At 37.9% G+C, this 72,089-nt stretch overlaps 2 protein-coding genes across 2 annotated transcripts; one reads left to right on the top strand and one right to left on the bottom strand.

Annotated features, from left to right (window-relative positions):
* Positions 1–22,633: 22,633 nt before the first annotated feature.
* Positions 22,634–23,890, bottom strand: LOC124712393. Its single transcript, XM_047242689.1, has one exon. It carries the CDS (start codon positions 23,888–23,890, stop codon positions 22,634–22,636), a length of 1,257 nt encoding a protein of 418 aa, XP_047098645.1.
* Positions 23,891–27,474: 3,584 nt separating this feature from the next.
* LOC124711708 (39S ribosomal protein L46, mitochondrial) lies at positions 27,475–63,647 on the top strand. The gene is made up of 6 exons (XM_047241911.1): positions 27,475–27,613; positions 27,741–27,930; positions 28,982–29,118; positions 56,196–56,338; positions 59,373–59,501; positions 63,395–63,647. The coding sequence occupies exons 1-6, from the start codon at positions 27,544–27,546 to the stop codon at positions 63,542–63,544; spliced, it is 819 nt and encodes a 272-aa protein (XP_047097867.1). The 5' UTR covers positions 27,475–27,543; the 3' UTR covers positions 63,545–63,647.
* The last annotated feature ends 8,442 nt before the right edge of the window (positions 63,648–72,089 follow it).

The raw sequence follows: 72,089 nt of genomic DNA, 5'->3' as shown, positions 1-72,089 counted from the left end.
ATCACCCGATTTAATTCGACTACATTCCATTATCCTCGTTTTGCTTTTGTTGATGTTCATCTTATATCCTCCTTTCAAGACACTGTCCATTCCATTCAACTGCTCTTCCAAGTCCTTTGCTGTCTTTGACAGAATTACAATGTCATCGGCGAACCTCAAAGTTTTTATTTCTTCTCCATGGATTTTAATACCTACTCCGAATTTTTCTTTTGTTTCCTTTACTGCTTGCTCAATATACAGATTGAATGACATCAGGCAGATGCTACAACCCTGTCTTACTCCCTTCCCAACCACTGCTTCCCTTGCATGTCCCTCGACTCTTATAACTGCCATCTTGTTTCTGTACAAATTGTAAATAGCCTTTTGCTCCCTGTATTTTACCCCTGCCACCTTTAGAATTAGAAAGAGAGTATTCCAGTCAACATTGTCAAACGCTTTCTCTAAGTTTACAAATGCTAGAAACGTAGGTTTGCCTTTCCTTAATCTTTCTTCTAAGATAAGTCGTAAGGTCAGTATTGCCTCACGTGTTCCAGTGTTTCTACGGAATCCAAACTGATCTTCCCCGAGGTCGGCTTCTACTAGTTTTTCCATTCGTCTGTAAAGAAATTGCGTTAGTATTTTGCAGCTGTGGCTTATTAAACTGATAGTTCGGTAATTTTCACATCTGTCAACACCTGCTTTATTCTTCTTGAAGTCTGAGGGTATTTCGCCTGTCTCATACATCTTGCTCACCAGATGGTAGAGTTTTGTCAGGACTGGCTCTCCCAAGGCCGTCAGTAGTTCCAATGGAATGTTGTCTACTCCCGGGGCCTTGTTTCGACTCAGGTCTTTCAGTGCTCTGTCAAACTCTTCACGCAGTATCGTATCTCCCATTTCATCTTCATCCTCTTCCATTTCCATAATATTGTCCTCAAGTACATCGCCCTTGTATAGACCCTCTATATACTCCTTCCACCTTTCTGCTTTCCCTTCTTTGCTTAGAACTGGGTTTCCATCTGAGCTCTTGATATTCATACAAGTGGTTCTCTTATCTCCAAAGGTCTCTTTAATTTTCCTGTAGGCAGTATCTATCTTACCCCTAGTGAGATAAGCCTCTACATCCTTACATTTGTCCTCTAGCCATCCCTGCTTAGCCATTTTGCACTTCCTGTCGATATCATTTTTGAGATGTTTGTATTCCTTTTTGCCTGCTTCATTTACTGCATTTTTATATTTTCTCCTTTCATCTATTAAATTCAGTATTTCTTCTGTCATCCAAGGATTTCTACTAGCCCTCGTCCTTTTACCTACTTGATCCTCTGCTGCCTTCACTACTTCATCCCTCAAAGCTACCCATTCTTCTTCTACTGTATTTCTTTCCCCCATTCCTGTCAATTGTTCCCTTATGCTCTCCCTGAAACTCTGTACAACCTCTGGTTCTTTCAGTTTATCCAGGTCCCATCTCCTTAAATTCCCACCTTTTTGCAGTTTCTTCAGTTTTAATCTACAGGTCATAACCAATAGATTGTGGTCAGAGTCCACATCTGCCCCTGGAAATGTCTTACAATTTAAAACCTGGTTCCTAAATCTCTGTCTTACCATTATATAATCTATCTGATACCTTTTAGTATCTCCAGGGTTCTTCCATGTATACAACCTTCTTTCATGATTCTTAAACCAAGTGTTAGCTATGATTATGTTGTGCTCTGTGCAAAATTCTACCAGGCGGCTTCCTCTTTCATTTCTTAGCCCCAATCCATATTCACCTACTACGTTTCCTTCTCTCCCTTTTCCTACACTCGAATTCCAGTCAGCCATGACTATTAAATTTTCGTCTCCCTTCACTATCTGAATAATTTCTTTTATTTCATCATACATTTCTTCAATTTCTTCGTCATCTGCAGAGCTAGTTGGCATATAAACTTGTACTACTGTAGTAGGTGTGGGCTTCGTATCTATCTTGGCCACAATAATGCGTTCACTATGCTGTTTGTGGTAGCTTACCCCCATTCCTATTTTCCAATTCATTATTAAACATACTCCTGCATTACCCCTATTTGATTTGGTGTTTATAACCCTGTAGTCACCTGACCAGAAGTCTTGTTCCTCCTGCCACCGAACTTCACTAATTCCCACTATATCTAACTTTAACCTCTCCATTTCCCTTTTTAAATTTTCTAACCTACCTGCCCGATTAAGGGATCTGACATTCCACGCTCCGATCCGTAGAACGCCAGTTTTCTTTCTCCTGATAACGACATCCTCTTGAGTAGTCTCTGCCCGGAGATCCGAATGGGCGACTATTTTACCTCCGGAATATTTTACCCAAGAGGACGCCATCATCATTTAATCATACAGTAAAGCTGCATGCCCTCGGGAAAAATTATGGCTGTAGTTTCCCCTTGCTTTCAGCCGTTCGCAGTACCAGCACAGCAAGGCCGTTTTGGTTATTGTTACAAGGCCAGATCAGTCAATCATCCAGACTGTTGCCCTTGCAACTACTGAAAAGGCTGCTGCCCGTCTTCAGGAACCATATGTTTGTCTGGCCTCTCAACAGATACCCCTCCGTTGTGGTTGCACCTACGGTACGGCTATCTGTATCGCTGAGGCACGCAAGCCTCCCCACCAACGGCAAGGTCCATGGTTCATTACACGATAAGCAACAGAAATCTAAAGACCATAAATTCAACTAAATACTTAGAGATCACAATTACAAATAACTTAAATTGGAACAATCACATAGACAATGTTGAGAAGAGAGCAAACCAAGAACTGCAGCAGTTTATTGGCAGAACACTTAGGAAGTGCAACAGGTGTACGAGACTGGTTACACATGCTTGCCTGTCCACTTCTGGAGTACTGATGTGTGGTGTGGGATCTACATCAGCTGGGACTGGTGGAAGACATCAAAAAAATTCAAGAAGGGCAGCTGAGTTTGTATTATTGCAAAATAGAGGAGAGAGTGCTATTGACATATGTCAACTGGGTTGGTTATCATTAAAAGAAGGGCATTGTTTACTGTGTCAGGATCTTCTCATGAAATTTCTTTCTTTTGAATTACTTCAGTATCCCTCTTTCCATTTAAAATTAAAGTTTCTGATCCATAAGACATTTAGGTTTGATTACAGTGGTTAAAAGCCTAAGTTCACTGAATTTAAAAAGCTATTTTTTATTATAAATATGTTTTTCATGCCTCAAATGAGCATGTATAGCAAATTTATGCCCTGAATGCATAAATGTTCATACCATATGGTCGATGGGTAATACTTTTTTGAAAATAAATTGCATTGAAGATAAACCAATAAAACTGAATAACTAATAACAGAAGGCCATTTCCCAGCAGCTCAGTTCATTTCGCAAGTGGAGGAAAGTAAATAACTGTGGTTAATGTAAACTCGCCTGACTGTATTCAGTTTCTGGCAGTGACAATGTAATCTGGTCATAAGAGCACTTAAAGGGCTGAAAATTATGGTTACAAAAGAATGTCTTGAAGGCTAGATTCAAGCTAAACATATTAGATTAAGAAAGGCTAAATATCAGGTGTATGCAATACTTGGGTCTAGTGCAGCAGGGGATACAACCCGTCGGCTTTGGACAAGGACGTCACAAGCCGCCAGAGAGCAGTTTACCATTTTCGCTTTTGCTGTTATGTTTCAGTTTAGTTTTTTTACTGATTGCTTAATAAAGTGGATCTGTTTATTCTATCTCGTGAGATTTTTTTTTTAAAAAGTCAAAAAACACTTATCAGCCACTGAAGGGAGCTACAACACTAAGAAGAATCGCTTCTCGATTGGCCACTTGTGACGTCATTGTCCAAAGCCGACGGGTTGTATCCCCTGCTGCACTAGTCCCCAATACTTTGTATCAAAGATGTAGCCATTAAGGGGCAGGGGAAGGTAGTTGCCCCTCTCTTCTTGCCTACAAAAAAATCACCACAAATCAAACTTGCACCATTCCTAACCAAGCAGACAGATGCCACAACATGTTGTGAATATTCATTGCGGTGTGGGGGAGTAGCCATGTATGTGAAAAACGTTATCCCATTTGAGTCAATTGATGTTTCAAAGTACTGCACTGAAAAGGTGTTTGAATGTTGTGCAGGTGTGGTTAAATTTAGTGGAGCTAAACTTCTTACTGTTGTTATTTATAGATCCCCAGACTCCGATTACACAACATTTTTGCTAAAGCTAGAGGAGATTCTTGGTTCACTTTATAGGAAATACAAAAAGTTAGTTATATGTGGTGACTTCAATATTAATTGTATAAGTGATTGTGCAAGGAAAAGGATGCTGGTAGACCTCCTTAATTCATATAATCTTATGCAAACCGTATTCTTTCCAACGAGAGTGCAAGGGAACAGTAGAACAACCATAGACAATATTTTTGTTCATTCGTCATTATTAGAAGGGCATTCTGTTGCCAAAAAGGTGAATGGCCTTTCAGATCATGATGCACAAATTTTAAGTCTAAAAGATTTTTGTGCTGCAACACATGTTAAATATAGTTACCAACTTTTTAGGAAAGCTGATCCAGTTGCTGTACAGACTTTTGTAAACCTTATCAAGGAACAAGAGTGGCAAGATGTTTATAGTGCTGATACAGTAGACGATAAATATAATGCTTTCCTCAAGACTTTTCTCGTGCTCTTTCAAAGTTGCTTTCCGTTAGAACGTTCAAAACAGGGTACTAGCACAAACAGGCAGCCTGGGTGGCTGACTAAAGGGATAAGAATATCTTGTAGAACGAAGTGGCAATTATATCAAAACGTTAGAAACAGTCAAAATCTAAATGCAGCACCCCATTACAAACAGTATTGTAAGCTGCTTAAAAAAGTTATTAGGAAGGCAAAAAGTATGTGGTATGCAGATAGAATAGCTAAGTCTCAGGATAAAATTAAAACCATATGGTCAGTCGTAAAGGAAGTGGCTGGTCTGCAGAGACAGGTCGAGAATATAGAATCAGTGCATAGTGGGGATGTACGTGTTACTGATAAGTCGCATATATGTACAGTACTTAATAATCACTTTCTGAATATAGCAGGTGAACTAAATAGAAACCTAGTCCCAACAGGGAATCATATAGCGCTCTTACAAGGGAACCTCCCCATCACACCCCCCTCAGATTTAATTATACGTTGGCACAGTAGAGAGGCCTTGAAAAACTGAACACAGATCAATCGAGAAAACAGGAAGAAGTTGTGTGGAACTATGAAAAAAATTAGTAAAATATACAAACTGAGTAGTCCTTGCGAAGATAAGCAACATCAAGGAGGCTGAAAGTCAAGCAGCGCCGTGGTCTCAGTTCCGTTTCAGCCGCGCTCGCGAGTGGCCGCTGTTAACTGTTGCGCTGCACTTCAGTGTTTACATCGCTGTACTTGTGCTTTGCCGAGTGCCGTCCGTCCGTTAATCTCCGACCTCCGTGTTCGTTCCTGTTCCTTGTGATCTGATCGCTCTTTCTGGTCTTGCTGCTGCTACTTGGAATTTCGGTTGTTTAACCGAAATTGCTTCGCTGGATTAACCATGGCTACAAACCTCAGGAAGAATACTCTGGTATTTGCTTTTGACAAAGAATCCCGTCCTGTTCAGCCGACATCCCTGGCAATAGATGACTGGATTACACAGGTAATTGGTCTAAATTCTGAAACCGTTCATACCTGGCAACTGGATCAGGAAAAATACTGTGTTTTTGTCAAGTTAATCAGTGCTTCGTGGTTAGCGAGAGCAGCTACGAAACGAGAGGTGTTAGGTTCAAGTCTTCCCTCGAGTGAAAAATTTAATTTTTTATTTTCAGTTTATGTGACAAACTCTTACGTTTTCATCACTTTTTTGGGATTGATTATCACATCCACAAGAAAACCTAAATCGTGCAAGGTAGAAGAATCTTTTTACCCATTCGCCAAGTGTACAATTAGGTGGGTCGACAACATATTCCTGTCATGTGATGCACATGCCGTCACCAGTGTCGTATAGAATATATCAGACGTGTTTTCCCGTGGAGGAATCGGTTGACCTATGACCTTGCGATCAAATGTTTTTGGTTCCCATTGGAGAGGCACGTCCTTTTGTCTACTAATCGCACGATTTTGCGGTGCGGCCTCAAAACACAGACACTAAACTTATTGCAGTGAACAGAGACATCAATGAACGAACGGACAGATCGTAACTTTGCGAAAATAAAATTTTCAGTTGAGGGAAGACTTGAACCCAAGACTTCTCGTTCCGCAGCTACTCACGCTAACCACGGGACCACGGCGCTCCTTAGCTTAAGGGCTCCTTGATATTGTTTACGTTTCACATGGACTAACATGGACTACTCAGTTTGTATTTTTACTAATTTTTTTCACGGTTCCACACAACTTCTTCCTGTTTCCTCGATTGATCTGTGTACAGTTTTCCAAGGCCTATCCACTGTGCCAACTTATAACTAAATCTGAGGGGGGTGCGATGGGGAGGTTCCCTTGTTAGAAAAAAGTGTTCCGAGACTGTTACCTGAAATGCTCCTCCATGATACTGACAAGAGGGAGATTGAGTTAACAATTAAATCACTAAAGACCAAGAACTCTCATGGATATGACGGGGTATCTAGCAGAATACTGAAGTATTGTTCCACGTATGTTAGCTCAGTACTTAGCCATATCTGTAACTTTTCCTTTAGGAGTGGTCGGTTTCCTGACCGATTAAAGTACTCCTTAGTGAAGCCACTTTCCTATCGAAGTCCAGGCTTAGATCATTACATTAATCACTGTGTTGTCGTATTACCCTGTAAATTTCTGTTCTTTGCCACGCTGAATGTCATTTGGTAGGTACAATTTAAAAAGAAAGCAGATGTGGAAATTGCAATAGGCCTGACAATCTTAAATTCAGTTCTGTTCCTTCGTAATTTAACGTATTTTTCACTTTGTTGACATGACAGCTGGCTTGTTTATATCATCCCTGCATACATCTATGGGACACCAAAGGAAATAAGGTAAGTTTCTTGCAAATGTGAACATTTAAAATTTGCATTTGACTTGAAAATGCAACGAATACAAATCGGTGCCTCTAAACTATCAATCATTGTTTTTGGAGTTCTGGCTTTATCAATTATCGCCACAAACACAATGAAAGTGAATAGAAATGGATTACAAAAGCACGCTTTTCATAGCACATACGTCTCTTCTCGGTCATTCTAAGTGTATAAACAAAAATGAATTACAGTACTGAGACAAGAAGCGTAATATTTTTACGTATTACTGTATCGAATACGCATTTAAGACCAGAAAAACGTTTGAAGTTGCGTTCCTTATGCTGTGTTGTTCACTAAAACCGAGTAACATTTACTATATAAAACAAATATCACGTGCACACGACATAAATAACGAACAAGAAGCAATTGTAAACACTCGTCTGCTAATGTTTTGGGGAATCCAAGATGGCGGCAGGCCCCGCCCACTGCCTTCAAAACAACGTACAGCGCAAGTCTGTAGCGCCATCTCCCCTTATTCTACACCTGCGTCTAGGGGACGCCAGGGAATCGGGTCTGCTGATTGGTTGAGGCTCATGACGTCATCAGGGTGACAGAACGTGTGACGTGTGTAGCAGTGCCACCTGGTGACGAGAACTGTAATGAGCTCTATTGACATTAGCGACGTCGCCCACCTGTAGTTTAAAATGCCATTACATGTAGATCTGCACACAGCTGTCATTTTGGAACGCCAAATAAGTCCAGATTATTCAATGGAGCTTAATTTATTGGAGTTAAATGTAAAACCCTGGTTCGAATGCAAATAAACGCGAATGCGGTGACAGACTAACCCGGTTACAGCTCTAGCAAATGCGGAAAAGCGGACCTAACATATGTAAAAGTTACATACATATTCCTTGCATTTTCTACAGTTTATGTACGTTATTGTTCATAATATGTATCAAAATATTCTTTGAATGCTTATTCATTAACTATATTTTCTGATTTTTGCCTTTTTCTTTTAGGTTTTATTGCGAGAAGTGCGATAAATACGGTACCTTCAAATATAAAGCAAACGTAAATATTAGGCAATGCCATGTCCGTTTGTCAACACAATTATTCCGCATTCAGGCTTTACAAGTTCCACAACTAACGAAATTATCACCCTTCAACTAATCTAGGCCTCATTATGCTTCAATTTTGGTAGTTGTTGTGTAAACAAAGAACTATATATCAGTGTTATGCACGAACTGCATCTTCCTATACCTTATCTAGTTTTTGAGAATCCGGGTTATGTTCATATGGCATTGTGATAAACAAAGCTGAATGAGGAATTATTAATAGGTCTAGACAATACAAACATCTCCAAATCATGAGACTGTTATAGATGTGTGTCACTGGTAATCACAGTTTATCAGTTATAGTGAAATGTGTAATAAAACATTTGAAATAAATCACAAAGCGTTAGAGTGATACCGTATGTTTTAATGTATTAGACATTCACTCATAGTTCTTTTCCGTATTCTGTATTACATAGGGCCTAATTTGCTAGCTACAATACGGTATGTGGTGATTGTTACCTTGTAAGACATTTCTCTAAATTTTCTCAATAGTGTTCTATGTAAAGAACATGTTTGTCCAGGGTATTCTCACTTGAGTTCATGAAGCATCTCCATAATACTTGCATGTTGATTGAGCCTACCAGTAAGAAATCTAGAAGCCCACTTCTGGGTTTCTTCCTTAAACTGACCTGGTGGGGATCCCAAAAATTCAAGTGGTACTCCAAAATGAATTCCATCAGTGTTCAATACAGGTGGATTTCTCTCAACTTGTGGTCTGAGTGACACTCCCCTCCTTCGCAATCTTCCCAGAGGAAGGAACTACAAGTACAGAAAGCTAGAAATAGTTTTTTTACTCAACTGTTGTTTCCTCTAATAGTTCATACAAACCATTTTATAATTTTTAGAGAGCACTATAAGATGTTCATATAACTGTAAAGTTAAATATCTGTTTAATATGAACATTACTGTTATCCAGTACATGCATCCTTGAGTCCAAACATGATTAATTATAGGAGAGGAGGCTAATGAGATACTCTTTTACTTTATATTTATTTTGGATAATTTACTTTAAATCATTCTCGATCACAATTTGAAATTATTTGTGGTGACTGGCTTCGATCACTTATGTGGTCATCTTCAGACCGATTGGCAGTGGCTGTCTGTGGAGCAGAACTCCATATGAAGGAGGAGATTAGTGTTTAACGTCCCGTCGACAACGAGGTCATTAGAGATGGAGCGCAAGCTTGGGTTAGGGAAGGACGGGGAAGGAATTCGGCCATGCCCTTTCAAAGGAACCATCCCAGCATTTGCCTGAAAGGATTTAGGGAAATCACAGAAAACCTAAATCAGGATGGCCGGAGACGGGATTGAATCGTCGTCCTCCCGAATGCGAGTCCAGTGTGCTAACCACTGCGCCACCTCACTCGGTAGAACTCCATATGGCAGTAAATCACTGTTTGAAAAGTAATTACATTTATTTAATATCTGGAGTTTCCAGTTTTCTGTCTGATGCCTGCCAGCAACCTGTTAGACTACAGGGTGTAGAATAAAGGAACAGTCGTGGAGATCAGCACCATCCATCACGGATAAAATTCTGATTTTGCCCCAGAATGTAAATTTCTATTTTGAATCCCAGGCAGAGAAACAGTCTATGCAAGTATTATGGCATTTAATTTCACAAGTAATCCTAAATTCACACTTCTTATTAACAGCAAATAAAATTAGGGGGTTAATATATTGACACGAGAGTGTGAACTCAAAAACAATGAGGAGGCTTCTGTAAGATGTCAAACTATCACTTTTACACAATAATCTTACTCACATAGATAAAAAGCTCTCTCATAAGATTCCACATCAAATCTGAATAGAATCCCATGCTTTTGATTACTGCCTCCATCATCATTGTCAGGTGCCAGGTCTGACTGTCATAAAATTAATGAGGTGCACACTTACGCCCAGCGGACACAATGCAATTGGCTAAATTACATCATGGAGAAAGCATATGCTAAAGCAAAACTCTCTGCATCCATAGGTCACCTTTTTTGCAAGCTGTCCAGCATAGCTTGCAGTGCCATCACTTGTAGTAGGTGGTGAACTACGTGAAGTTTTTCTCTGTAATTTTTCTTTCCGAAGTGCATGCTTCCATCCATTGCTTAATTATACTAATTAATTTTAAATTGTGTGAAAATATTGTGTTACATTCCTATATACTGCCTCATGTAGTCTGTTCTTTTATTAGAAAATAGCAAATAAATAAACATAAATACTTAGCCAGCATGTGTATTATTGCAATCATACAGTCTAATTTCAGCTGCTTCCGTAATTACAGAGACCCAACAGTTAGAAATATGGGCCAGATTCTCATCTGCTTCAAGGCTATCTTGTAGTTACTCACTAAACAGTTCTCGGAAACTGCTGACTTTCATTTTTTCATGCTTGAGATGATGATGATCATCAACACAGCAATTAGCAGTAGTTTGTATAGGCTGTCCCATATAACTGATACCATACTCACAAGGAATATAGTAAATCCCTTGTACACTGAGCCTGAGAGTATGTGTGTTAGGCCACAACCTTTCTTTAATTTTCCTTGGTGGCAAAAAGACTCCTCTGATTCCTTGCCTGTTTACACTCTAACTTACCTGTTGCACCACAGAATGGAAGCCATGCTGCGTCTTCCTCATCATGACTTGGCTGATGATTTCTTCAACAGATTTGACCTAATTTCAGATACAGAATGTTTGTTTGGAGGGAGGGGGGGGGGGGGGGTTGGATTGTGCAAGAGCAATGGGAAGGTGAGGAGGTATGGTCAAGGATATAAGTAAGATAAATAGTGACTAAATGGTCGTGGCAAGGGGGTGGGAGGTGGTTTGGAGTCATAATAAATACAAAATCAGAAGAGATTATGTCATAGCATTATGACAAGACCACAGACTACATGTCGTAAGGCATGAACCAAATTTATACAGCAGTGTTCTATCTGAATTAATAGCAAACTGACTTCCAACCGGGAATTTGCATAGATAGCCAATACATATATTACATACCTAATACTGCAAAGAATGCAAACATTATAAACAATATCATGCTTTGCTGAATATGCAAACACACACAACAATTCAATAATAATCATAAGGATAAAAAACATTGTTTCTACTATATATCACAACAAGTGTAGAAGGAAAAATGCCTTCAGCTGATTCCAAAATCATGTTGTTGTTGTTGTCTTCAATCCTGAGACTGGTTTGATGCAGCTCTCCATCCTACTCTATTCTGTGCAAGCTTCTTCATCTCCCAGTACTTACTGCAACCTACATCTTTCTGAATCTGCTTAGTGTATTCATCTCTTGGTCTCCCTCTACTATTTTTACCCTCCACGCTGCCCTCCAATGCTAAATTTGTGATCCCTTGATGCCTCAGAACATGTCCTACCAACTGACCCCTTCTTCTTGTCAAGTTGTGCCACAAACTCCTCTTCTCCCCAATTATATTCAATACCTCCTCATTAGTTATGTGATCTACCCATCTAATCTTCAGCATTCTTCTGTAGCACCACATTTCGAAAGCTCCTATTCTCTTCTTGTCCAAGCTAGTTACCGTCCATGTTTCACTTCCATACATGGCTACACTCCATACAAATACTTTCAGAAACGAATTCCTGACACTTAAATCTATACTCGATGTTAACAAATTTCTCTTCTTCAGAAACGCTTTCCTTGCCATTGCCAGTCTACATTTTATATCCTATCTACTTCGACCATCATCAGTTATTTTGCTCACCAAATAGCAAAACTCCTTTACTACTTTAAGTGTCTCATTTCCTAATCTAATTCCCTCAGCATCACCCGACTTAATTCAACTACATTCCATTATCATCGTTTTGCTTTTGTTGATGTTCATCTTATATCCTCCTCTCAAGACACTGTCCATTCCGTTCAACTGCTCTTCCAAGTCCTTTGTTGTCTCTGACAGAATTACAATGTCATCGGCGAACCTCAAAGTTTTTCTTTCTTCTCCATGGACTTTAATACCTACTCCAAATTTTTCTTTTGTTTCCTTTATTGCTTGCTCAATATACAGATTGAATGACATCGGGGAGAGGCTACAACCCTGTCTCACTCCCTTCCCAACCGCTGCTTCCCTTTCATGCCCCTCGACTCTTATAACTGCCATCTGGTTTCTGTACAAATTGTAAATAGCATTTCGTTCCCTGTATTTTATCCCTGCCACCTTCAGAATTTGAAAGAGAGTATTCCAGTCAACATTGTCAAAAGCTTTCTCTAAGTCTACAAATGGAAGAAATGTACGTTTGCCTTTTCTTAATCTATTTTCTAAGATAAGTCGTAAGGTCAGTATTGCCTCATGTGTTCCAATATTTCTGCGGAATCCAAACTGATCTTTGCCGAGGTCGGCTTCTACCAGTTTTTCCATTTGTCCGTAAAGAATTCGCGTTAGTATTTTGCAGCTGTGACTTATTAAACTGATAGTTCGGTAATTTTCACAACTGTCAACACCTGCTTTCTTTGGGATTGGAATTATTATATTCTTCTTGAAGTCTGAGGGTATTTGGCCTGTCTCATACATCTTGCTCACCAGATGGTAGAGTTTTGTCAGGACTGGCCCTCCCAAGGCCGTCAGTAGTTCCAATGGAATGTTGTCTACTCCCGGGGCCTTGTTTCGACTCAGATCTTTCAGTGCTCTTTCAAACTCTTCACGCAGTATCGTATCTCCCATTTCATCTTCATCTACATCCTCTTCAATTTCCATAATATTGTCCTCAAGTACATCGCCCTTATATAGACCCTCTATATACTCCTTCCACCTTTCTGCTTTCTCTTCTTTGCTTAGAACTGGGTTTCCATCAACGCTCTTGATATTCATACAACTGGCTCTCTTTTCTCCAAAGGTCTCTTTAATTTTTCTGTAGGCAGTATCTATCTTGTCCCTAGTGAGATAAGCCTCTACATCCTTACATTTGTCCTCTAGCCATCCCTGCTTAGCCATTTTGTACTTCCTGACGATCTCATTTTTGAGATGTTTGTATTCCTTTTTGCCTGCTTCAGTTACTGCGTTTTTATATTTTCTCCTTTCATCAGTTAAATTCAATATTTCTTCTGTTACCCAAGGATTTCTACTAGCCCTCGTCTTTTTACCTACTTGATCCTCTGCTGCCTTCACGACTTCATCCCTCAGAGCTACCCATTCCTCTTCTACTGTATTTCTTTCTCCCATTCCTGTCAATTGTTCCCTTATGCTCTCCCTGAAACTCTGTACAACCTCTGGTTCTTTCAGTTTATTCAGGTCCCAACTCCTTAAATTCCCACCTTTTTGCAGTTTCTTCAGTTTTAATCTACAGTTCATAACCAATAGATTGTGGTCAGAGTCCACATCTGCCCCTGGAAATGTCTTACAATTTAAAATCTGGTTCTTAAATCTCTGTCTTACCATTATATAATCTATCTGATACCTTCTAGTATCTCCAGGATTCTTCCATGTATACAGCCTTCTTTTATGATTCTTGAACCAAGTGTTAGCTATGATTAAGTTATGCTCTGTGCAAAATTCAACCATACGGCTTCCTCTTTCATTTCTCTCCCCAAATCCATATTCACCCACTGTTTCCTTCTCTCCCTTTTCCTACTCTCGAATTCCAGTCACCCATGACTATTAAATTTTCGTCTCCCTTCACTACCTGAATAATTTCTTTTATCTCATCATACATTTCATTAATTTCTTCATCATCTGCAGAGCTAGTTGGCATATAAACTTGTACTACTGTAGTAGGCATGGGCTTCGTGTCTATCTTGGCCACAATAATGCATTCACTATGCTGTTGGTAGTGGCTTACCCACACTCCTATTTTTTTTATTCATTATTAAACCTACTCCTGCCTCACCCCTATTTGATTTTGTATTTATAACCCTGTATTCACCTGACCAAAAGTCTTGTTCCTCCTGCCACCGAACTTCACTAATTCCCACTATATCTAACTTCAACCTATCCTTTTCCCTTTTTAAATTTTCTAACCTACCTGCCCGATTAAGGGATCTGACATTCCACGCTCCGATCCGTAGAAACGCCAGTTTTCTTTCTCCTGATAATGACCTCCTCTTGAGTAGTCGCCGAGATCCGAATGGGGTACTATTTTACCTCCGGAATATTTTACCCAAGAGGACGCCATCATCATTTAACCATACAGTAAAGCTGCATGCCCTCGGGAAAAATTATGCCTGTAGTTTCCCCTTGCTTTCAGCTGTTTGCAGTACCAGCACAGCAAGGCCGTTTTGGTTAGTATTGGAAGGCCAGATCAGTCAATCATCCAGACTGTTGCCCCTGCAACTACTGAAAAGGCTGCTGCCCCTCTTCAGGAACCACACGTTTGTCTGGCCTCTCAACAGATACCCCTCCGTTGTGGTTGCACCTACGGTACGGCCATCTGCATCGCTGAGCACGCAAGCCTCCCCACCAATGGCAAGGTCCATGGTTCATGGGGGCAGGTCCAAAATCATAGGGCAGACTTTAGTATCACAAAGACCATCATACTACACCTAATGACTGCCAATACCAATCACTATAAGGTGATATCCAAATTTACCTATTAGTGTTGACATACAGAGGGTATTTTCTGGAGTGTAGTTACACAATCAAACAAAGATATCCCTCTCTTCTGCTCTTATTTTTTACACCTCCATGCCCCAACCCTTTAATCCGTGTTCTGCTTGCATCTTTCCTTGATCATGAATGCTCACTTTGCCATGTGCTATCCGACCCCCACCCCGCTCCCAATGATCTGTCTCAACGCTGACCCTTTGCATCTGGCGATGCAAATGTATTATCGACCGCCACTCACCCTAAGGTCAGGGCAGACCCACCACATCAGATACACTAGAAAGTGCCTCAGCAGCAGAGCCTGCGGTGAAACAAATGATACCTGAGCGGTTCCAAGTAATGCAGCAGTTTCTCCACCACCACTACACCTGAAAGCAGCAGCCTGAAGACTGCTGACCATAGTTAAAAGCACCTTCAGCTGATCATGAACTGTAGCCAGCTCCTTTTGTGTCCAACACATACACTGTCTGTCCTACCATTTCTAACTTAAGGATTAAACTATGAAAACAAACCAAAAAAAGCGTAATATGTGACTTACTACTGTTTGACAGAAGCTAATGGCTTCTCCCCACTAAAATAGCATTATATTGAATATATTGTGTGTTCTTACCTAAGTGCGGGAATAATTTAATAACCTGTTTACGCAGTTTAAAGAAATTTCACCTTCAACTTATTAAGTGTATATGCAATACCTACTAGAATTACAGTAAGCCTCTATTCCCTATTTTAAATTTATTAATACCAGAGATTGCTGGTTCTCATGTACTTAAGCTGAGATTAATTTGGAACCCTCTCACCACATCCCCCTTGTCCCTTCCCTTCATCTCTTGCATGCCTGTATTAATACTGTACTTTTGTTCTAATGTGATCTTTGCACTCTCAATTGTGATTATTACTTTTCCTAAAGGAATTAAAAATCATTTAGCATGATGTGCTGTCTTTATGGTTTTTCAGTTGATTTTTGTTAATTATCTGTCAAAATATTGTATTGTATTGTATTTTTATTGATCCAGGGAATCATAGTATTGTACAGCTGTACATATGGTACTGGACAGGTCAAGAGAGCTATTTACAAATAATTTTTACAAATTGATTTTTACATTATTTTGTAGCAACGAAATTATCTATCTTAAACAAAACAGTTAATACAAATCATAGAATTGTACATATGATGTTAGACAGGTCAAGAGAACATGTTTGTAAGTAATTTTAATAAATTGATTTAACATTATTTTGTAATGAGGAAGTTAGCTATCTTTAACAAAACAGTAAATACAACTGTTGCATAGTAAAATACAAACAGCCAATACAAATGTAATAGTAAAACAGTCCAGTATATGTCATCGACATGCACAGTATATAATAAATCCAGTATACTTCATAGACATGCACGGTATATAATTTTCAGAGCTGATTGAACATTTATCATAAAGTTGTGTACAATTTTAACCCCTTTCAAAAAAATGATCAGCTGCATAAAAGCAATGGTCCAAGAGATATTTTTTAACTTATATGTGAAGGCTCTTGGGTTCTTTGTTGCTTTGATTTCATTTGGTAAATTATTATACATTTTTATCCCAACATTTAAAACACTTTTTTGGTAGCAGGTAGTTCTGGACTGAATCATATGTAGGTCAGATTGCTGCCTTGTTGCATAGTTATGAATATCTCCATTGAATTTTAATGTACAGTCATTGTTTAACAGGTATGACTTGACAAATGAGATGATATTACAAATGTAAGCAGAGGGCAGTGTCATAATGCCATTTGTTTTGAAATGTTGTCTGCATCATTTGTCATGTCCTAGGTTACATATTATGCGTATTGCCTTTTTTTTGCATTTTGAAAATATATCCACCTCCAGTTGAGTTCCCCCAAAATATGATTCATTACTGTAACGTAGAGTGGAAGTAAGCATAATACACATGTATGAGAACAGATTTTGTAACTGATTTTTTGAGTATCCTTAAAATGTAACACACAATTGATAGCTTTTTTGAGATATAATTTGTGTGAGTCTCCCACTCAAGATTTTCTTCAAGCCATATGAAAAAAAAAAACTTGACAGAGTCCACACACATAAGCTCTTGGTTATTTAGAATCACATTGGGCATTTCTTGTTTTTGGGATGAGAGTCTGAAGTTTATGTACGTTGTTTTCTGTATATTTATAATCAGTTTATTCTTGTTGAACCATTTGCTGAGTGACGACATAAGCGTTTTAATTTTTTGGTTGTGGTCCTCTGTATCAGTACCTGTTATTAGTATACTCGTGTCATCAGCAAATAGTGTGGTATGTCTTGTAGAAAGCTTCATGCTTATGTCATCGATGTACAGCATAAACAGTATGGGTCCCAGGATTGAGCCTTATGGCACACCATATCTAATAGGCATTGTGTCAGAGGAGTGGACAGTAGATTGATGGGTGGTTGTATATAGCTTTTTTTTGCCTCTGTATGTGTCTGTATATGTGTGGATGGATGCGTGTGTGTGTGTGTGCGTGTATACCCGTCCTTTTTTTCCCCCTAAGGTAAGTCTTTCCGCTCCCGGGATTGGAATGACTCCTTACCTTCTCCCTTAAAACCCAAATCCTTTCGTCTTTCTCTCTCCTTCCCTCTTTCCTGTTGAGGCAACTGCTGGTTGCAAAAGCTAGAATTGTGTGTGTATGTTTGTGTGTCTATCAACGTGCCAGCGCTTTCGTTTGGTAAGTCACATCATCTTTGTTTTTAGATATATTTCTTCCCACGTGGAATGTTTCCTTCTAAAATATATATATATATATTCAAAATTAATTTCAACTTTTTGAAATCTCTTTGACAGGTAAGATTCTTACCATTTGTTTGCGATTCCTCTAATACCTTTATTTGCTAACTTCTTAAGGCGTGTGGTCTGGTCAATTACATCAAAGGCTTTGGATAAATATAAAAAGGTACCAGATGTGATTTCCTTATTATCCAGTGCTTTTAAGGTTTTGTTAAGATACTCATAAATAGCTGTGGTAGTTGTCTTTTGCTTTGTGAAACTATGCTGGTGTTTTGTTAATAAGGATAGTTTATTAGTAAAATCTTCCAATCTGGTGTAAAATAATTTTTCAAATATTTTTGAGAATGAGCTGAGTTGTGCTATGGGCCTGTAATTGGCTACATCATTTTTAGGGCCATTTTTGTGAAGTGGGGTAATTTTAGAAGTCTTTAGTAGGCCAGGGAAAACTTCATTTGTACAGGATGCATTTATTATGTGGATTAGGGGTTCTACAATGGATTCTCCACATTTCTTTACAATTACATCAGGACTGTTGTCACTGCCACTGGAGTACTTATTCTTTAGTCCTTTTATAGCTGTAAGTACTTCAGTATTGGAGACTTTGTGAAGAAACATTGATGCCTGTACTGGTATGGTTTCTATTAGTGTTTGGTGTTTATTTGGTCTGTGGCAGTTTTTCTTTATCAGGTTTTCAGCTATTTTGCTAAGATAAGTCATTAAAACCATCTATTTTTTGGGGATCTGATGTGATTTCATCATTTAGGTTTAGTTTTAATGTTTTGTTTATAACATGCTGCTTACTGTTTGTTTAATTTTTTACAACTGTCCACAAGCCTTTCATTTTATTGTTAGATTCCTTTATAAATTTATCATTGTATAATTTTTTTGCTTGTTGGATTACTTTTCTGTAGATTGCAAAATAGGTCTTGTAATATGACCTAAACTGATCATCGACTTCATGGTGTTTCATGTGATTTTTAAGTCAGCTTTTTTTTTTCTGGAAATCCTTATCCCTTTTGTTACCCATGAGTTTGTGTGTGTTTCCGATTATCCTGGATTTCAGTGGAAATGCAATATTGAAGTGGTGGAGAAACGTTTCATGGAAGGAATTAAATATGTAGTTTGTATCATTTTCTTTATAGACCTCTGCCCAATTTTCAGCCTTTAACAGACAGTTAAAAAGCCTTATATTATCATCATTAAATTGCCTTTGCATTTTAGTTATTGTGGGATATGACAAATTAACTCAGCACTTCTACAACCAAGTCAGTCAGTGGTATGTTGTAATAGCAAATTATGTGATGGCAGAATGCTGTGAGTCGAGAGCTCCAATGTTATGATAGATAACACTTGGCATGATACTCTGAAGTAAAGTTTTTTTCTCTGGTATGTTAACTTATTTGCCTATGAATCTAAGTACACTTAATGTGTCATATATATTTTGTGATGTTTCTGGACAGATATTCTGATGATAGGCAATGTCTGAAACATTACTAATTACTGGTCAGAAGTGGCTAAAACATATACTGTTTGCTTAACATTTCCTGGTGATTTACCCATAATTTAATCCTTGCCCACTATTTCCTTTTGCATTTATTTTAAAAAATAAAAGTAACTTCCTATACATATATAATGGTACACTGTACTTGGAAATTCAATCTTTATTTTTTGCTGTTTTGAGTGTTCACTTAAATTATGAATTATTTAAAAATACATAAAACATGAATCACATAACCCGCTGGAATACTAAGAAACACTTACAGAATTTCTGTAGAATGAGTTAACACCATTATTCCAATCACTTTACAGAAAACTATCAGAACAATTATTTTAACTCTTTCACTTTACAATTTATTACTATATTTGGTGGGATGAATTTGTGTAAGATACACTACTTCTTGAAAAGCTGCTGGCAACCAAAACATTTTTATTGAAAATGTATGTACAATATTGTGCAAGTGTTTATTTAGGCAAATAGTAATAATTAAATAAACTGAAAGTAAGTTGTTTCTGTACACTGCATGATTTTGAAATATATTCCAATTAATTCACAAAATTTACTTCCTTTATGCAATTTTCAAGTGCATCTTTACTTCAATGGTACTTACTCTTTACTTTCACTTGCCTCTTTTTTTCCATCACCTCAGTTAATTTCCTTCATTTCATTCTTTTACAAATGTCTGCCATGTCATCAGGCGTAGCCTATCTAACCCATAACCAGTTTAGTTGGGTCATACGGATGCCAAGGAATTTGGTTTATGTTTAGACTGAATACTTGTAAAATTGTAGTGCTGTAGGTCTACATACTTTGCAGACTTTCCACTCTGAACTGTAAAACCAAGTGGTTGTTTTTAGAGCTGGTAAGGTTGGGGCCAGACTGACCCCACCATACTGTTTGTGGGATTTCTCTAACGAATTATTTCCTGTTCCTATAGATTGAAACAATGTTATATTCTCATAAAGAAATGAAAGTGATCAACTTGATGAATGGCTACAGTCTATCCTTGACTAAGTACAGCTACACACACTGATTAACCAGACATTTTTGCATGAAATCAATGAAACCTTGATAGGTCGCTGGAGGGAGTTGGCACCAGATCTGCACACAGAGGTCACCTAATTCTTGTAAATACTGAGGAGTGAGCTCTGATGCCACGATCAAGTTCAATCACATGCCAGTCTGTGTGATGGGCAAAATCAAGTATGTCTGTGTGATCACCCTGTGTGAGTTCTTAAATGCAAAATTTAGGACTTCTGCCTTCCTTTTGCCCTCTTCTACAGAAAGTAACCAGCTACAACTCCAAATCAGGCCTTTATCCGGATTATATAGCAGCCATGACAGTAATGAAAACGAGGTAGAAAATGAAGAGGTGTTGGAAGAGGTCATATTTTGATCTAGCACTTATCAGGCATTGGTCCTGCATAGGTCTCCAAAATTCTTGTTCTGAATGCAGCATCTGGTCATTCCATGTAATGGGTAATATTTTCAGAGAAATTCTTAGTGCAATGAATGAGTTTTTTCTTTTTTTGTGAATCCATCGGAGATGGGATAAAGGACTTCAGATGGCTTCAAATTCTTGTGAAAAACCTTGTACCAAACAGCTGTTTTTCTATTTATAAATCCTTTACTATATGCAACTAGTTTCGGCATCCCATTAATCTTAAGGCTATATGTAAAACACCGGATAAATACATCACATAGTTGGTCTGCATTGTGCAGGTGCCACCAGTTTTTTTTTTTTACTAGATGCCATGGACTTATTCAGACCAACGTGGACACCTCAGTCATAAGACAACTAGTTATATTTATACAATTATATGCATGGTATCCATTATTTCAGACATCCGAAAGAACAGTCACCATGCATACAATTGTATCTAAACATAGCCTAGTTTGGCATTGGGGAACTTTCTTCAGTTCAGATGCACTCATATACTCGGAGCCATTTGCAGGAATAAGGGTACTACTGCAGTAGTGACATATGGAATTTTGGGCTGGATGGGAGACTTGCTGAGGTAATCCACATAGTCGGGAAGGGCACTGTGTCTGGGTAGTGAAGTAGTCAGTGTAACTGCCTTGAGAGCAGGAAACAGGTTCAAATCCCAATCCAGTAAAAAATTTCTTGTGTCACCATTGATCTAGGTCAACAACACAGCAAGGAAGCATTTAACAAAATTATCATAATATGTTTATGTCAGAGGTATCCACATGGAACTGAAGGAGACATTCACAGAATCTAATAACGAAACTGCCGGGACCTGCACAATGCAGACCAACAATGTAGATATGTTTATCTGGTGGTTTGCATACAGCCTTAAGATGGCTGCCATTGGGTCACCGAAACTACATGCATGCATGTAATAATGGACTGATCGTAGAAAAACAGCTGTTTGATCCAAGGTTCTTCACAAGAACAAATGAAAAAAAATCTGAAAAACCAGACTATTTCTCCAACAGAAAATACCTGATTGGTGATATATGTCATACAATTTAAGGAACTCTTGAGATTATTATCCTATTCAGCTTTCTTAAAGTAAAAATGTTTTTACAATGATGTCTACACAAGTTTATCTTGTCCGTCTTTTCTATAACTTTTGCAAGCTTTATAATAAAATTTATACGAAAAGTTTTCTGTACATGTTTACTTATCCTGTAACTACAGCTAATTGATGCATAACATAGTGCTATTGTGATGGGGTTTACTCATATGTTAATCCAACCGACAGGTTTGGTTCTTAAGGTTTCAAGAAAATAGTCTGGTTTTTCAGAATTTTTTTTATTTGTCCTTGTGAAGAACCTTGTATCAAACAGCTGTTTTTCTACGATCAGTCCATATATTATGCACATGTCAGAACCATTTCAATGTAAACATTTAAATTATGGTGAGGAGTATGATTTTTAACATGCTTCACAAGTTTGATTTTAATTGCTTTAACCAAAGAAAACTAGGTTGAACCTCTTGCACAGCCCACTTTTGTATATTATCCCTTAACTGTCACAAAGTTGCCAGCAGCCATGGCAGATGGCTCTGCTGTGGCTGGTGTTGGCCTCACAGCACTTACCATGTTAAGTAATTAGCAGAATTAACTGAATTATTGGGCAAAAACATGACATTAAATGGAAATTCCTCAGACATACATTAGAATGTTGGATGCACTTTTTAAATAAGACTTCTAGATGCATATACTTCATGCTCAAGGCCACAGAAAGCTGTTAACACATCAACTGCAGTTTTGTCACTGGAAGCCACACACCTGATGCCATATACCTGGTGACAAAACATCCATCACCAAGCATGTCATAACTGACATGTTAAATATAGAAAATTAGACCAAGAAATTCAGCAAAATAAATTCTCGGGGACTGTTTTAATACAAAAAATAATAACGAACTGAATAAACAATTTTCAGATTGTCCACACAAATTTTGCTTTTTGACTTCATTCAGTTGTCAAGTGGAAAACATTTGTACTGGAGGATTTTGGTGAATACTCATACTTTACCTGTGAAAAATAGCAAAACCATTTGAAATGGCTATGTCCATAGTCCAATTAATGTTATAGTATAGTAGATATTTCAGTTACATTTTGTTAACTATATGCAATAGGATAGATGAGTCAAAAGAAACATACAAACAGTGACATTTTCTTTATTAAGAACACTCGGATTTCCACATCACCCTGAGGTACCGAGTATGATGCGTTACTCATTGTTTTACATGGCGAGTTTCCCCAGTAGGCCTATAAACCATGATAAACATGCACACACAACTGTAAAAATTTAATTTTTAGAGTATGTGTGATCAAAACCAACATGCACACTCAACACTTCCCTGTCGGGTTGCACCAAAGCACTTGCAACATTCGACTTTTCAGCCAGGGTTGGTTTACTAAACAAACTTTTTGGACTGAAGTTCTGGTTATTAGATGTGCGTTGCACTTGCAACTTCTCATTGCTGGCACAGTGTGGAACTTCTTTCTTGGAGCGAGAGTTAACAAGTGACAGCAAATGGTCAACTGCTTTTTCCACTGTCTCTTCCGTTTCAGTATCTAATGAATCTACATGGTTTAGCAGGACTTTTAACTGTGTTCCCCGTGAAGCAGTTGCCTCATCATTTTGCTTTTTCATTGAGGACAAAATAGCAGATGCCTGTTCTATCGAAGTGGTTTCTTTATCTTTGACTGTTTTACTGAAATGTAAGTCATATGTCATTGATATAGCATGAATGTGTTTACAAATGTTCAGATTTATTAAATTGTCTGGACAACAGCAAGAGAAACTATGAATGCAAATATTACAAGTGCAACACAAAAGTCTGCAACTGAGGTTGCATTCTAGTGCTTTTAAAGTAACAGTGTATGTGATGCCACTTGTTGATTGAGATTTCACATAAAATCGTTTGCCATCACTATTGGCCGTGATTTGGCCTCTGTCAATTTTTTTGGATTCTCTATGCCGTTCTTGAATTTTCTCTATTCGATGAGTATGTCCACCCTTGTAGAGCTTAATAATTCTTTCAAAAGATTTGTCTCTTACTAATTTCATTAGTACCAGCAGCAACTTGTCCAGTCTATTATTGATCTTGCCATGAAGGTAGCAGTACTTTAATACTCTATGCATGGCTTCCAGATGCATATTTGTGTTTATGTTTAAATTACGGCGATAAATATACGCCCAATGTTGGGGCCTGAATCCGTAATGATTTGTGAAATACATTCCAAATTCTCTCGTGTCTTCGTCCTCTTGTAGCTCCCTCTCAAACAACTCTAGCAACTCACTGAACTTTTCTATATCTGCTTCTTCTAACAGCATACGCAAAGCTTTGTAAACCTGTGTTTGCTTGTTTGGGCCACCATGCACTTTCCTCAAGTTGCTTCTCCAGCTGCGGTCAATATGCCACGTACATAGCAAATTGTGTTCTGCCAGACCCATTACACCTGCCCAAGCACATCGAAAAACATTTGTGTCGTCTGACATAAACACAGTTGATTTGATAACTCCTGCTTTCTCCCTGACACAAGTAAAGAACTGTGTCATTATGGCTGTATTCTCTTTATTAGAAATGCAAAATGCCACTGGAATACCACTCCCAAATTCATCTAACTAGCAATGTTGTCACTAATAATTTGTACAAGTTTGTGCAATGTGTCGAGTCTACACAAACAATATTGGAACCGAATTTTCTAAGCAATTCGCTTTGGAATGGTGTCATTAACACTATCATTGTGTCTTCACTCGATAAATTTCCCATGTTTTGACCAGCTTGTTTGTGCATCAGAACACAGTCTTTCATTCTTTCTAAAAAAATACTCACACTAATTTCATCACTAGAATGGTACTGGTGAGGATCAATTAGAAATTCCCTTTTGATATTGTGAAGATCCTTCCGAGTAAGGAGGTGCAGTCTCTCAACCTCCTCACAATGTATGGAATCTCTCACATCATCCAAAATCCTCTGGAACGTCACACCCTCAGCAATTTTCCCTGCAACATTTCTACTATGAATAAAGCTACAACCATAACATTAAACAAATACTACTACCTATACCTAATATTTCACTGTTTGCGCAATTTTGTCAGGACAAATACTGGTTGCCAGTAAATAAACAGTTAACACAATGCATTGTCATTGCTGCAAGTTATGATGTTAGGGTCACAAAAACAGTCATTACAACTCAAGTATATAGAAATTACACCTTTCACAGATCTAAACTGTATCTTTACTTCTAATTATATTGGTAAGGTATCCAGACAGCATGTATTCAATTGCGTATAATGTAACAGGTGAAGAATACATCAGGTGGTGGGCAAACCTTCTAAGGTCACAGTAGCACCTAATTACTACAGGGTGGATGAACTAAAAATGTCCTGCAACAAGTGTTTAGTGAAAAGTGATTACAAGACAAACAATAGAAATCTCCTACATACTATGAAATGCACATCCATTCACTAACAACAAATTACTTCCTCAAACATCAGCCAACAGTTCATTACCAACATTTTATTATACACAGGCTGGCACATTGAGTCATGGCACAGTGTTAAAATTGCCAGTCAGCGGTACTTTCAAAACCAACTGTTCATAAAACTACCACAAGGGACATTTTCACTTCTGTCACCTCAAATCAAACATTTATTACATTCTGAATTAGCACAATATATTAGGTTACCATGCAATGTATATGAAAGTATTAACTATATCAAAGACAGAAAAAGAAAATATCAAAGAATTAAAAAAATGGGAACTGATCACTAAATATAATGTTCCAGTTGTAATGTCATGATTTACCCAGGAATATGCGATCATTCGAGTGTACGCACCCAGAAAGGCAAAGACTAGTAGAAAGATACTTCCTGGACATCTCTCCAAGAAGTCGGAGAAAAAAAATTTGAGGAAGGAATTTGTTATTATAGGAAACATGGGTGCAAGAGGAGGAACCAGGTAGCCTGTTCTCGTATAGCAGTGGAGGAAACTAAAGTACTGGTAATAATTACAATAGCAAAAATCTGATGGAAATTTATGAATAATTCATGATCAAAAAATTAACAATACTTTAAGAGAAAGATATTAACAACTTCACACATTCAATGTATTTCATTCTGACTCCACACCTGAATTGTGACATTACTCAGAAATTTGTTTAGCATTTGGTTAGCAAATGGATTTGCAGAGCAGTATCATTGTGACATTACATAATTTTACTGTGTAATGGCATGTGCAGCACCTATTCTTTCTAGTCTGTTGATGAAGTATTGTCACTGTTTTGTCATCTATAAACAAAGATATATAAATGTTTTGGTAAACATTTTGTTCACATAACTGTTGCAAATACTATCAGTTAAAAGGCAAGGAGCTTAAAATGACTAAGATCATCTGAGCATCTGTTGATTAATGAGTCTCTTTACCCAACCTACCTATAACTCTGACTGCACTACAAGTTGAAGTCAACAAGCAAGAATTGAGCGTGAACCACTCACTGTAAAATTTAGTCCCACAACCTATTCAAGTAGCCTAAAAGGTTATTCAAAGTGTGCTCCCAGACTTTTCCCGTCGGTAGAAAACTGGAACTATTCATTTCCAAGAAAATAGCATTACCATCACACAATGATTTAAGATGATCACTATCTACATTCCTCATGTGAATTCCACAAGCAGGAACGCCAATCATCATGTCATATCAGATGGCAATACTTCCACCAGCAAAATGTTACGAAAATAATTCATAATTTCTTATCCAATAACGCTAACATTACATAATGAATACATACGAACCCACAGAAATCACTTTTGAATGAATAACACACCAGATTACCTTTACACAAGGTTGATTCTAGATAGGCAACTAAATTTCATTGCCTTAAAAATTATAAAAACTGCTGTAGCAAAAACATTTATTCTAATGTTGAACTCACCCGCAATAATCTCCCTTTCAGATTTACTAAGGTGCAGAAAACCAATATTCAGTTCATGGCCGAAATGTGTTTTAAAATAAACACAAGTACACGTTCCATTTTTTTCTTGGCTGACCTCAATGGCAGACGTGCAGTGGCCACCCATTTTGTTACTGCCTTGAGACTTCAGTAGCCTCTTGCCCTTTGACCGAGATATGAATATCCCAGACCTGTGACATACATAAGTGATTTTGGTGGCACCCTTCACATGCTTCGCACCACCATGCATCACAAAGCTACATCTCGCTAACTTCTCCTCTTTGGACTTCCATTTTAGAAAGTCTGAAACATCAAACACGAAAAACATTGCACTATTTGCAAGCCTTGGTTGTTCACTGTAAATCGGCCATACCTTTTTGGCTGTAAAAGAGAACGGCTAAAATGGCTTGTAATTCTAAACATTCAAAAGTTTTCGTGAGTGCAAGAATGTTACTGAAAGCAAATATTTGAGCGATACGTAAAAAAAGGAAACAGTTGCTACACAATTTATGGACAGTAAAAATAAAGTTTATTAATTACCCATTGTGGACTACAAAGATTGCGACTTTGTCTTCTAAGACTAGGCCGTTAATACAAATGATCCTTTCATATGAACTGAAAGAAGCTTTGCACTACAACATTGCACCAGATTACTGAATGCAGAAAGAAAGAAATTCTACAGTTTTACCAGAAACATTCCTACTATTGAGTAGTAAAAACTAATTATTATACGGTGTTTCTTACCGTCCATTGACTGGAATACAATCTTTTCATCCGCAGTTCGAACCATGTGCTTTTCCTCCACATGTGCTCTCAAACAAGCCAATGTATTTAAGGAATGGCTACAGTCGTCTTGTGGGCACTTAATCGTACCTTCTGTATTTGGATCTACATCATGCATTTTCCTGATGTGCGCGTATAAAGTTTTTCGCAGCTGAAATGCTTTATCGCACACAAAACACGTGTTGGAATCTGCCATTATAAACACAGGCCTAGAACACACAACAGCGAAGTAGTATATCGAGTTCGCCACACAACGTATCGACAGACAAATCGCCTCCTTTAAAGAACAGCGCGTTTCAGAAAGTAGCAACGATCTGGATTGGCTGGTATGGGAGAAGACGTCATCGCACGACGTAGCCAATCAGCAAACCCGATTCCCTGGCGTCCCCTAGACGCAGGTGTAATGGAGTATCTTCGAGATTTATAACCAGTGTTTCTGGCGGGTGTTCGGATGTTTACGTTTGAAGTTAGTAAACATGAAAATGATAAACTCGCGTGTGTTTTCCTTACTACGAGTCTGTGTAGGAACTCGCGTTACTTGCAAAGGTAAATTTCTGTTTCGCATCAAATTCTCTCGTACGGAGTTGCTGATAAGAATTTGCGTTTAGTGTTTTTGGTTATCACAGTTCGTAACGTGGTAAATAATTCACTTTTGCAACTTCTTGGTTTAAAGGAAATATTAGATGTTGCAGTACTTCAGGAAAAGAAAGATGGGATTTGCTGAGCGGCGTATGTTTGGAGAGAGACCCGATTATTACAGCTGATATGACGGACATAGAGAAACGATTTTCGGAGTACTTGCAAACTATTGAGTTCGAGAACAGCATGAAAAGCGATCATGAAATACGTCACGAGCGAGACAGGTACTTTGCATGGAATATATTAACGTGTTTCAATCACAGTAACACATTGCTGTATTAACTGTAAACAAACGTATCTGCACCTTTTAAAGAACATGGAGTATCTGTGTTGGCCCTTTTCAGTTGGATGAACTGCTTTAAATCACCTTGAAATTCTTCTTGCACGTAACTCTAAGTAAATATTAAAAATTAAAGTATAGCATGAAAAGGTGAACTGGTCATGTATTGTCATAGCTTTTTGAATATTTCAGTGAGATTGTATGTTCTTTTACTACGTTTTATAGTTGCCCTGAAAAGTAGCAGAAATAATTATATGTATAGCCTGAACGTATGGACAATAATTGCTCATCAAAACCAATTCCGTTTCAACATTGTTATTAAGTTATTTTTTAAAAAAAATTATTGTAAGTGTGCCAAATCTTCCTTGTATAGTTCTAACTTGCTGTGTGGAAGTAGCTACATCTTATGGACTATACATTGATCATAAAAATGCGTGTGAGACATGGTTGCTGATTTACAAATATTTTGAATTTTGTTACTGTGAGGACTGGTTTGATATAGCTCTCCAACCTTGTCCATCCTGTGTAAGGTCCTTCATCCTACATAACTGTTGCATCCTACATCCATTTGAACATGCTCGCTGCAGTCAAGCCTTAGCCATCACTACAATTGATTCTTCCCACTTCTCTTATAACCGAATTGACTATTTCTTGATGCCTCAGGACATATCCTGTCAAACTATTTCTCCTTTTAGTCAAGTTGTGCCATAAATTTGTTTTCCTCCTGTTTTGATTCAGTACTGTATGTCTTTATTAGTTATCTGTTCTAGGCCTACCCATGTAATGTTATCTTTCAACTATAGAATTCATCATTTCATAATGTACTGAAGTATGCCAACTATAGGCCTGTAAGCTTTTAAAATATATCTTGTTGTAGCTTTGAAATTAACTTCTGTAGAACACCTAGAAAAAAAATATTGGTGTATAGGTCTATAACTGAATTACAGGCTTTTGGCATTATTACTACTTTTTTTATTGTTGTTGTTTTAAATCAGGAAACAAGCTGAGCTGTTGAAAAAAGGTGATATTAAAGATGTAGACTTAGATCAGGTGGTGAAGCAAACTGCACAAGACTTTGAAGATGCATGCCAAGAAGAACTGAATAAATTTCAGTCTGCATCTAGGTTAACAGGTTAGTAAAAGAAAAGTGGCGGAAAATTTATATTGTGGACTTCTGTATAATAGAAAAAGTGAATAGTTTTCATTTAATTGTCTATTATAACCAACATTAATTATGCTATCCAGTTGTTTACCGTAGTATTTCCTTGTGTGTTCTTTTTTTGGAGTCACCATTCTGTGAACAGACCTGCGTTGAACTTGAGTTTTGTAGATTTTCTCCATTAAGCAAAGCATTCCATGTTTATTTTAAAAAATATTCAACATGTTTAAATGGAACATTAGAAGAAACTTAATTTATTGAGAGGTAAGGTTAATTACTATAGGCCTATTTTCATCTCCCTCCTATGTCAATGCAGTGGCCATAAGTGAATAAATATCTGTCCGGTTTTGGCTCCTTTTAAAAACTGATATAAAACTTATGTAATATAGAATTGTACTGCATCAACGGTTTTCAAACTTTTTGGGCCAATGGCTCCCTTGATCTGAACATAGGTTCCTTTGGCTCATTTTGCGCACTAAATCTGTCTTGAAATGTGGGATAAAAATTTCTTTGTCAAATGTTGAAGTAACACACTTTGATCATCTTGTAATATTTTTACTCTGAAGTCTTGCAACAAAGTCAGTGGGAAAAATGAGCTTCCTTCTTCATATTCAGTTCTTCAAATTTTGACACAAAATTGGAAGTTGCTACATGCATCTTTTTCTCCACATTCATTTGCAATATATATTTCGTGTTGATGACTTCAAATGCTGAAAAACCTAGCTCATATAAGTAGGATGTTGCAGAAGGCATCCCAGCTTGTAGGTAGGGTCTTGTTCCCTACTTGCAGATACTCCTACTTCACTAAACTCCAAAACTCAGACAGTGATGAAGAAGTAAACGTCAATTTCAGTGTAGAATCTGGAGAAACATAATAGATTGCTCTCGCTCTTCAGTGATGAATGTTGATGGAAGTTCTGCATTAAAAGCATCTGTGTTGCTGTTGTGTTGATCAACTTGTTTTAAAAAGTACTTCAGAAAGTCATCACTGAGTTTGGTTAAATGACCCACAAACACAGGCTGCAATTCTTCACATAACTGAAAGTTACTGTCTGCTGAAACCGTGTGAAGAGTGGAGAAAGTGTAATGTACATATTTATCATCCACCATTTCTTCCACTGTAGTAGATGCGTTCTAAAAGCTGAAATTTTTTTTCTGGAAGCTGCAGAATTCTCATTACCTTGAAGGGATACATTCAATGAATTTAGTTTTTCAAAGATGCCACAAAGATACGCCAGCATGAAAACGGTCACTGTCTGCAAACTTCTCATTAGTCAGATGTTTCTCTTGAACAATATTCCTTAAAGCCAACTAGAGTTGCTGTAGTAAATTAGGAAAATGTGCTCAGTCCCCACGTCAGTACACATTTGTTGGAAACGTCTCGATGTAAGTGGTTGTTATTTAATAAAGGTCAACACAGATCACAGAGGACAAACAACAATTAAAAATGACGTGCATTCAACAAAACTAATCTTTATTATTACTGAATAAAAACAAGTGACCTGCTTAGTATGATGAACCAAAATGTAACACAGCATAGCAACCACACCTTTTTTTCTCCACATCTAGATATCAGTACTGGTACACACATTGTTCCTTCATTCAGAAAGCTAATAAACCAAATTATTATTTTTGTGGAACCACTGTGACACCATGATGTAAGGCTGCAACATCCCAGGGAGCCGCAACGCTCAATTTGAATTTATTTTATTTAAGCAAGATTATTTGAAATACTTGTGGTACTTTTTTATACCATCTTAGAACTAATTCATAGCACTGCCTCGACATATCATATTAATTGATCTATGCTTGTAACATAGAACAATATGCAGTAAGAACTATGAAAAATATACCGTTTTTAACTCAAGGTCTTTGTGTTTTACTTATATGAAAAGTAAGTTAGCCAAAGAATAAGAGATTTCAGTATTCTCCCAGTAGAGATAAAAATGTGCTAGAAGTTATTGTTGAGAGACAGTTGTACAACACTTCAAGAACACCATTAGGAAATACAATTTCTGGTATATCTTCAATAAAGTTTACTGGGTACTGTGGCACACATTCTTAAGAGAGAGAAAAAGGATTGGTTGACTTTGCGTAAGTTAGTTTAAGTTAGATTAAGTAGTGTGTAAGCCTAGGGACCGACGACCTTAGCAGTTTGGTCCCTTAGGACCTTACCACCAACACCTGGCTCCTAAAGGGGAATTAGTCATAGATCCTCAGGGCTGTCAAGCTTATGATGAGTCTTCTAACTCTGATTCAGATCATTGTTTGCAGTGATTGGTACTAGAGGATATGCACATTAGAAAAATGGAAAATGGACAGATGAGCTGTGAAAGTTCCTTCAAGCACACAAAGAATGTATTTAACTCATTCTTGAAAGAAACTGAGATTCCCCAGCCTGCTGTAATATTTGAGACAGACTGACTCTCCATTTGAGCAGATATTGCTGGAAAAACCACATCATATTTCCCACTTTACATCCCAATTCTGTACATATCTTACATCTACTAGATGTAGCAGTCTTTGGACTAATGAAAAAAAAAACTATTTCAGACATTGTGTTCTGACAAAAAGAGGTTTAATATTTCAAAATCTGAGGTACCTGCTATTTTGTTACAAATTATTTCAGAATGTAAAACGGAGCAAATGTTCAAGCAGGCTTCAGAGCAACTAATTTGATTCCATTTGATGCAAACAATGTGAATTATACCAATATAGTTGCTTGTCATATGCCAGCTTCAGCTACAGTCCAGTCAGCTATGGAGCTTAAGATTCATTTTATGTATATAAAAAACAAATTGATGCTGTCCTTCTAGATGAGTTTAAAGTAACCGAGAGAAGGAATTTTGACTGGGGAGGAAATCTGGAGGCATTATTACTTTTAAAGTTCTAGAACAAAATAGCTGATGACGTAGAAATGCTTGCTGCTAGTGGTTTTCATGGTTCTTATTGTATAATTTACTATGTTACAAACAAAGATAAATTGATATGAGATGTCCAGGAAATGGTATTAATTAATTTGATCAGAGTCTACTAGCTGAGGCCCTTTGATGACAATCCATCAAAGAAAATTTCAGTACATGAAGATAGGCATAATCCTTCATCCATCCAGAGTCTTGGTACTATTCAGATATCTTCATCACATAGTAGCAGTTTACATAATAGTGATACTACTTGATGGCCCACCAAAAGTCTTGTTCCTTTCTAAATATTGGTGACTCTAAATAACACTTCACAGAATTTGGATACTTCAACATCTTTCCAAAATCTTTTGTCTTTGATGATATTCAGTCATCACAACCAAAATCAATAGCAATAATTTTTGGAAATGTTATTTATCACTGTGATCAGAATCTGAGCAACGAAGCACAAAGAGAAAGAAAGAACACACACCTAGTGTTGTGACTAGTGATGGAACATCATGAATTCAAGGAAAAAGAGAAGCAGGAGAGGAACATGAAAAAGGAACAGAAAAGATATGAAGGAGATAAAGTGAAGGAAAAACTATTGGCAGATTTTCATTCAAAAAGGTGTTAAACAAGAAACAGACTGCAATTAGCTGATGGGCAAACAAGTTCTTCGGAGTAAGCAGATTAGATGACAGCATAGAAGAAGAAAAGGATAAATGCATGTTGTTGTTGTGGTCTTCAGTCCTGAGACTGGTTTGATGCAGCTCTCCATGCTACTCTATCCTGTGCAAGCTTCTTCATCTCCCAATACGTACTGCAGCCTACATCCTTCTGAATCTGTTTAGTGTATTCATCTCTTGGTCTCCCTCTATGATTTTTACCCTCCACACTGCCCTCCAATACTAAATTGGTGATCCCTTGATGCCTCAGAACATGTCCTACCAACCGATCCCTTCTTCTTGTCAAGTTGTGCCACAAACTCCTCTTCTCCCCAATCCTATTCAACACTACCTCATTAGTTACGTGATCTATCCATGTAATCTTCAGCATTCTTCTGTAGCACCACATTTCAAAGGCTTCTATTCTCTTCTTGTCCAAACTATTTATCGTCCATGTTTCACTTCCATACAAATACTTTCAGAAACGACTTCCTGACATTTAAATCTATACTCGATGTTAACAAATTTCTCTTCTTCAGAAACACTTTCCTTGCTATTGCCAGTCTACATTTTATATCCTCTCTACTTTGACCATCATCAGTTACTTTGCTCCCCAAATAGCAAAACTCCTTTACTACTTTAATTGTCTCATTTCCTAATCTAATTCCCTCAGCATCGCCTGACTTAATTCGACTACATTCCATTATCCTCGTTTTGCTTTTGTTGATGTTCATCTTATATTCTCCCTTCAAGACACTGTCCATTCCATTCAACTGCTCTTCCAAGTCCTTTGCTGTCTCTGACAGAATTACAATGTTATCGGCGAACCTCAAAGTTTTTATTTCTTCTCCATGGATTTTAATACCTACTCCGAATTTTTGTTTTGTTTCCTTTACTGCTTGCTCAATATACAGATTGAATAACATCGGGGAGAGGCTACAACCCTGTCTCACTCCCTTCCGAACCACTGCTTCCCCTTCATGTCCCTTGACTCTTATAACTGCCATCTGGTTTCTGTACAAATTGTAAATAGCCTTTCGCTCCCTGTATTTTACCCCTGCCACCTTCAGAATTTGAAAGAGAGTATTCCAGTCAACATTGTCAAAAGCTTTCTCCAAGTCTACAAATGCTAGAAACGTAGGTTTTCCTTTTCTTAATCTAGCTTCTAAGATAAGTCGTAAGGTCAGTATTGCCTCACGTGTTCCCATATTTCTACGGAATCCAAACTGATCTTCCCCGAGGTCGGCTTCTACCAGTTTTTCCATTTGTCTGTAAAGAATTTGCATTAGTATTTTGCAGCCGTGACTTAAAACTGATATTTCGGTAATTTTCACATCTGTCAATGCCTGCTTTCTTTGGGATTGCAATTATTATATTCTTCTTGAAGTCTGAGGGTATTTCGCCTGTCTCATACATCTTGCTCACCAAATGGTAGAGTTTTGTCAGGACTGGCTCTCCCAAGGCTGCCAGTAGTTCTAATGGAATGTTGTCTACTCCCGGGGCCTTGTTTCGGCTTAGGTCTTTCAGTGCTCTATCAAATTCTTCACGCAGTATCATATCTCCCATTTCATCTTCATCTACATCCTCTTCCATTTCCATAATATTATCCTCAAGAACATCGCCCTTGTATAGTTCCTCTATATACTCCTTCCACCTTTCTGCTTTTCCTTCTTTGCTTAGAACTGGGTTGCCATCTGAGCCCTTGATATTCATACAAGTGGTTCTCTTTTCTCCAAAGGTCTCTTTAATTTTCCTGTAGGCAGTATCTGTCTTACCCCTAGTGAGGTAAGCCTCTACATCCTTACATTTGTCCTCTAGCCATGCCTGCTTAGCCATTTTGCACTTCCTGTCGATCTCATTTTTGAGATGTTTGTATTCCTTTTTGCCTGCTTCATTTACTGCATTTTTATATTTTCTCCTTTCATCTATTAAATTCAGTATTTCTTCTGTCATCCAAGGATTTCTACTAGCCCTCGTCTTTTTACCTGCTTGATCCTCTGCTGCCTTCACCACTTCATCCCTAAAAGCTATCCATTCTTCTTCTACTGTATTTCTTTCCTCCATTCTTGTCAATTGTTCCTTTATGCTCTTCCTGAAATTCTCTACAACCTCTGGTTCTTTCAGTTTATTCAGGTCCCATCTCCTCAAATTCCCACCTTTTTGCAGTTTCTTCAGTTTTAATCTACGGTTCATAACCAATAGATTGTGGTCAGAGTCCACATCTGCCCCTGGAAATGTCGTACAGTTCAAAACCTGGTTCCTAAATCTCTGCCTTACCATTATATAATCTATCTGACACCTTCCAGTATCTCCAGGCATCTTCCATGTATACAACCTCCTTTTATGATTCTTGAACCAAGTGTTAGCTATGATTAAGTTGTGCTCTGTGCAAAATTCTACCAGGCGGCTTCCTCTCTCATTTCTTACCCCCAATCCATATTCACCTACTACGTTTCCTTCTCTTCCTTCTCCTACTATCGAATTCCAGTCACCCATGACTATTAAATTTTCGTCTCCCTTCACTATCTGAATAATTTCTTTTATCTCATCATACATTTCTTCAATTTCTTTGTCATCTGCAGAGCTAGTTGGCATATAGACTTGTACTACTGTTGTAGGTGTGGGCCTCGTGTCTATCTTGGCCACAATAATGTGTTCACTATGCTGTTTGTAGTAGCTTACCCGAACTCCTATTTTTTTTAATTCATTATTAAACCCACTCCTGCACTACCCCTATTTGATTTTGTATTTATAACACGGTATTCACCTGACCAAAAGTCTTGTTGCTCCTAAAATGCATGAGAAAGTGAAATTGTGTTCCAGTGGGAACTTGGAAATAGGGGTAACTGTTCTGGTAAAATTTTGTTCAGTTTGGGAGAGAACAACAAGGCCTGCAATTTTTAAGTAGGTGGCTCTTATTTTGGAAGTGGCATCTGATTCCGAATATGGAATTCAATGTCTAAAAAAGTTCTAATGCTCAGAAAATTCATTTTGATTACAATGAAAATGATGTTTCAACCATAACAACCAAAGAAATTTTAGGGAAACTGCCAGGACCAGTTTTGATGCAAGGAGTACAGGTACTAAAAACAAAGTTACCCAAATCTGTTGACACATGTGAGAGATAAACTTGTCTAGAGGTTGATTTAAGTAGTTTGAAGGCCAGTGATTATCATATTTATTATTAATTGTTTTCTGATGCACTCAGTTCACTTTTAATTACTTTATTTGTGTTTATTATCTTTTTTGCTTGAATAAAGGTCAAATTTCTTTGTAGAAAATAGATTCTATAATTATTAAAGCCCCAATTTTATTGTAATATGTAGTCTTCAAAAGTGAGGAAATGATTAGCCATAGCTAGGGTTAACATGGCGAATACTGGGGAAGTACACTAACTTAGAACACTTGATCCAACTTGATTGTAACATACAGATTTTGAAACAATAGACACTTTTTTTAAAGTAATACGTAAACTTTTTTCGTATACTAAACATATTGTCTAAAATATCTCATTCATTGAACAGTAATCTGTATTCAAACACACCTTGCCAAAAGGGGCAATTGTATGAACATAGAAGTTGTGAATACTCGACATTTTAAAACCACTGTGCATGATCCACTTCTGTAATCTCTGATTTAGGCTGCCTGTGGGAAAGCAGTAGTTGGAACTACAACCTCATTTATGGGCTTCGAGATGTTAGGCACCTCAGGAAAATTCACCCCAAACTGATGTGGAATGTTTTGTGAGTCCCCTGTAGCTGGTCAGCACTTACTCAGTGGAAGATGAACAATTCAATTTTCAGAGTAGTTTGCAGTTAAGATTTTGCTACTTGTTAGGCAGTATAATGTGCCTCAAATGCACTAACCTCATTATTGCACAGCTTACACTTTCATTCATCTTAATGAAATTTTTAGTAACAGACTATCTCAGTGCTTTTTGATATTTTTACTAGTCTCTTTTGCATGATAAATTATTCTGAAAACTAGGTCTTTTTTTTTCTAGTTTCTTTCTCCCCCTCTATACCCTCCCTTACCATTGTCTTCAAAGAAAAGCTCTGTATTATACAAATTTTGGACCAAGAGTGTGAATGCCATCAGAATTCAGTTCTTGTCACTCCAGTTTCTGTTTTCTTATTGTTCCAGTTTCTGTTTTCTTATTGTTCCAGTTTCTGTTTTCTTATTGTTCCAGTTTCTTTTTCAATTCATTTGACTTGAGGAAATTTAAAATGGTTTCTTGTGCAAAGCATCTTTTTCCACATAGTTTATGAACTGTTGCAAACCACTGTAGCACTTTACCTGTTGAGTGGGTCCAGGTATCACTATTTAATCCTTTGAGTCCCAGCAGTAAGAAAACTTAGATAATTTTTAAAAATTTGCAAAATTAATGTTTATTATTGTAGTGAGCAATGAATACACGAAGGAATTGGTAAAAGTAAACAATCAGTAGTTTTATGAAGATGGTTTTACTTTTGAACCATCAGTGCATGCAATGAAAACTGTCCATCCATAATATCAAGGAGATGTTTGAAAGAAAATTTGCGTTTTTTTAGACACAGTCCCACATATCGAAATTTCCAGAATAATGATACCTAAAACAAATCTTAAACCTAAATAATAAGCAAAAATAGGCCTAAAATTTAGTAGTTATGTATCAACAGTACATACTGTCTCAGTAGTTTCATTTCAAAACCATCATAAAAGCAATAGTACAAACTCAAATTTACATTACAGCAATTGTAGATATAGTTACTTTTGCTGTGAGTGATCACAGTAAGGTCACTGACAAAAAGCTACATATCACAATCTCCTACAATCACGTAGCATATCTGCACCAACTATTGCACTGAACGTTATATCTGACTATTACTGTACATTATATTCGTAGACGTATCTCTGTATGCTACTAGATGTTTCTGTCTTGCAACAGCATTGGCAGTTTCCTGACAAAGGTACTGGTACTTCACAACAAGCTTAATAAAATGGTGGTTTCAGGCAGAAACCATTGGTACTCAACGGTTTGATGTAGATGTCAATCCGAAACATTTCCAATGTTGATGCTATAGCACATTATAAGAAATACTGCAAAATATTAAAGACTGTAATATGGATGTCAAAGCAAATATATTACAAGGAAAAGATAGTCATATCAGATAACAAAATAAAGACAATATGGGATATAGTGAAGGAGGAGACCGGTAGGACCAGACATGAAGAGGAACAAATAGCATTAAGAGTAAATGATACATTGGTGACAGATGTGTATAGTGTTGCAGAACTTTTTAACAAACATTTTATAACTGTTACTGAAAAGATGGGGTTGTCAGGTTCGGTAGATGCTGCTATGGATTACCTTAGACCAGACATTTCAAGTACTTTCCATAATATGAATTTGACCCTCACTACCCCAACAGAAATAATGTCCATCATAAAATCTTTAAAATCAAAAACATCTAGTGGGTATGATGAAATATCAACAAAGTTAATTAAAGAATGTGATTCTGAGCTAAGTAACATATTAAGCTATCTGTGTAACCAGTCGTTTATCAGTGGAATATTTCCTGAATGGCTGAAATATGCTGAAGTTAAGCCACTGTTTAAGAAGGGAGATAAAGAAATAGCATCAAATTTCCGTCCAATTTCACTGTTACCAGCATTCTCAAAAATTTTCGAAAAAGTAATGTACAGTCGTCTTTATAACCATCTTATCTCAAATAACATACTGTCAAAGTCACAGTTTGGATTTCTAAAAGGTTCTGATATTGAGAAGGCTATCTTCACTTACAGTGAAAATGTGCTTAATTCATTAGACAAAAAATTGCAGGCAACTGGTATATTTTGTGATCTATCAAAGGCATTTGACTGTGTAAATCACAATATCCTTTTAAGTAAACTAGAATATTATAGTGTAACAGGAAATGCTGCAAAATGGTTCAAATCTTATATCTCTGGCAGGAAACAAAGGGTGTTATTAGGAAAGAGCTTGATACATGTCTATCAGGCATCATCCAACTGGGAACTAATTACATGTGGGGTCCCACAAGGTTCCATTTTGGGGCCCTTACTTTTTCTTGTGTATATCAATGACCTTTCATCAGTAACATTACCAGATGCCAAGTTTGTTTTGTTTGCCGATGATACAAACATTGCAATAAATAGCAAATCAAGTGTAGTCTTAGAAAGATCAGCCAATAAAATATTTGTGGACATTAATCACTGGTTCCTAGCCAATTCTTTGTCACTAAACTTTGAAAAAACACACTACATGCAGTTCAGAACTTGTAAGGGGTGTCCCAAGAGTATATGTCTAACATATGATGACAAGAAGATAGAAGAAGTGGACAGTGTTAAATTCTTGGGATTACAGCTTGATAATAAATTCAATTGGGAGGAGCACACCACAGAACTGCTGAAGCGTCTTAACAAATCTCTGTTTGCAATGCGAATTTTGTCAGACGTAGGGGATATAAAAATGAAAAAGCTGGCATACTATGCTTACTTTCATTCCATAATGTCATATGGGATTATTTTTTGGGGTAATTCATCAAGCCAAGCTAAAGTTTTCCGGGCACAAAAACGTGCAGTAAGAATTATATGTGGTGTGAACTCAAGAACATCCTGCAGAAGCCTGTTTAGGGAACTAGGGATACTAACTACAGCTTCCCAGTATATTTATTCCTTAATGAAATTTGTCATTAAAAATATATCACTTTTTCAAACCAACAGCTCAATTCATGGAATCAATACTAGAAATAAGAATAATCTTCACAAGAATTTAAAGTCACTTAGTCTTGTACAAAAAGGTGTGCATTATTCAGGAACACACATTTTCAATAACTTGCCAGCAGCCATAAAAAGCTTAACAACCAATGAAATTCAGTTTAAGAGAAGCCTAAAGGATTTATTGGTGGCCAACTCCTTCTACTCCATTGATGAATTTCTTAGTAAAACCAACTGATTTGTATATAAGTACAACATAACTTCTGCACAATTTCAGTGCAGTAATGTGTTCACTGAAAATGTGTGTGTGTGTGTGTGTGTGTGTGTGTGTGTGTGTGTGTGTGTGTGTGTAAGTATAATCTAACTTCTGCACCATTTCAGTGCAGTAATGTGTTCATTGTAAATAAGTATTACAGTAGTTGTATTACATGTTTATTACCTTGTAAATAAATAAAAAACGTTTTTTATTTTAAATTCAGTGCATTAGTATTTGTAAAATGACTCTTAGTGTTCATTAAAAATGACGATCATTCCACTTGGGACCTGTGGAATGGTACATTAGCTTATTTGTTTTAGTTGTAAATATTTGTCATGTATTGTTGTTTTTCTGACATGTTCCACATCCAGGAGGACCTCCTCACTACGGATCAATTGGAATGAAAGTAAATCTAATCTAATCTAATCTAATGAATGCACAAGTTGTGTGATATTGTATTATCTTATGTAGGAGAGAGAGAGAGAGAGAGAGAGAGAGAGAGAGAGAGAGAGAGAAGTTGGTTAGTTAGTTACATGTTCCTTGTAAACGTTATGATGTGTGACGTATCAGCATAACAAACCTAAAGCCCATACTCAAAAAAAATTATGTGGCTACATGCTGCTCATTTACAGATTTTTTGCCGTATAAATGACTAATCAATTTTATTCAAGACTTCCTCAGTGGTCTAGAATAAGCTATTAAGCCATTGTCAGCCCATAACATCCTACTCTTGGACAGGTAATGAAAATGTCTTCCATCCTTGGAGTCAAACCAGTTACGTCTGGTCTAGCATCTGATGATCTTTATCACATTTCAATAACTGTTCCAGTCCTAGTGATTATTTTTGATGACCTCAGTGTCATTGGGGTCATTGAATTCCAAGTGACATAGGAGTTCAAGCTCAACCATCCTTCATTTTGTTGAAATTTTTACAGATTACACTTGATGGACCAGCAGAATATTTACTAACTTTCATCTCTGTCTGTAAGATTATTTAGCTACTAGAGCCATTTTCACAAGGGCTACTTCATTTGAAACTGCTGTTATGCTGTAAAATCCTTGTTTGGCTGCCATTGTTGCTGTCCTAGTAGAGATAGGATCCTCGGACCTAGCAGAGATGGGATCCTGCTACCTACTATTCTGACACAACATTTTGTGCAGAATACAGACATAATGTAAATGAAAATCTGAAAGCAGTGCTCGTGGCACTATCTCTCTTCAGACTTATTGAAAAATTTTGTAGTGACAGTTTTCACCTGATGTTAACAAAGAATAGATAATGACTAGAAGTTACTGGAAATGTGATCATTTGTCAGTGTTTTGTCTGCTTACCTGTCAGAAAATTAGAGAATTATGCCTTATCTGTCAGAAGTTAAGAGGATTATGAACTTTCCTAGAAATGTATTCACTCTGTTGCCAGTCTCTGAACTTATCAAATATACCAAATTTTGCCGATCTTAAAACCACGTATTTCGAAATTCACAATGCTGATATTACAGTTATTGAAAATACTAATAAATGCATTTAAGGGTGTCGGAAACATTTAAATTATAATGTCATTTGCATTAAGATGTGCAAATTCGGCTCAAATTGTGGTGTTTTATCAGTAACTGTACATTTTTAATTTAGTGTTAGATAACATTTACATTACTTTTTGTGGTTCAGGAGGGAAGCGCCAGACTGTATATCCAAAGGTCTGGGGCTGGATTCCTTGTCAATAATAGGATTTTTGCCTGTTGCTTCCAGTCTATCATCTCTGGCACTGTTTGTTACTGTGGAAATTACAGAGCTGCAGCGTGGTTTGAAATTTATACTATAGATCTCCCTGTAATTGACTGAATAAATAAGTCCTAAAGGTCAGAGAAAGGCAAGTGCATCCTATCTCCAATAGGCCTATGTCTGTTACAGCATATGTGAAATAAGTGATAAGTGACAAAAAATAAAAATCCCAGGACTGACGAGATCAAAACCATAGTCTGGCAGTTAACCACTGAAATACATGCAACTAATGGGAATGCTATCAGGCTCTAAATTAACCCAAAAATTTGAGCCAAATTTGTACTTCTTAACCAAACAACATCAAAATTAAAATGCTCCTCATAGACTTAAATGCACTCTTTTTTTGGTAGTGTCAGCATTTATAAAATCAGTGGTGACTGTATTAAGACACATGCCGTTAACGGTAAGCAAAATTTCGTACATTTGGTATTTTTGGTAAATTTAAGAGGCTGATGATAGTGGTTACATTTGTAAGTAAGTTCATGATTCACTCATTTTATGACAGAATGTTGGCAAATGAAGATATTCCCAATACCTTTCACTAATTAGTTACTCCTGATTAAAATGTAGGGAAAATTGTCACTACAAAATTTTGTAGCAAGTTTTCTATGAACAATGCTTTATGATTTTCATTTATATGATAAAGGAAAACCCTTTTATTTGATTTGCACAGCAAGACAAAAACAAGTGGTCTTGGTCCACTACTGCCCACATCGAAACTGAGTTTATTGTGCAGTTTCACTCCCTATGATTCTAGTAAAGCCAGCCAAGCACCCTTGAAGATAGTAGGAGCCCTTTTAATAATTCATTATTAGACATGGATTCTTCACAACTTAATGAACTGAATATTTTGTGTATTTTGACATCCAACACTTTGTACTGGAAGATTAGGTTTGGTGCAGTTTCATAACCCTCACCACATAGTCTCCACTTAGGGGCTTCTTTCTCTATACTCATCACATGTAGGTGTCTCTTAAAGTCCCATAGCCAGTCATTAACCCTGCAATGAATTTGATCTGCCTCCTGTTCAAGTTCAGGATTACAGAACTTCTCTTGAAACATGGCTTTCTCATCATTAGCTTACCATGTTTTTGTTTTCGACTATATTTCAATATCCTACTTGCTGCTTCCTCACTCAGCTGCACAATTTTGATTGTACCATCACCTTGATGATGATTAGCACAGTTTCTGGTCCAATATAGGGAGTCATCACACCTGCCCTGGCCAGCTATGAGCATTTTAATAGCCATGGAGCTTTCCTATGCTTTCCCATTGTCTGACAAGGGCATCATGGTATGCTGCTACAATCTCTGATCTCATTGCAGGGGCTGGTAGGTATTTCAGAGCTGCTTGTTTGTCTAAATAAATGTAGATGCTATGATCCTCGTAGCATGTTGTACATGTTGTACATAAATTGAAATTGTCCTACACACACACACACACACACACACACACACTCATAGCAGATACAGAAAACCTTTGGTGGAATATAAATAATTTAAAGTGTGAAGGAACAACTTACAAGTAGTAGAATCACAAAGTAGTTGAAAGGGACAGTCTTCTACATATAACTGAGCATCCCTAATATACATTTGTTATTTCTGTATTCTGAAAAAAAAAGTTTTCAATATGGCAGGTTGCAAGGTGTATTAAACCAGAAAGAATGGCTTGCCAAACTTCAGAATTTTATAGACATCTGCAGTTTCAAAGAACGTGGCCCTTGTGAACAGGCTGAAGTACCTACATCAAATTACAGACGGAGACAAAAGCTGGCAGAACTTCATGTGGATCCCATGAATATGTTCTCTACACATTTCATCAAAATTGAAGATGATAGAGATGGGGAATGATCTATTATGGATCAAATTGCAACTTTAATTTTCTTTTCATTTGATTTATCTTCTGGCCAGACATCTCCCATTGCACTTCTCTAACCATTCTTTTCTTATAATAATAGTGATTTGCTCATGGATGTGTGGAACATTAAGTAAAATAAATATTTGTCCTCGAGATTCCTTACTCTATCGTGCATTTCGACATTCAGTTTTCAGTCTTGTCTGTTGCATTACGTTTGTTGGAATTGGTGTAATTAATACTGATGGACTTAATAATTCTGATTAATCTGATACCAAAGGATTAAGGCGAGATACTGGCAGAAGTAAAGCTGTGAGTACCGGGCATGAGTCGTGCTTCGGTAGCTCAGGTGGTAGAGCACTTGCCCGCGAAAGGCAAAGGTCCCGAGTTAGAGTCTCGGTCGGGCACACAGTTTTAATCTGCCAGGAAGTTTCACCAAAGGATTAAGCTTGACAGGAAACCCTTTATTCAGTGAAAACAGGAAGCTAATGAATTGTAATCCAGAGCAACAGTACAGAATAAAAAAAAGAACATGGAACATGAAAAACACAGGAATAAATCCAGAATGAGATTTGCACTCTGCAGCGGAGTGTGCGCTGATATGAAACTTCCTGGCAGATTAAAACTGTGTGCCAGACTGAGACTTGAACTCGGGACCTTTGCCTTTCACGGGCAAGTGCTCTACCAACTGAGCTACCCAAGCATGACTCACAACCCATCCTCACAGCTTTAATTCTGCCACTACCTTGTCTCCTACCTTCCAAACTTCACAGAAGCTCTTCTGTGAACCTTTCATGCTTGCCCGTGAAAGGCAAAGGTCCCGACTTCGAGTCTCGGTCCAGCACACAGTTTTAATCTGCCAGGAAGTTTCACAGAAATAAATATTGCACATGGAGAATGGAGAATAACACATGAAAAATAAAAAACCAGCACCCCAGCCAATTGGACACAGAAGCCTCTGACAGCTGCAATTCACTTATTACATGCAAAACACAGCACCTTGATCAGCCTGTTTAGCTCTTTATAACTACCTCGACAGCCGCAATTCAGCTGTTACATCACACGACACTGCACATACACAGACTATGCGACACATCATGCCTCCACACTAGCAGTTAACAGCTATTGTGTTGGGCTCTGTATCAGCCCCATTGATTGAAGTGGAAAATTGGTATCAAGAAAACGGGCAGGGAACTGGACACAGCATCCAGAGTTCCTCATGTGGCCAGAGCATAGAAGTCAATGGGATTCATCACACTGCTCACACATGAAAGACAGTCTGCCACAACATTACCAGTTCCCAAAATGTGTCAGTAGTGAACTGGGCTACAAACTCTAGATGCTTGAATTGGCAAGAAGGGCAGTTGACACTTTCATGTTTGAACGCAAAGGTCATTCGTTTATGGTCCGTGAATATAAGGAACACTTGCACTTAAATTTTAGGGTGGAAGTATTTCACTGTTTCACATACTGCCAGGAGTTTGCAATTGTAGGCGCTCCACTTTCTCTGAGATGGTGACAATTTTCAAAATAAGTATGTCAATAGTAGCCATGAACTGTCTGACCACTGCTGTAGCACCACGCCGATAGCCATCTGGCTTGCATCCACCAGTACTGCTAGAGGTGCATTGAGCTTAGAATCAGCTAGAAGTGGTATGTCTGCCATGCTCTGTTTGGCGGCCTTGAAAGCAGAATACACAAACTCGGTCCACTGCACTGGGGAGTTGCCCTTCTTCTGAGGACTAGTCAGTGCTGCAGTCAATGGTTCCTGCTGGTTTTTTATCTGCTGTACATATGAGCCCAAATATGCCTTTGTGTGGTTATCTGAGAGCACTGTCTCTACTTCCTTGTTTGTGTAGTAATTATCAAGTTGAGTTAGAATACTCGTAGACGTCTTCAAATATCCAACTTCTGTAGTAAGATTTTTTTTTACTTTTTTCTTAAATGTAGTTTAGTGACATATTTATTTAAGTGTGTTAAAATGTTCATATATTTGTCCTTTGTAGCAAGATTATTTAGTTTTTTTGTAAACATCGTATGGTGACTGCATCATAATAAATTAATGGATCAATTACATCTACGAGCCTTTAGCCTTCTATGTTTAAAAGAAATACAACCCTCATTTGTTTTGAGGATCTTACTCAATTCTGTTTCTAAATGCTTTTTGTTCACTACAGCATGTTGCATGAGGCAGGTGGCAGTGATAAAGATTCAACATACCAAAGAACCGACAAATTCCTTGATTGTGATTGGCCTAGGTAACTGTAAAATTGTGTCCACTTTCTGTGTCGGAGATAGGGAGCCCACAGTAGAGATTCTGTGTCCCAAGAAGGTCACTTCAGATTGTCCAAAAACACACTTGGTGACATTCATCCTGACTCCACAATGCTCCAAACTCTTCAACACCTCTTGTAGATATTGTTGCTGTTGTTCTTCAGTCTTCGAGAACATGAGCACATTGTCCAGGTACGCAAAACAGAATGGGTGGCCTTGAATAACAGAGTCACTGAATCTTTGCCATGTCTGCGTTGCATTTCGTAATCTGAAGGTCATGCCCCCCATACACTCAAACAGAGTGAATGGTGTCGTAATTGCAGTCTTTGGAATGTCCTCTTTAGCCACAGTATCTGAGTATAGGCTGTAGCATAGTGTAAGATGTTGAATATCATCGCACCATGTAATGCGTAGTTGTAGTCTTTAGAAATGGCACTGTTCTCACATTCAGTACCCAGTAATCTCACACAGGTGCCAGGCCTCACCTTCTTTTGGCACCAGATGTAAGGCAGAGGACTACACACTGTTCAATGGTCTAATAATGCCGTCTCACTGCATGCTGTCAGATTCAGCTTTTGCGGTTTCAATATGGCTCAGTGCTAAACTTATACATTGGCACGACACTGATGGTCCATCTGCGGTCCTGATGCAATGCGTTGTATTGTGTTGAATGTGTTCAGGTGTACTGGGTGGTCTGATCGAATAAGGAAACTGCTTTAACATGTACTGCATTCACCCTCAGGTGCCTGCATGACCTTTGCACTACAGATGGTTTCATTGCGATGACAACTGATGACAGTTAAATCAGTAATGCTGTCCACTAATTGGGCATTTGCCAATATCCAGGAACTGGTTGTAACGTGCCAGGAGATATTCACTGATGGTGGTGTCTGTGATGTTTGCAACAGTGAAGTTCCATGTGAACATATGACGTTGCCCTAACATCAGCTCCATTCTCTGTGTTCCATAGGTTGCAATAGTCGAGTTATTGTCAGCTGTAGACAGTTGGTTGCCTACAGTGATCCAACAAAGACTGGCAGAATACTGATGTTCAAACCAGTTTCTATAACAAATTTCAAGCCAGAATCTCTTTTGCTGATGAACAGCCACCTGGATGGTGACAGGCGCCTACGATTGACTGCCGCTGGTATTTGGGTGGAAGCACAGTGATGTACATTTTCATGCATTCTCGGCAAATCTGCAATGGTACCAACACAGAGGCTGCTTACCTTGCGGAGATGTAGTGTTGCTCAAAGACCAGTTCCTCCAATGTCTGCGGTAACACACTCTGTTGTTTTCTGTCAGTTTGTAATGCCACTACGCCATAATTTGTGCTGGTAATCTACTGCTTCATGATGTACCAGTATGCAATAAGTTGTCTGGCACTGTGACAGTTTTCACTTTACTGTGCAGATACCTCAGATATTGTGACGGCTTACGATCACCGACGTCTTCTTGTGTAAGAAAAACAAATTCAGTCTTCCTGTGAAGCAGCAATTCTTCGTATTAGCTCTGCCTTGAGTTTCTTTTAGAAATGTCCCTCTGGGGTGCATTGAAAATTTCTTGCACTTTGGTGACGAAACGGTGGTCCGACTGGCTAACAACAAGTGTGAACTTCATGGTATCGGCTGTAATTCCAGCACAACAAAAACTTGTTTCCATAAGATGGGGTTATCAGGCCAAAACGATGCGAAGTGGACTGCTAGTCTTGATACAGTAAATTCTCCAGACATCCCCTGGCCTCAGTAGGGAAAACAGCTGTAGTTAATTTCCTTCAGCATGAGTATCGTGTCAGAGTCACCACTTGCCAGGTTCGGTGTAATTAGAACGGATCATCTTAATCATTATTATTAATCAGACACCACAGGAGTAAGCTTCACAAGAAACTCTTTATTCACTGAAAACAGGAAGCTAATGAATTGTAACCCAAAGTGACAAAAAAAGAAAAAAAAAGAGGAACATAGATAACTCAGAAATAAATATCACGCAGGGAGAAATACACAAGCACACACAAAGAGTAAAAAAAAAAAAAACATCCCACCTGTTGGCCAAGTGTTGGCTGAAGTGGAACTACCATAACAGCTGCGGTTCAGCTGTTACAACACGAGAACATTGCATGTACACACACTATGCAACACTTTACTTCTCCACACTAGCGTGCAGCAGCTGTCATGTCGGACGCTATATGTTGTTTGTGCCAGGATATTATAACATCAGATCAGTAAACTTCTCTATATTTTAACCATTCAGAGCAGCATCCACTGCCATAATTGTATTGTAGTCAACAAGAGTTCACATAGAAGGGCACCTTCATTGAACTGAACAAGTGTTAAAATTGAAAACAAGACAAGAAAATAGTTTTTTTTTTTTTCCCCAAAAGTAAAATAAAAGGGAACCTGGCTAGCGATACAGGCTGCCAAAGGTGGCACCTCAGTTGACATTTTTGACATGCAATTTTTGGTTAAATATACACATCAAAAAAAGTTTTGCATCTCCCTGGTGCCCAGAACTCCTGAAGATAGACATTGACAGTGGATATTGTATCACAGACACAGTACCTTTGACTGTTCAGAGATGTCACTAAACCTGCCCAAAGATGTAAACAACGATGCATGAGCAGCACCTGTTAGACGGAGGGGTCTAACAGCAAAACAGTTCCAGCATTCCACCAGGAAGGAGGTGCACGGCTCGTGTTGTCTGTAGTTCAACCATGCCTAGGTGGTCACACATTGTTACTTTGTGCCAGAAAGGGCTCTCAACAGGGGAAGTGTCCAGGCATGTCGGAGTGAACCAAAGCGATGTTGTTCGGACATTGAGGAGATAGAGAGAGACAGGAACTGTTGATGACATGCCTCGCTCAGGCCACCCAAGGGCTACTACTGCAGTGGTTGACCACTACCTGCGGATTATGGCAAGGAGGAACCCTGACAGCAACACAACAATTCTGAATAATGCTTTTTGTGCAGCCACAGGATGTCTTGTTATGATTCAAACTCTGCACAATAGGCTGCATGATGCCCAACTCCACTCCCGATGTCCATGGTGAGGTCCACCTTTGCAACCACAACACCATGCAGCGTGATACAGCTGGGCCCAACAACATGCCGCATGGACCGCTCAGGATTGGCGTCATGTTCTCTTCACCGATGAGTGTTGCATAAGGCTTCAACCAGACAATTCTCGGAGACATGTTTGGAGGCAACCTGGTCAGGCTGAACGCCTTAGGCACTCTGTCCAACGAGTGCAGCAAGGTGGAGATTCCCTGCTGTTTGGGCTGATGTATGCTGTTGGTGATCATGGAAGGTGCTGTAATGGCTGTATGGTACGTGATTGCCATCCTCTGACTGATAGTGCAACCATATCAGCGGCATATTGGCGTCTTCATGGATGACAGTTCACGCAACCATGATGCACATCTTGTGAATGACTTCCTTCAAGATAACGACATCGCTCAACTAGTGCAGCCAGCATGTTCTCCAGACATGAACCTTATTGACTGTGCCTGGGATAGATTGAAAAGGGCTGTTTAGGGACGATGTGACACATCAACCACTCTGAGGGATCTATGCCAAACCGCAGTTGAAGAGTGGCACAGTCTGGACTGAGAGTGCCTTAATGAACTTGTGGATAGTATGCCATGACGAATACAGGCATGCATCAATGCAAGAGGATGTGCTACTGGGTATAAGAGGTACCGGTGTGTGCAGCAATCTGGACCACCACTTCTGAAGATCTCGCTGTATGGTGGTACAAACATGAGCATTAGAAAGGGCAGAAATGATGTTTATGTTGATCTCTGTTCCAATTTTCTGTACAGTTTCCGGAACTCTTGGAACTGAGGTGATGCAAAACTTTTTTTGATGTGTGTATTAAAATGCATTAACTCTGTATTGGCTCAGAATATTCATTCTTTGTTTTGGGTACCATAGCAATGGGTCTATTAAAAGAAAGTGGCATTTTCTAATTTTGCTGGTAAATGTCTTTAAAATACATTTACATTCCCATCATTATTTTATATTCGGAGAGTAATATGATGTATTGTATTTTGTACAGAATGACAATATCACTTGAGAATGGCCTAGAAGGCTGAAACTAGTCATGCACAAGTAAAATTAATACATTAAAAGTGGGAAACGCCATCTTGTTTCAAAATATTTTGTTACTTGTAATTTTATTTCAGATATGATGCTCTGAGTAGTTTGGAAATGTTTTTCTCGAATAATCTCATTTCATTTTATTAAAGTTCAAAAATAATTCCTTCATAAAGTGCCATTTTTCCTGTTAATCATTATCAACAGTAAGAACAGAAAAGAACTCCCCTTTTCCAGTTTAACAGTTTTTTAACCGGTGTTTGTGTTTTAACTTCCTTATCTAATGCCTTTATTGCTATTATTTTATAAATCAAAATAACCAATCCCAGAAATTCAGATAATTTTACAAGAACTGTATATCAAAGGCTACTACATATCTAGAAAAGGGAAACGCACCATCTTGTTCTGGAATATCTCACAAACATTCTTCAAATTAACCCTTGGACTAATATGGTGGAATAAAAACAATAAATCAAATAAAGTTTTATCTTGGTGAATAGAACCCTACAAAGTGTCAGTCTTTGAAATAGTATGCAAGCTTTGAGATCATTTCAGAACGTAACAGAATCTTCTAGAATAATCTGAAAGTGTCTGGATGATTCTGCATGTTTGGTCAAGTGTATAAAGGTGAGGATACATGGACTTACAGTTCACTTTCTTTTCCCCCCTGACTGGTTTGATGTGGCCCACCCCGAATTTTTTTCCTGTGCCAACCTCTCCATCTCATCTCAGTGTAGCACTTGCAACCTACATCCTCAATTATTTGCTGAATGTATTCTAATCTGTGTCTTCCTCTAAAGTTTTTACCATGTGCAGCTCCCTTTAGTACCATGTAACTTATTCCCTGATGCCTTAAAAGCTATCCTACCATCCTGTCTCTTCTTTTCCCTGTTTTCGTATATTCCTTTCCTCACCGATTCTCCAGAGAACCTCCTCATTCCTTAACCTCTTGGCTCTTGTACATGTTATATATTTCCCATCTTTCCCTATAGCTTAACCCTATTTTTCGCAGAATTTCAAACATCTTCCACCAGTTTACATTGTCGGGCGCTTTCTCGAGGTCGACAAACACTAAAAAAGCATCTTGATTTTTCTTTGGTCTGGTGTCTTAACTCTTACTAAAGCCAGACTGATTATAATCTAACACATCTTCAGTTTTCTTTTGTATTCTTCTGTATATTATTCAATTATCAATCGACAAACTAAGGTATCAGTTAACAAAATAATGTTGTATGTTAAACTCAATAAGCTTTTGTGAAATTACTGTTTTATTTTATTTTTATGTGATTGCATTTGAAGTACACTACTGCCCATTAAAATTGCTACACCACAAAGATGACATGCTACAGATGCGAAATTTAACTGACAGGAAGAAGATGCTGTGATATGCAAATGATTAGCTTTTCAGAACATTCACACAAGGTTGGAGCCGGTGGCGACACCTACAACATGCTGACATGAGGAAATTTTCCAACCAATTTCTCATACACAAACAACAGTTGACCGACGCTGCCTGGTGAAACGTTGTTGTGATGCCTCGTGTAAGGAGGAGAAATGCATACCATCATGTTTCCGACTTTAATAAAGATCAGATTGTAGCCTATCGTGATTGCAGTTTATCGTACCGCGACTTTGCTGCTCGAGTTGGTCGACATCCATTGACTGTTAGCAGAATATGGAATCGGCAGGTTCAGGAAGGTAATACAGAATGCCGTGCTGGATCCCAACGGCCTCATATCACTAGCAGTCGAAGGCGTCTTACCCGGATGGCTGCAACGGATCGTGCAGCCACGTCTCGATCCCCGAGTCAACAGATGGGGACGTTTGTAAGACAGCAACCATCTGCATGAACAGTTCGACGACGTTTGCAGGAGCATGCACTAGCAGCTCAGACACCATGGCTGTGGTTACCCTTGAAGCTGCAGGAGCGCCTGTGATGGTGTACTCAACGATGAACCTGGGTGCACAAATGGCAAAACGTCATTTTTTCGGATGAATCCAGGTTCTGTTTACAGCATTATGATGGTCGCATCCGTGTTTGGCGACATTGCGGTGAACGCACATTGGAAGCGTGTATTCGTCATCGCCATACTGGCGTATCACCCGGCATCATGGTATGGGGTGCCATTGGTTACATGTCTCGGTCACCTCTTGTTCGCATTGACGGCACTTTGAACAGTGGATGTTACATTTCAGATGTAGCTGTACCCTTCATTCGACCCCTGCGAAACCCTACATTTCAGCAGGATAATGCACGACCACATGTCGCAGGTCCTGTACGGGCCTTTCTGGATACGTAAAATGTTCGACTGCTGCCCTGATCAGCACATTCTTCAGATCTCTCACCAATAAAAATGTCAGGGTCAATGGTGGCCGAACAACTGGCTCATCACAATACGCCAGTCACTACTCTTGATGAACTGTGGTATCATGTTGAAGCTGTATGGGCAGCTGTACCTGTACACACCATCCAAGCTCTGTTTGACTCAATGCCCAGGCATATCAAGGCCGTTATTATGGCTAGAGTTGGTTGTTCTGGTTGTTCTGGGGACTGATTTCTCAGGATCTATGCACCCAAATTGCGTGAAACTGTAATCACATGTCAGTACTAATATAATGTATTTGTCCAATGAGTGCCCGTTAATCATCTGCATTTCTTCTTGGTGTAGCAATTTTAATGGCCATTAGTGTATGTTCTGCTAGAGAGTGAACCGTACTGATTATTTGCATGTTCATAAAAAGAGAGATGTATAACACTAGCAAAAAGTGAGACTGACTTTAGGTTGGGAGTACAAGTCCTGTTTTAAGTAAATATGATTCCAGTGAGAAAACTTCCTCTGTTCCAGATGCTTTGACAGAATATCAATAATGACAGCAAGTGGACAAGTAATTTCCCATAGTATGGACAATATAGATTTTGTGTCTGTAAACGTGTATATTAAAAGGCCAGAGAATTTACTGATGCTGTGGATGATTTCATCAAAACAAAGCTGACCAATCTCTTCAGAATAGAAGTTCTGTCTTCATAAGAAAATAAACCAAACTATCCTAGTACAGATTGTCAGGGATTTTCCTCAAACATCATTTCAGTTGTTCAGTTGCATGCATTGTACAGTGAAAAGGTGAAAGTTCTATCAGTTATCCCAGTATCCACTTTGAAGAAAACTAGCTTGCACCAAATTTCACGTGCATTAAAACACGTGGTGTAAAAAGCAAGATGTGCCCAGATAGTTAGTTCCACACCTATTACTTATTACTAGAGATATTTGTGTATGTGTTTATTGCAAATTTTGAACTTCAAAATGGCTCTGAGCGTTATGGGGCTCAACTTCTGAGGTCATTAGTCTTTTGAACTTCACTTGTTAGCTTTTAAGAACTTGCTTGATTAGTGACATGACAAATGCGAAATCATTTGTAATATGTGATGCAGAGTCAGGTATCTGTTGGCTTCAGGAATGTGGACACTGCTCTCACAGACATTTGGTTTGGAAAATATAACAAATGACTATAAAGTTACATATGGAGGAGGTTAACTGCATTAACAGGACGTATGTGAATTACTGTCAAAAAATTGATTCTCTGTATTTTACTGAACTAGAAAAAGCTTACTTCCAGGAAAATGGACGACAGAAAGTACCGTAATTAGAGGAATTTAAAAGTGTCTGCACACACCACAACATCCCCATAGTGCACAGTCAACTCTGTTAAAAATAAAGTTTCGCTCTCATTTGTTTTGTTTTTATGACCTTTCAGTACCTTAAGGGGCCCACACCCTGTGTATCTAACCCATGTTAATGTAGGCAAGTATTTGACCCATTCTTGAAAAAACTATTTGATGTAGGATCTTAATATTTGTACTGTATGTTACATGATGCTAATAGTGTCAACTGTACTAAAATCTAATTTATCCATTTTATAGTTATTAAGAAATATTTTTTGTGAACTTTCTAATGGGGGAATATTAATGAATGTAGTACCAGAGGTAGCTTTTTTGTTATGCAGAGTCTCTGAAAATTTCATTCATTTGTCTATGATAGTTTCTGATATGATGGAGCATATGTACTGAAAATTTTAGTTTGTGGGAAATTGACTTTAAAGAAAAAAACTTTTGAAATTTGTTACTTACAGTTAATTAAAACTGTCCTGCTGCATATGATAGCCCTTCTTTAGCCTCTAGCATGTCTTTCGGTTTCCTTTTCACATTCCTGGATGTTTGTCTTGCTTTCTTGGCCATATTAGATGCAGACCTGTTTGCACTGGCTATCCTCATTTAATTGCAGTGTTGCAGCCCAGTGATCATATTTTCACCAGGATTAATTCCCAGCTTGTTCAGTACCCAACACATTCCGGCACTACCACAATTGAATGTAATAACAGCATCATGAACCCCTAGTTTCATTGTATGCATGTCTACAAATACAGTTTTAGGAAGGCGGTTCCAAATTATGCTGTTGAAACATTCATTTGGGTTCTGTGTCTGCCCGTGCAGACATTTCCTTAGAAGGTCAGGATGAGCCAAGTCTCTGAAAATAGGTTTAACTGCAGTAATAACAGTAGCAGGAAGAGAATGCTGGTGAGAATAAGATTCTCCAGTTGCCTGAGCCCTGTTGTATTAGCACCACAAATGTTTTCCTGATGGACACAATCCATGACATGGCTTATCATCAGTAGAGGACTTACTGGAGAATATGTCCCAAACATCTCTCTTCATTGCCTCCAAAGGTCCCGAGTTCGAGTCTCGGTCCAGCACACAGTTTTAATCTGCCAGGAAGTTTCATATCAGCGAACACTCTGCTGTAGAGTGAAAATTCCATTCTTTCTAAACTTGTTTCCTCTAAATTGTCGTTTCTTGAAAATGCCTTTATGTTTCATCATCTTCAGTAAACGCAACTAAACACATGTAAACAAGCACTACAAATGTAATTATAACAACTACTCACAATCACACTTGAACAAAACTAACTTCGTGTTTGAAAGCATGTTGTTTACAAACAGCAGAAACAAAAGAGTACCGATCGTTGCATTCCAAGGATAGCCAACACAAAAAAACCCTAACATGCAATGTAGGGGATATGTTGTGTTGTTGCTGTGGTCTTCAGTCCTGAGACTGGTTTGATGCAACTCCTCCATCCTACTCTATCCTGTGCTAGCTTCTTCATCTCCCAGTACCTACTGCAACCTACATCCTTCTGAATCTGCTTAGTGTATTCACCTCATGGTCTCCCTCTATAATTTTTACCCTCCACACTGCCCTCCAATACTAAATTGGTGATCCCCTGATGCCTTAGAACATGTCCTACCAACCGATCCCTTCTTCTTGTCAAGTTGTGCCACAAACTCCTCCCCAATTCTGTTCAATACATCCTCATTAGTTATGTGATCTACCCATCCAATCTTCAGTATTTTTTTGTAGCACCACTTTCGAAAGCTTCTTTTCTCTTCTTGTCCGAACTATTTATTGTCCATGTTTCGCTTCCATACATGCCTACACTCCATACAAATACTTTCAGACACGACTTCCTGACACTTAAATCGATACTCGATGTTAACAAATTTCTCTTCTTCAGAAACACTTTTCTTGCCATTGCCAGTCTACATTGTATATCCTCTCTACTTCAACCATCATCAGTTATTTTGCTCCCCAAATAGCAAAACTCCTTTACTACTTTAAGTGTCTCATTTCCTAATCTAATTCCCTCAGCATCACCCGACTTAATTTGACTATATTCTATTATCCTCGTTTTGCTTTTGTTGATGTTCATCTTGTATCCTCCTTTCAAGACATTTTCCATTCTGTTCAAGTGGTCTTCCAAGTCCTTTGCTGTCTCTGACAGAATTACAATGTCGTCGGCAAACTTCAAAGTTTTTATTTCTTCTCCATGGATTTTAATGCCTACTCCGAATTTTTGTTTTGTTTCCTTTACTGCTTGCTCAACACACAGATTGAATAACATGAGGGAGAGATTACAACCCTGTCTTACTCCCTTCCGAACCACTGCTTTCCTTTCATGTCCCTCAACTCTTTTAACTGCCATCTGGTTTCTGTACAAACTGTAATTCTTCATACTAGTCATGGACCGAGCGAGGTGGCGCAGTGGTCAGCACACTGGACTCGCATTTGGGAGGACGACGGTTAAATCCCACGTCCGGCCATCCTGATTTAGGTTTTCCGTGATTTCCCTAAATTGATCCAGGCAAATGCCGGGATGGTACCTTTGAAAGGGCACGGCTGACATCCTTCTCTAATCCGATGAGACCGATGACCTTGCTGTTTGGTCTCTTCCTCCCAAACAAACAACAACAACAACATACTAGTCAAGGACAATATTTTAATATTAGTAGTATGTGATTATAGATTTTTTCTTTCGTTACTTGAATGTCAAAGATTTTTAACTTGTCTGTTGTATGTTACATTTGATGATTAAGAGAAAATATTTTTTGAAAATAATGTGGTGAAATTATCAATTTTTGTTAATGAGTGTGGTATACTAAATTAAAATTTTTCCCACAGATGCAGATCGTAAAGGCAATAAGAAATCACTGGAACGTTGTTTATCAACAACTTTAATGCTTTTGGGACAAATGAAAATTGGTAATGGCCATGTGTGGGCATTTCCTCAAGGCGTGCGTGTTGAAGGTGAAACAATGCGACAGGTATTATTACACATACAGTTCTCAGAAACATATTCATTTTTAAATATATTAATAAATTGAAAATGAAATTAACTTAACAGTACAAGATGATGATTAAAATACATTGAAGATAGGTGAGGCAATACTCACTAATGATGCTGGTAGATTTCCCATATAATTATTGAATAACTCCAAAATGAATGATAGGTATGAATTTAAGCAAAAGAGGGCAAAATTTTGTTGCACAAAAATCAATATTGTCTCCACATATCACAATCCATTACCTGTTTTGCCAAATTTCAATTAACCGGCCACACAGTTTCATGAGTTTACGATATTTCAAGTGTAGTACATCAGTGTAACTGATTATAAAATATCATCACTTTGATAAAAATAATCTCGCGCATATTTCTTGGAGAAATAACTTTACCTCACCTACAATGAAAGAGTAATGCAAACAAGAGAGATTGACAAAATTTGAAATTTTGAGGCTTTGGAGAACTTAAGTTTCTAGAGAAATGAACAAGGAAAATACTAGAGGCCTAATAACTGTGTTACATGCTAGTTTCATTGGTAGCTTACCAGATGAGATATGTGCTGAAACTTAATATTTTGTTTTGTGTCAGGACTTCAACCTATTGTTTTATTGCTTTTAACCACACTTGTCTCTCCAGATTTTTGTGAGAACGCTAAAGTTGTCATGCAACTAACCCAACATACCATGAAGATTACCATTTTATTTTTCTGAAAACTTATGTAACATAACTGTCATTGCATCTGTTTTTCTACAGTTCTATCACATACTTAAGAAAAATTAATCCAAATGTAAAGATACAAGGGTTGCAAATCAACTTGTTGAATGATCGTTTTTTAAAGCATTTTGAATGTTATGAAATTAAGCTTTTAATGCCAACAGACAGAAGTATAACTTTTATGCTGATGTCATATAGAGCCTGGTGTTGCATCCAGCACAACAGTGACAACAGGAACATATGGTTTCATTGTATGTTCCATGTTCATACTTTCTATCTGTAGTGGAACATCACAGTTTCGTACAGTCCCATCTCTCATCCCCTACTCACACTTACCCATTGTTTTTTACCATTTCTCTATCCATATTCTACACTCTTACCTGTGCATCTTCCTCCACCTCTTTCCATTCCATGAACAGGGGTGGCAGAAAGGTGTGGGGGTGGGGGGGGGGGGGGGAGTGGGAGGTGCTGGTGCTAACCTAAATAAAAAATATGGAAGATACAATTCCAATTGGTTACTGTTATGAAGAGTTTCATCCCATTGAATATAGCTGGAATACTATATATGTAATGTTGTGCCATCTCTATATCACTGAAAATGGCATGTTCTTGCTCTACACTGTTCCTCACTTGTTATAGTTGGTAGTTGAAATATCTACTATTACATACTGATCAAGTATACTAAGATCTTTAATGGATGACCAGTCAGAGGACTTCGTAGTCCAAGATGGCACAGTAACGTATCATAATTGGGTGTCACTAATACTCTCTGAGACTCAGCAGTATTCTGTTGGAGTATGTAGATCGTGTACTACCCTAGAAAGAGGAGGAGCTTTGACTGCAGCTTTTTATGGCTGTGCAGTAATGCAGTTATGATGATTTCCGTTTCTGCAGTCTGGCTTAAAAACTGTGCCATTATGCCGATGCCTCTTCTTAAGTCTTTCTCTTCTTGTATATCCCGGCTTCTTGAGATCCCTTGTGAAGAGACATGATACAACAAGTTCCGCAGTGGTGTTGAACAATCACTGAAGTTACACAACAGTTAATAATTTAACTTTTGAAATTGCCGGTTTATTGGCATTTGTGGAAAGAAAAACACTCTCATGCAGTCAGCAAACTTTGTGTAACATTTTGTGTGTGTAATGGGCTTTACTACATCGCAAATCATTCTAATGAATTAATTAAGCTGCCTTACAGTGTTGCTAGGCAACATAATCAATAAAGTGGTACATGTCTCAATTTAAACTGGACCTCGATATTTTGAATAAACTTTTGCTTAATTTTTGTCAAAATCAGCACTTGTCTCAAAATTAATTTCCAACTTCGTGCTTTAAGTCCACACACATTTGCAACTATTGTACATGATTTACTGGACAGCTCAATCACGCGCTGATGTGTAACATATTTCAAACCGAGCATGCAGGTTTCAGTTTTCCCCAATGGGGTAAACGACTCTTTTGTAATAACTTGGTGTGTCTTATCTTATGTAAAGTTTAAATGAAACTGGATTTACTCTCCATTCAGGTCAAGGTCACAAAATAAAATTCACCACACAGGTCAGCGAACTGTACACATGCACATATTGCCAAGCTGCAAAAATTTCTTTAGTAAGCCCCCAACACATCCACTATAGAGTCCCGGTATCTCCCCATCTGATGTTTTAGGAGCCCTGAAATAAGACATTCATAGCTTCAGACAAAGAGATGCATGCCTGTGTACAATCATGGTTCTGTAGACAACTGCAAGCATTTTTCTATGAAGGCATTGGCCATTTTATCTCACAGTGGGATAAATGTAGTAACAGTTATGGTAATTACTTTTTAAATAATACACAGTTTTTTTACCTTTTTCTGTCTGTCGCCTTTTTATTTGACTGCCGCTTATACTAAAGGTGGGCAAAATGTGTTTTGTAAATGAAGATCTTAGGAGAACAGAAGCAAATGTAAGACAAGTAGGAATGATTCCAGAAATACACATGTGATGGGAAGAGCTCTTGGGAATGGGGAAGTAACCAGTGGTAAAGACATCTTAGAACTTTGGGGAAAGTTGATCATTTTACTTATTTTCAGTAAGAATCTTTGCTTGAGTATATTTTCACGTAATAGTCTTCATAACTAAAACTCATATTTATTTATTTATTTAAAAAAAGAAAACAGCACTTTGCTGTGCTGTTCAGGTACTAAATCAAAATATTTATCATTTTACTTGAAAATGTTTTCAAGTGTACTTAAAATGACTTGTTTAAAAGACACTTAGGAAATTCTGAGAAAGTTATTTTTTTTTTTTCCCTTCTTGTTCTGTAGGCTGCAGAGCGAGTCCTTAAGGAAAGTTGCGGAAATAATTTAAGGGTTCAGTTCATTGGAAATGCTCCATGTGGATTCTATAAGTATAGGTACCCAACAGCAGTTCGCAATGAATCAGTTGGAGCTAAGGTAAGGTATTTGAAGCTTCACAAACCAGAATTTTGTTTGAAGAACAAGTAGGTAGTACATTAATAATGAAATAGTGTAATTTGTTTTATTACATGCAGGACATTTAGAACTCATCCATAAGGTTCTACTGATATATTCCCATGTAGTAGCGAGCAACTGTTGACACTGAAGCCCTAGCTCATACCACATCATTAAGAAGGTGCTGTTTGTTTTGTCTTAGAACTATGTACCGTATGACTAAATAAGGGTTCCTACCTTTTTACTCAGTCTGAAAAAGAAAGCAAACATTAAGTGTTCTTCCTTTTTGTATTCCATGAGGTCAAATTTCACTGTGTTGAGTCTGCATATTTAACTGATTTCATAATTTCTCCAGTAATTTTATTTGTGATTTCCCTTACATTTTAATATAATAACTTACGTTGTTGTAAATGCCCTTGGAGGGGGGGGGGGGTGGGAGGAGGAGGAGGAGGAGGAGGAGGAAGTTGCCTGTAATATGAGGGGAATAAGAGGTTAGTGACTTTAAATCATCATGCCATATTGCTTGCAAAGTATTGGTGTGCTCACTTTCATGAATCTGGTATTTAATCACTACATAAGCAGAAAGTCGAGAGTTGGAAGACTTAATCACGGTAGACAAGCAATATCAATTTATTTACTGTACCATTTTAGCCCAGACAGAGTATTACTAGCATTTGTCCTTTTGTGTTATTATTATTATTATTATTATTATTATTATTATTATTATTATTATTATTTCTCTGGGACCATTTAAAACCATGTTAAATCCTCTTACATTTGACATTGAGCTTTGCTTTCTTTGAAGCCCAGATTTCTTTCCTTCACTCTTTGTGAGTGGACTTCTTTACACACCTCCATCTAAGGGCACAATGTCTACTTTTTGGTTGCTCATCTTGGTGTAGCATGTTCGACGCTATATTCTTACGGAAGCTATCTGTCTCACAGGTGTTGTCAGGCTTTATTTGTGCGTTTGGAAGTATTCTCAGTATTTTTAAACAAGGGCATTGTTGTGGTTATGGGATTTGAATAAAAAAAGTGGAGGATCTTCTTGATCAACCTGTTCCTTCCATTTGTTTGAGATGACTACCAAATTGCACACATTTTTTGGAGATTGAGTCTGTAATTTTTTGTATTTTGCCTTAAACTTCCGTATTGGATCTTTTGTGGTGGATACTATTCTTGTAATAGGATCCGATGATCACCATAATGATATTGCACTCTTTTCTCTCAAGTTCTTCAAGGAGGTCTTTATTTGCATTAAGAGATAATGTTTCAGCTGCATACATAACTACTGGCTTCAGAACCATTTCAGAGTGAAGTATCTTAGTGTTTAGTGAAAGACGTTTTTTATTGTCGATATAGGTGACATTTGGTAGGTGCTTCAAGTTTGTTTATTCATTCCTTTAGTGCTTCCTTGTCCAGTCCATTTTTCATGCAGATCTCACACAGTTACTTAAATTTGTCTGCACAGCTAAAATTTTTCTTCACTGCTAATGTCTTCATATTTCGTCTAGGGATGTTGGAGGCATCTCTGATGTTAGTTGTTCTGTTTTTTTTCAAATTATGTCTGCAGGCCAATTCATTCGTTGGTTTCCTTTAACAGTTTGATTTGAATCCTAGCAGTTTATGTGTCATTATTCTTGGATATAAGGTCCATCCTTTATGCAAAAAACTGTTTTTTTCATGTGACCAAAACACCTCTGTGCCATTATCAGTGGGTTTTCTGTATTCAAATCCAACAAATCTGAATATATTGTAAGTGATAACTCATCTACGAAAACTAGGCCTAAAGACAGTTTTTGTTTGATTTTGTCAGTACCTTAATTTTACATTCCGAGGTTATGTCAGACAATTTATACATTATCCTATACTTATAGCTTGCCATCTGCAACCAAATGATTTTAACATGAATTTTGTTGGTGAAAAGTTATAAATGAATACACTACACTCTACACTCTGCACATGCACACTTTTGAACACATTAAAGGGACCTTATGAAAAGATAACGCAAACAGCTAAAAATTGTGCGCACTTACACACACACACACACACACACACACACACACACACACACACACACACACACACAACCTACCTTGTCAGTAAAGTACAGTGTACTAAAACTGAACACCTGTTTGCAGAAGAACGTTAGGAATGAAATAGGAACAAAACATTATGAGTAATACTAGTAATTTAATACTGTTTAAGAAGCAGTTTAAAACATGAGAACTGTTTTTGGTTTTCGCAAACAGATTCGAAAGAAAAACTATGTTATTACAATGATCACTAAAGATAATTTAATATAAAGCGTGAAAGATGTGGTCTAATCAAGATTTTTGTTATAGTTTGGAAAGACATTACATAACCTATATTACTTGAAAACATTTCTGCCTACGGGAGAGTTTTCATTTCTCATTTTGAGAAACTATTTTACTAATAAGAGGAACCTTTCTAAGTCCTTAATGGGCCTACACACCACCTGCTGTTTGTGGCAAAATGGCATCATGCAAGGTTAAATGCTTACTGGCTAACGTTTATGATGTCATAAGAAAGGCAGCTTGGTCATTCAGCATGAACCAGTAAATATCTGTGCAACCAATATTTTGTAATCCCACGCATTAGAGACAGAGTAAAGCAACAGCTCATTAAATCTTCAAATGGTACTTTCATTGCAATTTTAGATTCAGTTACTTCCTTTTCTGTCCTTGTAACTGAAAATCTGCCAACTTCGTTATCATGACTTACATGAGTTTTATAGGAAGAAATAATTTATTCACTAAACTATGAGAGTGTGTTTATTGGTAGTACCTATCATGTTTGAACTATTCTGCTTTGGTGTAACATTCATTTATTTTTTATTTATCACTTCTTTTCATCACTGGCAGTGATTTGTTAAAGTGGAGAACGTCATGTTGCGACATGGTACAGAGTCTCCATTAAACTGGATAAGCCAGTCTAAGGTTAAATTATTATCCTCTGTTATGTGTATTTAGTTTAGTGTAAGTCCCACGTGCTTGGGAAATATTCAAAGATGGGACAAAGAATGAGTGTTTTGTAGGTGTCTCCTACGTAAATGCCCTCAGAGCATGCCAAGTTACAAACCTGAAATTAGTTTCTTTTCTAGTTTGGGACTTCCACTTTTTAGAATGTTGTGCTGTCTAATCTCGAGGTGTCTATCTCCATAATAATCCCATATTACCGGCAATGTTATGAAATGTATTTCAGATGTAATTTACATCTGCAAACTGGGTATATCAGTTCTTTCACAGGCATTGTCTATTTTATGTGCTGAAAAAAACACGGCTTTTCAAATCAATATCATGGGCGCTTTTAGGACAAACAAAACTGGGTAGCTATAAGTAGTTTGATCCATTTAATATATAATGCAAGTGTTTGAAAACTTATGAATCTCTTTCAATACTTTGCTATGAAAACTATTCAGAATATTACTGCTAGGAAGGGCCATGGTACTGTGAGCAAACTGCAGAGATTCAGAGACATCTGTCGGTTCATGCTGAGTGACCAAGCTGCCTTTCTTATTATGCACCTTAGCCAATCAGCAGACTGAGTGGATTACAGAAACACGTAACAGGAAGCAGCATTCACTCTAGCTTTGGAGCTCTTGCACTTTTTCTAGCTAAAGTACACACATTCACTCACAAATCATCAGATGCACTCAACACACACTGATGAGGGCACTTAAATCACTTCTTTAGAAGAACCGTGTGTCTAATTTTGCATTCCTTCCTCTCACTTATGTTAACATAACAATTTTTTTTATAACAACTCTATTTTCATATCATCATGCATGAAATAAAATTTATCAGTTTTATTACATTCTGAAAAGTATATTATATGCCATTTTTCTCCGACAGGTGTTTTTCTTCAAAGCTCGGTACCTTTCTGGTGACGTCAAAACAAATAAGAATAAGTTAAATGATTTTCAGTGGCTCAATAATGATGAACTTCAGTCCATTTTGCACAGAGATTACTATCGCAGCATCAGTCAGTTTCTTGTAGTTTGATTAGAATGCAGAGAATGTGAATGGTTCTCATTTTACAGTATTTATTTTGTAAATATGTGTTTAATAAAGTTTGTTTGTAAATAAAAGGATTTGGATACTGTTACAGTGTGTTTTTAATAATGAGTGCTTTGTATATGATTCCTTCTTTGTATGCACCCTTTTAGATAATTTCGCAGTTTCCTTCTCCACATATTATATACTATATACATTTAAGTATATTTACGAAAATACGTACAAATGTCTATCTTTATGAAGCGCCATTTGAGTTTCATTTTGTTCATGTAGTAGAATTTTCTGCAGTCATGTTGAGACAACCCTTATTTTTCTGTCTGTAGTGATCATATATTTTAGTGATAGGGGATATGAACTGTCTGAAATATATACTTATTATTTGGAAAGTGCTAATTATTTTCTTATAATGATTCCCAACTCCCAATTTGAATGTTGATGTAACTGTTTGTACCTATGAAGTGACTCAAGACACATGAACAAATAGAACCTACGGTTGACGGAAACATTAATTTGTAAATCTTACTTACTTTTTTTTGTATACTCAGTTTGTAAAACCAGCTTCAAAGAATTAAATGCGGTTCAGGAATTAAATAGCAAAGGTCCTCCCCACCCAACCACTTAAATGTTTTCTCCCAGAACAAGGGAACATTATTATGAAAACTGTGTATATGACATCAGAAAGCATGTAGGAACAAGATGGATGTGTACCACTGATGTCTGAAATGCCTAGAAAAGTCTAGAGGAAACCTTTGTCCAGCATTTAGTTGATGCTGGTGAAGTTTTATATCTTCCCTGTACCACTTTTCTGTGGATGTCTTGTTTTAGTCAGTATCATACAAATGAAAGTGGAGAATATTGTCTGATATGGCAGTAAATTTTCGTCCTGTAGGATTTATTGCCTCTGAATTTAATTGGGTTCTGCTAGGGGCTGGCTGTAGGGTTGGAAAATTGCTGCTGACCTTATATATAATAGCTTCTGCACTGTTGTCAATCAGATGATCAATAAAAACTCGTGAAACTGTGCTGATAAAAACTAACAGTTTCATACTTGTGTAATATCTTCAGTGAGATAGTTACTCAACAGGTCAGTGGATATTATTCCTTCATTAGCACATCAGAAATGAGATAAACATATCACTGAATGCCATTAAAGTAGGTATATAACTTGACAAGAGTAGCAATGTGAGAATGAGGTTAGAAAACTCACTCTTTGATCGCCACATGAAGTAAGGGAGAAAGTAGCTGTTTAATAGAAGAGAAATTAAATTCCAGTACACACAAGGAAAGGAAATGATGAAGCAATTGTATAATGATAGAAGCAATAAAAATTATTCATACAATATTTGAAACTACAGAACGCCTCGAGGTCTGTTACTTGAATTTTTTGGGTGTAGAAAAACTTCTGTTTTGAGATGCTTAGATGCCAATACGTCAGTCTCTCTCTCTCTCTCTCTCTCTCTCTCTCTCTCTCTCTCCCTCCCCCTCCCCCTCCCTACCTCTTGACAGTCTTCTGAAACATATCATTGGTCCCTTGATGCCACTAGAGGTTTGATGAGGAACTCAGAGTATACTCTGTGTTTCGCTATTGCTTATATAGCTTAGGCCACTAACTCTGCCACAACATACAACTTGAGGATTAAGATACTGTAGTCAAACTACTATAAGATGAGAACTTAGAGAGTCAGCACATATTCTGGATAAAACAGCAACAGCAATATCATACCTAAAACTCATGCTTTTTCATTTAACTGTTAGCATTAATGCACTGCTCACATCTAAATATTCACCAAATTTCATACATTAACATTAAGATCACTCTGAGTGTACTTTCAATTTATTTTATAAAATGCTAAAATAACTGACGATTTGGTCATTTTACAGCAATATACCTGAGACCATAGACTAATTTAGTTAGGAGTCATGGGAATGGGTGCTTAAGTTAGTGTGTGTGTGTGTGTGTGTGTGTGTGTGTGTGTGTGTGTGTATTTTAAATGAACACATCACCGTTTTACTGTATTGTTTATTATATGGCATTTTATGCCATTTTCAGGTGATTGCTAAAAGCAAAAATTGCTTACAGTAAGGCCATGTGAAATTTCAAAAGTTGTAAAGTGGCTTAATTAATGTATGTAAATTAGTGTATAATTACGAAATACTGGAATGTACTTACAGTTTATGTTGTTAACATATTTTGCAGGACATCGAGCTCAAAATTGGCCATAAATTGAGAAAAATATTTACTCCCAACAAAATGCCAGATGTAAAATGATCATCTTGTAAAAAGATCAGTAAATACTAGTGAGTCGTAATTATAGCGAAATCAAAGAGTATGGGCAATAGAACAACTGAATACTAAAATTGGCAATAAACATGTATACAACAAATTGTCAACAACTGTAAGTGAACCCACATTAAGTTGGGTGAGGAACTTAAGTGTAAAAGGAGCAAAATAAAATAAAATTCAAAGACAATTAATCACTAAAAGATATAGTAAGTGCTATTGATAATAAAAATATGAAAGTTAACAACAGGAGTTGAAACAGCGATGGGAGGGTAGTGTTGGGGTGGGAAGGGGGTAAATGATAGTTGGAAAGGTGTGTGTGTGTGTTGGTGATACAGATTTGGGGGGAGGGGGGGGGGGGGTTGGATAAAATGACAGAAGGGACATGTTAAAGCAGGAAAGATCAAAATGAGAGTGCAGATGTGGGATAAAGTTGGGGTGGTAGATGGGGGGTGGGGGATAGAACAGGTAAGTGATTGAAAGCTCCAAAATAGGGGGAGGGGGGGGGGGTGTTACAAGAGACTGAGATATAGAACCCCAACAAAGCATTAAGGAACAGGGGGCAGTGGGGGGTGGGGCAGCTGGGTGGAGGAGAATGGTAATGCATTGGATTACATTGGTATAATAATACTGTCCGGCTGGAGAGCTGGGGATGATGGAATGGGAGAGAGACCAGAAGACACAGGAGGGATGGGAGGGAGTAGGGGTGTGGGATGGGATAGGAAATATGAGACTGCAGTCACAGTGCAATATTTATGAAATATAGTAAAACTAGGAAAATATGTAGTAATCATACTATGCTTGTGGAAATGTAAACATGCATTGCACTTGCTTGAAGTAGAGTGGTCGTCCCTTAGTAGGGAAAAATCCTAATGAAATCTATTTTGGTGTTACATACTGTAAATAGATTCATGTATGTGTACAGTCTATCTTAATTACAATAGATACAGATCTTATTCATTACAAGGATGTTAACTAAGGACAGTACAATGACGGAATTTACAAACTTTGACTTGACTTAGAGGCTATGTATATAATACTTGTTGTATGTTTAGCTTGTGGATGTAAGAGTAATAGTGAACTGGAAGGGAAGGAAATGTAGTATTAGAACTAGGTATTAGAGGGAGGGGAGTGGGGGTGGTTGGTTAAAAATGTGTGGAGAGTAGGGAAGGTGGGGAGCCAAGGGAGATAAATGGGAATAGAGAATAAGGGACTGTAACTGCACCACAACAGTGCAGCATCCACACTTGCATATGATGCAAAATACATAAATAAAATATACAGGGTGTTACAAAAAGGTACGGCCAAACTTTCAGGAAACATTCCTCACACACAAATAAAGAAAAGCTGTTATGTGGACATGTGTCTGGAAACACTTAATTTGCATGTCAGAGCTCATTTTAGTTTCTTCCACCTACGCTCAATGGAGCATGCTATCATGATTTCGTACAGGATACTCTACCTATGCTGCAAGAACATGTGCCTTTGCAAGTACAACACAACATGTGGTTTATGCACGATGGAGCTCCTGCACATTTCAGTTGAAGTGTTTGTACGCTTCTCAACAACAGATTCGGTGACTGATGGATTGGTAGAGACGGACCAATTCCATGGTCTCCACGCTCTCCTGACCTCAACCCTCTTGACTTTCATTTATGGGGGCATTTGAAAGCTCTTGCCTACGCAACCCCGGTACCAAATGTAGAGACTCTTCGTGCTCGTATTGTGGATGGCTGTGATACAATACGCCATTCTCCAGGGCTGCATCAGTGCATCAGGGATTCCATGCGACGGAGGGTGGATGCATGTATCCTCGCTAACGGAGGACATTTTGAACATTTCCTGTAACAAAGTGTTTGAAGTCACACTGGTACGTTCTGTTGCTGTGTGTTTCCATTCCAGGATTAATGTGATTTGAAGAGAAGTAATAAAATGAGCTCTAACATGGAAAGTAAGCATTTCCGGACACATGTCCAGGTAACATATTTTCTTTCTTTGTGTGTGAGGAACGTTTCCTGAAAGTTTGGCCGTACCTTTTTGTAACACCCTGTATAACAGCTGTGATGGAAAGTAAGCGTTTCCGGACACATGTCCACATAACATATTTTCTTTCTTTGTGTGTGTGAGGAATGTTTCCTGAAAGTTTGGCCGTACCTTGTTATAACACCCTGTATAACAGCTGTGATACGCCTTCAGAAATGTAATAATGTGTTATAAATTCTATAGTCTGCAGTAACTGGTCCTTAGTAGGAAAATACTTAAATAAAACAAATCTGGTTTAATTAAGCAGTAATACATCAGTACACATGTACATAATATCTTATTAGCAACGAACATAAAACCATTAAACATAGATATGATGTGACTCAAGGAAGGTGTAACATACATATTGCCAATCACAGAAGCAACAAAAAGATGCATTTGTACATACAAGCCACAGTACAGCATCTAATATATACAATATTCATACAGCTCATGTACATGGGTTTTTTCTTTTCTTTTATTTTTTTAAATTTTTTAATGTTGTTCATTGGTTCATAATACCTTTGTCACACTTACTGATATTGGAAGACAATGGGCTATATAGAAGTAAAATGCCTCATACTATTTCTTATTGTAACAAATAGCAAGACAATTAAATATTGTTTGTATGATGCAAGTCTACAGACACAGTGTATCAGAAAGTATTACGACATTTTCTGAGGTTAAAAGAATTGTTTGTGCTTTTAGCAATCACTTGAAAATGGCATAAAAGGCTGACCAAAAGCCATGTCGTAATTAAACAAACAACATTGCAGTCAAATGGCAATGTGTTCATTTAAAAATTATTGTGTAACTGTTGTTCTGCAGCGACATCAGAAATCAGTATATTGTATTTTTAACAGTGCCATAAAGTCACTGATATCAAAGTTTTGGCCCTAAAATACCACTGTTGACTACATGGATCATTTGGCTTCTGAATGTGATTAACTGGTAGCCCACTGCAGATCAACAAGCTTACAGGAGGCATGTTTTCCTGTTCTTAGTTGTGGAAAGACAATGCATGTGATGTTTGTGTAACTGATTGTGGCTATGGCTAGTGAGGCTGTTGTTCACCAAGTGCACTTGGCTCATCAAATTGGGATTGCTGGCAATCAGGACATTGCAAGACTGTAAATGTCCTCTCTATGGATGTTAGGTTTCTTCAGGTCTTCCATTGCTCCTCTTATGTTGCGTGTGTGCAGTCATGGGTGTCTCACAAGTATTGTGGGTGCCTGGAACTGTATAAGCTGCCCATAATCACAGTGGTGCTCTGGTAGTACCGATATTTTGTGCTGACCCAATCAAACATAGAATTCATGTTGTACTGTGAGGGTGCTAACAGGCATTCTTATCTCTGCAGTATATCTGGTATGCTCACAATGTATCTCAATTACACCTGCAGTGTTGAGAACTTACAACAGTGTATGTGGACCCTAAGAATTTCTGCACAATTACTGCAACTTACTTCCTCATCAAATAACAGAAAAATCATATTAAAAAAAAAATCTGCCATCTGGATTTAATTTCAGATAATCAAAATGACTCTATTGTGACTGCACACTAAAAAAAAACTGGAGACTAAATAGCAAATTGTAAGCTCAAATATTGGATTACTGTGATTGAAAAGAAGTGTCACTCAACTGATCAGTATGAATTCAAGAATAACCACTCTGTGAAAGTTTACTGTATTCATACACAAGAACAGGTAGGTTTTGTCTTTCAAGATTTCCAAAATGTGTTTGATACTGTACCATATCATCTTATTAAATTTAAACATCCTATTGAGTGCAAGAATTAAATGACAAGCATGCGCAGCCCTGTTAAGAGAGAGGTTATGTTATACAATATGGAAACTGCAAATGGTGTCCATGAAATTACTATCACTGCATCTAAAGATTTCTTCAAATATTTCAGCTGCATTCTGGGATTGGGTAGATAGTGCTGCGTGGGTGCTAGCTGACTGATCTCAACAACAAGCTAAGGCTCACTGAATATCCAAGTAAAGTTGTCTCGAGGCCCAACCACAAGAAGGGAATGCAGGACATAGATGCACCATGTTCAGTCTCATGGGCAGGATGCTGTATTATTATGTGTTTTCAGTGGTCGAGAAAAGTAACTACGCACTGAGATCTGGGACATACCCTATATGAGAGTGACAGCTGGCGTAGAAGAGGCAATTTTGAAATTACCTAGTGACATTGCAGAAGAGATTAGGAGGGACACCTGTCAAATTTTAACATGAGCTCCACCAAAAGGTTTTAATATCAGTTCAGCAGAAAGGAAGGCTCTGCTAGACTTGAAGGTGGACAAAGACTTTGTCATTCTATCTGCTGACAAGCAGAACGTGACTGTCCTTCTTACAGGAATTGAATACAACGGCAAGACAGAGGTGCTACTCGATGATCGTGTTTATAGCAAGCAAAGAGAGGATCTGATGTGCAAGATCCATAGCAAAACATTAGACCTTCTCAAGAAGAGATCTATTCTAACTAAAGACATTAAGGGCCTGCACCAAAAGGTTTCAGTTCCCCCAAGACTGTTCTGTCTACTGAAGATACATAAGGACGAATCTCCTCTTCGCTCAATAATGAGCAACATTGGAGTTCCTACTACTTATTTCCTGGCTAAACATCTGACTTCATTTTTGGGACCTCTCATAGGCGAAAGTGACCACCATATCCAAATTCAGAGGACATTTAGCGAACCTGAATTCACTTAAGCTACAAGTGTCAGATATTTTGGTTAGCTTCGACGTCCTATCTTTATTTATGAAAAGTGCCTCTGCAGGACTCATTAGCATTTATCAGTGTAAGAAAGACGTTGTATTGTTTAACCATGTTCTTACCTCAACTTATTTCTTATTCCATAACCAATATTTTGAACAAATGGACCGTGTCACCATGGGAAGTCCTATTTCTCCCACAGTGGCCAACTATTTTATGGAAGATTTTGAGAAGAAAGCGCTGCAGTTGGCGAGTCACCAACTTTCCCGCTTCTGGAGGTATGTAGACAATACATTTGTGGTGTGTCCCCACAGAATAGAGCCGTTACCTATGTGTATCCGGCATCTTAACTCGCTCCATCCAAATAAACAGTTCATCATAGTAGTGGAGAAAAATGGCACATCACCAATCCTAGATGACATGGTCAAAAGAAAAGCTGATGGTACACTGGGCCATAATGTCTACTGAAAATCAACTCACACAGAGCTATATTTGAAGGCCACAAGCTGTCGTCATCCTTTGCAATGCGGTAGTGTCTTACCTTTTGGTACGTAGAGCACGTGTGGTCTCAAATGCTGACAGTTTGCCGAAGGGCAGTATTCCAACAGAACGGCTGTTCTGGTAGATACGCCATGCTCTCCTTTCTGAGCAAGTTCAGAGCAGTGATGTAAATGAAGATGTGGAGGCACCCATTGTAATGGCGCTATTGCCATATTTTGGTGGCATGTCTTCAAGAATATAAAGAATCCTGAAGAGACACGACATGAAGTATGTGTTTCAACCATCAGAAAAATTGAGGAAGTATTTTGTTTGGTCAAAGACGCATCTTGGCTTAGGAAACATGGTGTATATAAGATTCCCTGCCATTGGGGGAAATATATTGGGCATACATGTCGAACTGTGCAGCAACATTGTGTTGAATGTCTCGTCATACACGCTTGGGGCAACCTAATAAATCAACAATAGCAGAGCATTGCCTGGACACAGGGCATTGCATGTTTTACGAGAAGACTGAAGTTTTGTTGGCAGCATAATCTCTTGAGAAGGCCATGCATATCTGTACAACAGACAGTCTCATCAATAGGGATGCAAGTTTTCAATTAAGTGCCATCTGGAATCGAGCACTGGCTGCCATTAAACTGAAACCGAAGAAACAAGAACTTTAAAGTGCCTGGTAGCACAGTCTTTGCCCACAGTGCAAGTGCGGAAGGCCTTTCTGCGGCTCCCCGCAGGGGACAGTGTCATCGTCACTTTCCTCCATCAGCGAGCCTCTTCTTGCGTCGTGGCGTGATAAATGTCGATGCCACCGCTCGATTATCACCAGTTGCTTCTTGCAGCAGTGACAACAGCATCTACCACCATCTGAATATGTCAAACAGTTGTATCGATGGAATATTGTGGGATTTCCACAATACGATCTGGTGGCAAACACGAGAAGTGTATTTATTACAACACCTGTTTCATCTTGTGGCGGTTGGTGTTGGATTAACTTCTTATTTATTATAGG

Source organism: Schistocerca piceifrons, chromosome 8, assembly GCF_021461385.2.
Source record: "Schistocerca piceifrons isolate TAMUIC-IGC-003096 chromosome 8, iqSchPice1.1, whole genome shotgun sequence".
NCBI classification, from domain to species: Eukaryota; Metazoa; Arthropoda; class Insecta; order Orthoptera; family Acrididae; genus Schistocerca; species Schistocerca piceifrons.
This window is presented reverse-complemented; position numbering and strand designations above follow the sequence as displayed.

Bases quoted from the DNA above. Each gene is read 5' to 3' on its own strand.
- LOC124712393 (XM_047242689.1), bottom strand. From the start codon at position 23,890: ATGACACAGTTCTTTACTTGTGTCAGGGAGAAAGCAGGAGTTATCAAA.
- LOC124711708 (XM_047241911.1), top strand. From the start codon at position 27,544: ATGAAAATGATAAACTCGCGTGTGTTTTCCTTACTACGAGTCTGTGTA. The intron at 29,119-56,195 runs GTTAGTAAAAGA...TTTTTCCCACAG, and splicing joins GTCTGCATCTAGGTTAACAG to ATGCAGATCGTAAAGGCAAT. The intron at 59,502-63,394 runs GTAAGGTATTTG...TTTCTCCGACAG, and splicing joins ATGAATCAGTTGGAGCTAAG to GTGTTTTTCTTCAAAGCTCG.